Genomic DNA, 66,391 nt, shown 5'->3' with positions numbered 1-66,391 from the left:
CTGAAGATTTGTTAAAAAACAAAGAGGTACTCAAAGGAGGAGGTTTACTATCCTTGTGTAGAACAACTTGGAGATAGAGATTAAATTTCACCTTAGTCATCAATTTGATCAGGTATGCGATCCTGTGATATTAAATTTCTCTTAGTAAAAGGACTAGTCAGTTTCAGTCTCGTTACGCTTTATGTCTAAGTCTTTATAACAAAGTAAAACTGCACTAATCACTTTCTTGAAAAAATAAAGTATTATCAGATGCTGAAGATTTAGCAGAATTCATGAATACAAAATCAGAGCTCTGGTGTTAGGAGGTTAATATCTCTCATTTATTTTGTTTAGCATCTCTTCTATAGCAAAACTGCCTCATCTTTACTTTACTTTGTGTCAATAGACAGTATCTACAGTATTTCCTTTATATTATTGTTCCAAATGCCTATAAATGTTCATAATTTTGTCATTACAGATCTATATTTTGGGACTTTAAAATATCAAATTGGGACTGCATCATAGAAGGAAAAAATTGAATATATGTAAATTATAGCTTATTAATGTGTACAGTCCCTGTTAAGTATTCTTTCAAATAAAATGAATATTATAAAAGAAGTTGACCTTGTTGCACTGTATTCTGTATATAAGTTTGTAACTTAAATAAAAAATATAGTGTAAACTGTGGAAGAGAGTCAGATATGAATGATAACTACATAGTGGTGTACAGTGAGTAAGGAAGGAGGGAACCGCCTGAAAGAGCAGCTTCAGCAGAGGGACAGCGAAATCCTGATCCTGAAACAGGAGAAGGACAGTCTGTCTGCCGAGCTCGCACAGCTTCAGAAACACGAGAAACCATAATTTGTGTGCACTCTGCCAAAAAGTACACTGGACAACCTTATTCAACAGCTGATGGCCCAAATTTAACTGATGCGCACCAAGCTGGACCAGTGTGAGATCCAAGATGGAGAACTCACTGATAACTTAGTGTCACGCAAAGAGGAACAGACTTGTTCAGATCAGGAAAAGACCAGAAACTCTGACCTTGAGATGAACCATCTGAAAGAGCAGCTTCAGCAGAGGGACAGTGAAATCCTGATCCTGAAACAGGAGAAGGACAGTCTGTCTGCTGAGCTCGCAAAGCTTCAGAAACATGAGGCCTCTTTGAAAGAAACTCTGTGGAATGAGAAAACTCAGAGAGAGAATCTGGAGGAGGACAAAAAAGTCCTGGAGGAAGAAAATAAGAAAGTTCTGGAAGAGCAGAAAGTGGTGAAGGACACAAAAGAAATGCAGAACAAACTGGATGGGCAGAGAAAAGAATTAGCAGAGGCTAAGAGAGAGACAGAACACACGGCAACCCTAGATTCCTCCTCATCAGAAATCCTCGAGGTGTATCAGAGTGCAGAGAAGAGCGGTCTCAAAAGACCACCAACAGATGACCAAGTGAAAAAGGCACTTGAAGAAGAGACAAAATGTATTGGACTTGCAAAGAAACAGGGCGAAGAGGCAAAAAAAGCCCTGAATGAAGTGCAGACAGCACTGTCAGTCAAGAAGAAATATGTTTAAGATGCAAAGAAAGAAATTCAGTCAAAACAAGTGTTAGAAGAAGTGCAGATAGTATTTAAAGATGCGATCAACCAAATACTGGAGACAAAGGCTGAAATATCAAGAGTGGAGAAAACACTGGAAGTGAGGTAAAAGTTGTGTATCAACAAAGTTATTCAGTTGGCCATAGAAAAAGTCTCCTCTAAATACAAGCTCTTCACAGAGCGCCTCACTCCTGACTGCATCAGCGATCGGCTGACATGGCATCCAGGAACATCTGAGTTAATTATACAGAGGCTTTCCCATAAGATCTGGAACAAGATTTTTTCCAAAAACTACAAAATGTCCTTAGAGAACATTGAACAACTCAGCCTAACTGTATACAATGAACTCTATAAAAGGTGGCCTTCTCCAGTACTCTCAATGAGGTCAAACAACTCAGTGGTTGACGAAGTAATCGTCAAAACCTTCAAAAAACATGCCAAACTAAAGAGCCAAGATGTCATCTTTAGGGCTTTCTCATGTGCACGCTAAAATTTAACTGAGACGTGCATGCGATTATGTGACAAAACTCTTAAATTGGCTTAAAATATTTATTTAAATTGGGCATCTAAATTTAATTTTAAAACCATCTTCCTTCCCTCATCGCCAACTGGCCGTGGCAGATGGCCACCCCGTCCCAGAGCCTGGTTCTGCTGGAGGTTTCTCCCTTTTAAAAGGGAGTTTTTCCTTCCCACTGTCGCCAAAGTGCTTGCTGATAGGGGGTTGGAGTTTTTATGTATTATTGTAGGGTCTTGACTTTACAATATAAAGCACCATGAGGGAAGTGTTGTTGTAGTTTGGCACTGTTTCTTAACTCAAAATGTCCAATTACAACAGGACATTTTGAGTTAAGAAACAGCACCAAACCACAAAATAAAATAAAAAACAATAAAATAACATGAAAAAAACTTTTAATTTGTGCTTCGTTTCATTTGTTGTAAATTTGCTAAGACTGTAATATCAGATTAGAATCGCGTGTCTCAATATAATGTATCATAGCATCATCCTGTAGGCCAGTTTGAAGTGGATGTCATAGTAATGTCTTTCTGTATGTGTGTACTAACGAGTGGTAAAAAACACCAGACATACGCAAAGTATAACCGGTGTTTGTGGTTATCTGGTTACATTTGTTTAAATATTCTACTTTCCATGTTCCAGATCCCCAGAATTGATATTTTCACCCAATGGTCTTTTCTCTCTGCCAGTGTGTCATGCACTTTTCAAGATTAAAGATCTTGGCAAAGAAAAAAAAGTTGCTGGCTCCAGCTCCTGGAAATGCATATAGCCTTCATATCAATATTATTTTCAGACAACGATTAATTATTTTAATTTTTAATAACAATACTATACAATAAAAAGCCTTCTGCCTGGTTTTAGAATTGCAGTAGTCCAGCCTAGAAGTACTAAATGCATGAACTAGTTTTTCAGCGTCACTCTGTAACAGGATGTTTCTAATTTTAGTGATATTGTGCAAATGAATGAAGACAGGTCTACAAATTTGTTTAATATGCGCATTGAAGGACATATCCTGGTGAATAACAACTCCAAGTTTATTCACAGTGTTACTGGAGGCCAAGATAATGCCCTCCGAAAAAAGACTAAATCTCCACATTGTGTGTGCGTATTTCAGAACATTATGATGTCACCTCTACCTTTTGGATATCTTTTTTTTTGTTGTTGTTATCCAAGTGAGTCCAAGTGAATCTTAGTCCACCCAATTTTTGTGAAATGCGGTGGTCTGTAAGTACAGGACCATGAAAAATTGACCTGATTATGGCACCAGAGAAAAGAACAGGGGATTACCAAAGTCAGCTAGTCATCTCTGGTTGGCCCAGTGTCTTCAGGGCAGCCCATGCAACTATTTTTGAGATGTGCCGTCAAACTAAATTACTAAAGTCAGTAATTTATTCTCTGGGGAGCAAAAGATTCTGACAGATCAACCAAAACATATCCTGACATCACAGAGCCCCCACACACCACCATCACCACATAAAAAGGATACCACATTTGCTAAACTGCATAACTCTCTGTGTTGCTACTAAATCACAGATTAAAAACTGACATGCCAAAATCTCATGTTCAAAGAGTATTTTTAATGACTGACAGATGGGCCTTTTGGGTCGGAGGAACTCTGGGTGGTGTGGAGGTATACACCCTTTAATAAGATCCAGTTTTAAGACTGTTTGCACATGCCCGAAAGATGATGTAATCTGCTAGTATATGACTCCATCCTTCTCTGAGTTTCCTGTGCCAGAGTGTTGCGGTGAGCTGCTTTCAGAGAAAACTGCACTGCTGGCAGTGAAGTGTGGCCGGGGGGGATGACTTAAGTGTTTCCACTATGTGAGGATAGAGGGAATAAGCAGGTTTATGGCATGTCTAGTAATCAAAGTAGAAGGCTTTATTTCAAACTCAGAATCAGAATCTCAAAGTTACCTGTACAGTTGTGCTCTTATGTAAGTACAGTAAAAATCTTCCCTCAGACCATAACTATTAATAAGTGCTGCCCCCGCACGTGGAAAAAATAGCATCTAAAACTCAGCTTCTGTTCTGTTCTCTGTCTTTATCAGAGGCTGTTCAGATAGTACTGCTCTGAAAAACGCCTTTGTTTAGTTTCAAGCAAATACAGGTATTAGTTCTGGCAAGCCATGAACATAAAACCCCAAAGCAGATGTTACCTGTCACCTCAAGCTTGGTTCGAAATCTGACTCAAGTATCCATCACTCCATGTCACACTCATTATTGGTTAACAAAGCCTGGTAAAGCAAAGTTTGCAGCTTATAATGTATATATGAATATAGAGTGGGGGAAATAATGATTAGATCTCCTCCTGAATTTGTAAGTTTGCTCACTCAAAGAAATGAACAGTCTTTGATTTTTATGACAGTTTCATTTTAATTGAGAGAGACAGAAATAAAAACACATATTACATAAAAGTTAAAAATTGATTTACATGTTATTGAGTGAAATAAGCATTTGATCAACAAGCAGTCATGACTTAGTACTTGGCAGAGTACCCCTTGTTGGCGAGTAGAGCAGTAGGAGGGTTCTTGAAGTGGCCTTCAGGTGTGCACAGATCTCATGGCGAGGCCAATCCTCAATGACCTTAATTTGCTTTTTCTGTTTTAGCCACTCATGTTTTGCATTGGTGGTATGTTTTGGCTCATTGTCATTCTGGAAGACCCATTCATAACTCATCTTCAGTGTTCTGGCTGATGGAAGGAGGTTCTCATTGAAGATTTGAAGGTAGATTTTTACTGAAGTTGTTCTGTACGCTTTGCAGAAAAACAGCCCCAAAGCATATCGTTTCCACCTCCATGTCCTTTTGGTCATACTTAACTCTTCCTGCAAACATGACAGGTGGAGTTTGATTTTGGTTTCATCTGACCACAGCACTTTTCCCATGACTCTCTTTAGATTAGATTTAGATGTTTACTGGAAAACTCAAGATAGGCTTGTACACGTACCTCCTTCACGGGACACTGAAGGATGTCACTCTATTATAGTACGTTACCAGTGGTCTTCACTTCATGCTTATATTTTCAACCTCAGACTTCCTCATCTTTCACAAACACGCTCTGTTGTTTGCTCTTTAAACAGGTGTGTTCACCTGCAGTTGTCAATTTGATTTTCCACCAGAATGAGAACTGTAATTAGCCCTGCGAGCCCGGAACAAAGCTCTCAGAAGTCCTTATCCATTCTGACCTCATGCAGTCAGTAAACAAAGGCCTGCAGATTACAACGGAGAGGAGAGAACAGGAGAGGCACTTGTACTGCATTCACAAACTTCAAACTTATTGTAGATAGGCACACTGAATAAAGTGCTACCTACCACTATAATATGTTTATTTTAGAGTACACCATATTCAGTTACTAACAGCTTAAAAAAGCCCTCTTAATCTTAATTGCAAGTTAAGAGTTGATACTGTATGTTACTAGAACAAAGAGGGCTTTGATGTTGTCCTTCAACACGGGCTCATACCTGACATGATTATGTAACAACTGAAAGTCTGTGAACTAAGTGGGAGGAAATAAGTAACATGTGCGAGTACATGTTTGACAAGAAAAAATCCATATCTGGTCTTATCTCCAGGTGGAGCAGACAGATCAGGTTATGTAAGAGATGCTGGAGAGAATATTTTTACATCTCTACTAACACTTATGTAAAAATAGCTCTAATGAAAAATAAAAAGTGCATCCTGTCATAAATGTCAGCTTTGTAGCCACAGCAACAGTGTACTTTTAGATTCTTTCTCTTTCATGTTAAAAATAGAAGTTATGTCAGCCTCATAATGTGAGGAACAATCTGCCGAGTGAGACTGCCAGTGCAATTCATGTTCAGGGTGGAAAACTAATCATAAGCAGTGCCATAAACCAGTGGGTTGTTTGTAATAAAGGTTTGAGAGGGCTATGGGGGAGACACTGTATGTAGGAACACACCCTCCTGGCTATTTGTGTTTCTCAGTGTGAGTGCTATATCATTTTTACTCGAACTGTGGTTGTTAATCTGTCTTTCACTCTGTCTGTTAGAGATTTTTGGGGCACCAAATCTGTTTATTATCTGTTTATTACCAAACCAAACCAAACAGATCTCATTAACGAAAAGACTCTAAGAAACGCAGAATGAATTAGGGGTGTATATGCAGGGGTTCAGAGGTCACAGACGCCCTTTTTGGTTTCAAAAAGTCGTAGGCTTCTCTTGTGACTAACTTACACCCCCTGGTGGTTGAAAATATTAGGCACTTGGCGTAGATGCAATATTTAAAATAGTCCAGTAGGGGTCAGAATAAATGCACTTCTTTGGGTATCATCCAACGTGCTCCTGTAGGGGTCTCAAGCGGAGCGTGTTCTCAGTATTTTGTGGTCGCAAACGTTTCATTTGATGGTAAACGCGAGATAGTAGTGAGGCTTAATGAGTTGACACGTAAAACTGACTTCAGCCCCTCGCACCACCTTAAAACTAGAACCCACGTGCTAAAAGTAATGGGGGCGCCAACCTCCTTGCAGGTAAACTTTAAGAGTAATGTTGCTGTGAAAGGTGCAGACTGTAAGGCGGCTACAGACATTGTTGTCATGGTTACAGTGTGACAGATGACCCACTGCTATTGGTTCTCATCCTCTTTTTCTAGTCGCCTTTGTTTGCTTTGCTCCCCCCCCCCCTCCCTGCCCCAAAGCAAGTGATGCAATCCGATTCCTGCTGCAGGCCAGGCAATGTCAATCTGCTATTGCTATTTTGACCTCTCAGTAAATCCCGAGAGCTCAGTTTAGATTAAAAGCTGGGTTATATTTTAATTGTGATGCTTTTACTTCCGCAACAAAACAACCATTAAAAAAAAAAATAAAAACGTCTCTCCGTCCTGTAGTATTATGCACTGAATCAGAGAAAGATGTGGAGCAAATATGACGTGAACAACGAGCCGTTTAATAAAAAAAAAAGTGTTATCTCATAACGACAGCAACATGAATAATGAATGCCCCGAGCTCCTACTTCCCACTCTCTCTTTGTACTCCAAGTTTAATGACATGATTTCCATTAGAAAATGTCAGCCCGTGAGATTACCTCAGCGTCGTCTCTCTAACCAAGAGAGGCTAATTGAATAAATTAATCATCGGGAGATCGTCGATCCACTTGTTGCTTCCCAGGATTTGTTCCTCGGTGAATTAGGTTTTATAGAGGTACATCCTGTGCATCCCAGAATAGCACCTGCACCCTTTGTGTTAGATAACATATTCAAAGCAACAGCTTGAAATTACCTAATATGCTAATAATGTTTACACCATCCATGCTTTCCACTGCCAGCTTTTTTAGCTGCAAGCAACAAACAGTGGAGAGTACAGTAAAACTTTATTAGGGCATTTTGTGTGACAGACAGTAGTCTAGACAATACATGCAGTACTTCATGGAAAGTGCAGTACAAGAAAATATTTATACTGTCATGAAGAGAAAAGATTCAATGAGTCAAATGGCAGTCTAAAGACAGAAAGACTGTGGAAGAGAGCCAGAGATTAATGATAACTAATGATTAAATAAAGAGTAGTGTATAAACACATGGAGAGTGAAAAGAAGTAAGAGAAGAACAGACACTAAGTGCATCATTGGAAGCCCCCAGCAGCCTATTGCAGCAGGACTAAGGGAGGGTTTAGGGTCACGTGATCCAGCCCTAACTATAAGTGTCGTCAAAAAGGAAAGTTTTAAGCCTAATCTTAAGACTAGAGAGGGCATCTGTCTCTTGAATGCAAACTGGGAACTTGTTCCACAGAAGAGGAGCCTGAAAGAAATGCAACATATAGCATCTGCATTTAAACCAAAATGTAGCTAGAACCGTTCCTGAAAGTTATATTATAGCACTCCTGTATTGATATCAACTAATAAGTGAAAACTAACTACCCAAGATGGAAACTGGATAAAGGACAAACAACAGATTTCACTGCATCTCTGAATTCTTAATAACCACGAGCCACACGGCGTGCACAGACAGCAGGGACAGAATGCAGTGAAACTTTCCATCCGGCTTCCAGCGAATGAATGCACAATGAGAAGACTTCTGTTCATCCACAGATTGGCTTTCACATAATTGGGCTGTTTAATTCTCTTTCTACTGACATATTTTACATACATGCAGCACCGACTGGGGCCCCTGGGGACCTCCCCCAGGAGTTATCCCGGTTGCAATACTGCAAATTTTTATACCAAGTAAATCAGTACCTGTATTGCTGATACCAATACCAATACTGATACTTTTTTTTAATATAAAGGCAGCGTATGTAGGGGACAGCAGTGTGTCTTGACTTATGAAATGAATACTCATCAATCTGCAAATTCTGAACACATTTTTAATGACCACTAAAACACTGTGATTTTTACTTTCCACAGTAATGAGATAAAACAGAAAAAACACACCTTTCAGCTTTTCATGTGTATTAAAACTGGGTTTTTATGAAGATCTAGAATGTATATGTGCCTGTCTCTAAAGCATTTGGGTCAGCTTCTGTTCTTTAACACTAGAACCACCAAACGGGTCATTTTGGGTCATTTTGACCCCCTTGGTGGTTCTAGTGTAACTCTGTTAAATTAAATTCTCATATTTCATGACTTTTCCTATGGCCTCATTCATCAAACACTGAATCTTTGGCTGTGTGAGATAAAAAAAAATAAAATAATTATGCCCATTTATCCTTTGAATCACCACGGACGTCTTTTTGACCCGATGGAAATGAATGTAAAAACCACTACTGCAGCACACCATGTTGCCTAGCAACACAATTGTTTACCCACATTTTGACATTAAGCCTGTTATGACATGATATAATACCTGTCTGACCAGTCTGCCAGCCAAGCTCTCACTGTGGTTGTACAAACACCAGAAATGACTAAAGCTAATCGATACCAAAGCTGGTTTTGGTACCGGATCGATCCTTTGTTTATATCCTCTAAGTTCAGTATGTAGCCCACTGAATTGTGTTACATTTATTATTATTTTTACATTATGAAAAAATGTACTTCAAATATTGAAAAAGCACTATGAAAAATATCTGAGCGTTTTTGTGCTGATTGCTAAATTCATTTTATTTATAGCCTATAGCATATTTAAACAACAGAAGCTGAGTGCTTCAGAGACAGGCATATTTACATTCCATGTCTCCAAAAACTTAGGTCAACAGAATAGCAGGGAATATGGCAATGTTTTATTTCTGTCCACAAACAGTCAGCTCCTCTGTTGGCAGACCAGATTATTTCCAAGCCTGGGAAAATCCCTCTAATGCTTTTGTACCGTTTGCTGTCTGGCGATGATGGAAAATATGCTGCTATCATTGATGGTTGGTCATATGACTGTTAACCATGTCCTTCTTTCCATGATGGTTCACTCTTTCGCTTAAGTTTTAATTAGCTATAATATTATAGTTCTAGTGTTTTAATATAATTTGGGACATATATGTATAGAAAAAGAAGCTCAGAATAGGTTTGTGAAGGCGCATGATTCACAGTCATGTGCACATCTCAGTCTCAGTGCTGGATGTGTTGACAGGTTTGAGCAATCTGACCTGATTCGAGACCAGAACTAAAGACATTTTCTGCTTCATTTAACCAAGGTAGTTTTGTAAGTGCTGTTTCAGTTATAGTCCATTCTTTTTTATTGCTAAAGTGTATTTCTTTTAATTCAAATGTTTTTTCTCTCCACGCCTGTTTTTGAGTTGACTATAATAACATTGCTCCTGATGCACCGCACACACATGAGAAAAGTGAGTTAGTTCAGTCTTTTTTTCTAGTACAGGGCATGACTGATGCAGCCAATCAAAACTCAGTGATCAGTCTGTGCTGATATTTTTTAACTAAAAGTTTTCTTTTTTTTTAGCAGAAAACTTGCAGAGCACATCTTTCACCAAAGCCAGTGCTGTATTTTCCAGTTTTCAGAAACTGATTTGTGCCAATGTAATGTAATTCGTTTTTCCTCTTTCCTCATACATTACCTCCAAACAAGTTCCATGAAATTTGCTCTAGTAGTCCTTGCACACTCTTGCTGACAAACAGAAGTGCAAACAGCACATACCCACATAGCTTCAACAAAGGAAAAAATGCACCATCCCCCCAGAGGGCCAGATTCTTATCCTGGGCCTCTACAAGACGAAGCTAAAAGATTAGATAAAAGCACTGGTCTTTGCTTTCGGTCTCATTTTAGTGGTGAAATTGACAAACATGTCTGCATTTAATAATAGTAATACCACTACTACGAATAATGTAAAAACAGCTTTTTTTTAATGGCAAAGACATCACCCCACTGTCTTCCATATTACAAAATTAGAAAAAAACATATGTGTTGGATATCTTATTGTTAGTCTTATTGTTAGTACTGACTAGTAACTTAGTTTAAAAACAGAGAATCTCCTCTTTTTCACTATTCACAATAGAATTCGCTGGTTTTTACCCTGTAAAAATACAAAATTTTAAGTGGATTCACACATATTTTCTATGTGTGAATAATATTTTTGTAAAAAAAAACTATTATTATAAAGTACTTTATTCTTATAATATAATTTGTAATGTAGAAAACAAAGACCCCCACACACACACAGACACACAAACAAACCCCAAACAAACAAAAACAAAAAAACCCCAAAGGTCTACTGTAATGTTTTAAAAAATCCCACGGAAATTATAGCCTACTACTAACTTCCTCCTTTTTTCCCGTGGAATTCTCCCATGACGTTCGATTAGGGATTTTTTAAATGCCGTGGTTGTCTGTGGACAGGAAATGAAGGACCACGAAAACATTAGCACGTTCAGGCGAAATAGGACATCTAAATTTACCTCATTGTATTCCAAAATACTTTGATCAATTAATTTCCTCCTCTTGGTGAGCTTATTGTTTAGAAATATTTCAGTCATTGCGTGTAATTTTCACACCAACAGCGAACAGATAAAGCCCGTGCCCTAAATTGGTTCTGCTTCACTTATTTTGAAAGTGCAGTAACCGGAAATTGTGTTATCGTCTCCCCCCTGCACGTTCTTTACGTTTATACGTCAATGTAGCGGATCAATGACAAAAGAGGGCTGTGTGGTAGTGCCCCCCTAAACATGTCTGTTTTCCCCGGGGTTGTATGCTCCATATGACCCGGGATGGGACTCTCTCCGCCGCCTAAATCAGCGATTTAGTTCACTGAAGCGACGGAGCTGGAGCGTTAAAACAAACAGAGGCTAACGGTCTGTTTATTTATTCAAGAGAAGATGGCGGAGTTCTCGCCTGTCCTGCCGATGCGGGATGGAGGAGGACGATTTGCCCAGCCCATCTTCCCTCGGTCCAGGTCCGGTTCCGAGTCAGAGAGTGAACTGTCCCAGAGTCTGGCCCGGACCAAGATCCGCTCGTACGGCAGCACAGCCAGCGTCACGGCCTCCCTGGGGGAGAAATACATAGAGCATCGGGTTACAGACAGCGATACTCTGCAAGGGATTGCTCTCAAATACGGTGTCACGGTAAGGTCGCTTCTCGGCCATAGATAGCAGTGTATGTGTTGATGTTTACCTTGACGGAACTAGAGATCGGGGGTGATGCATTAAATACACCACACTGACAGATAAGAGGAGCAAACACTGAAACGCACATAAGGGAAAAGATTTGCTCTTACTTTCCGCTCTCTGATTCTACTTAATGTCACGCACTAAGAAATCCGAGCCCAGAAAGTTGTCCGTAAACTCTCTGGATTGTGACAGAACACCTGGGGACTGTTTCCGTTCACCTTGTGAGAACAGAAGCTCACTTCCATATTTTACTTTCGCTTTTACTCCTAATGCAAACGTTAGGCAGTTCTGAGGACCCCCCGAAATGCAGCAAGATTATTCCAATTTGAAAGATGTTGAAATATTTGCTTCGAGGGTTCAGAGTTTCCACTCTGAGTTCAGACGGGTAAAAGCAAAAGTTTGACAAGCTTGCTGTGAGGATGATCACTTGGTCAAAAATGGGCTCTACCTGAGTGTCGACATCTCCAGTTTCCTCAGAAAGTCCACAGTTTGTGAAGTGACTCTGCATGATTCCTGTCCAGGGTTAGAATAAGTAATCTGGCTCACATGCAATGCTATATTCTCTTAATAAAAAAACAAAACAAAAAACCAATACACGCACACACATGCAGGATATTTACCTGCCGTGAGTTAACCACTTCCTGTTTCTTGTTCATTTTTACCCAAAATGACCTCTGAAACAGCCAAAAAATAACCTGCCAGTCTCTTCAGTGGTTCCCAAATGTAAAACATAAGTTTTACTTTGTTTGAAGGGCTGCTGACAGAACCGATTGATGTTCAGACTGCTGTGACTTTAGGGAGTGAAGTTTTCCTCTATCATATTACTAATATATTTAAGTTTAAAGTCTGGGCTTTTGTGTAAAATGACTAAATACCATATACACTCATCAGCCACTTAATTACATACATCAGCTGCTGGTTATAGCAAATGTCTAATTAGCCACTCACATGGCAGCAACTCTGCGCATTGCGACATATAGACATGGTCAGGATGACTTGCTGAGCATCAGAAAGGGGAAGAAGAATGATATAAGTTACTTTGAACGTTTCGTGGTTGCTGGTTCCAGATGGGCAGCTGTGAGTATTTCAGAAACCGCTGATCTACAGGGATTTTCCCGCACAACCATCTCTGGGGTTTACAGAGAATGAAAAATAAGAAACATAGAGCGCGAGTCAATTCTCAAGGAGAAAATGCCTCGTTGCTGCTAGACATCACAGGAGAATGGCCTGACGTCTTCGAGCTGATAGGAAGGAAACATTAACTCAAATAACTGCTTGTTACATTCAAGTAGAAGCAGAAGAGCATCTTGATTGCACATCATGTTGAATCTTGAAGCAGATGGGCTACAGCAGCAGAAGAAGACCACACCGGAGTCCACTCCTGTCAACTAAGAACAAGAAACAAAGACTACAGTTTGCACAGGGTCATGAAAATAGGACGAAAGAGGATTTCAAACAATGTTTAGTGGACTTCACAAAAACTAAGTCTGGGTTTCTGCTGAGATGTGTGGATAGGGTCAGAATCGATCATAAACAACACAAAAGCTTATGTCCCTCTTGTCTCCAGTGGTTGTGGACGGTACATCAGATTGAATGTCACATCTACCTGAGTATTGTTGCTGACCATCGTTTGATGGCTGCTTAATGCAGGATCACAAAGCTCAAGTCATCTCAAAGTGGTATAGATAAGCAGATATAAGATGATTTTCTTTTCAGATGAGAGGCAGGGGTGCCATGAAAATAAGTAAAGTGTGTAGTCAGAATTTCATCAGAATTGATTAAATAGAGTTTTAACATTTCTTTTTCTTGTTTCTTTTTTTTTTTGCTGTCATCTTCCAGATGGAGCAGATCAAGAGAGCCAATAAGCTGTTCAGCAATGACTGCATCTTCCTGAGGAACAGCCTCAACATCCCCGTGGTGTCAGAGAAGCGCTCCATATTTAATGGACTGTCTCTCGAGTCTCCTGATGGGGATGGTGACACGGCATGCCAGGAGGCAGACGCACCTTGTATTATCACGCAGGATATTGAGGGACCCTCGCCGCCCCCTTCCCCGCCCCGTGAGCACTCCAAACCTGCCCAGCCTCAGCCAGAGGAGCTGTCAGCCAAAGACTTCTTACACAGACTGGACTTGCAAATTAAACAGTCAAAGCAGGCTGCGCGCAGACTGAAAGAAGAAGAAGAAGTGAGGTGAGGTGTTAAACAACAGCCAGCGAACTGCTTCTTCTTTTATGTGTGTTGATAAGTAACCACTTTCACAATATTTTTGTGAGCACCATTGCTCATTTCAGTTTCTTTCCTCTGGGCCACTGCTTCTCACATTGGGGCTTTCTTTTAAGGATTGCATCCAATCAGACTTTGTTCTGACTGACCTTTCCTCATGGTCTGATGCAAAAACTGATACTGTGTCTTGGTTTGGTATCAACCAATGACACGACATAAATGCCAAGTCATGTTTTTTTTCGAGTGTAGTAGACAGGAAACAGCATAATGTTTGTGTGTTTTGACCTCGCTTGACCAATGTTTCACCTTCTCACGTGTTCCCACACATATGTCACTGCAGGGGCTCGCTTTTAATTTTCCAGACAGCTTCCTGCTCTTTTCTCACATGGGCGCAGTCCACAAAAGTTCAGGGCTGCAGTGAATTTGCGGAAACGGCTTACGGTGCAGCGTCGTCTGAAGTGAACCGCTCTCATCTTCTCTTTGAGCTCAGCGGGAGCTCGTCAGAAGTCCCAGTCAGCAGGAATAAGCTGTTTTAAAATGTTCTCACAGAGAAAAGATCGAAGCTAGGAGTACAGGTTTTTGCCCTTGCAGTAGTAGTCAGGTATTTAGTGTGAGATCTGACTTGCCCTTACACGTCTTTCTAGCTCTGTGTGCTGAGGCAGAGAAGCCACTTGTGTCTGCTCAATAGTGAAGCAGCAGTAAATGCCTGGCGTACAGCGTTCATAGAGAAACGGGCTTTGTTGGTACTATCACTTTGTAGGACTGAGTCACGCTGTGAGTCACATTGCTCCCACTATCTAGTATTTAACTTCAATATTTGGTTCACACATTCGCCCAACAAGCAAAAGATCCCCCAGTTCGATCCCTGGAGGAGATATGTATCCTGTGGGGGGCGGTTGTGTCATGAAGGGCATCCGGTGTAAAAGAAAAAAGCAAAATTAAATGTGTGGAGCTGCCCGATGCACTGACCCCCTCGTGAATAAGGGAACAGCTCAAAGTAGATACTACATTTGAAAAAATAACCATTACTGCATTCTCTTCCTATAATATATATCACCCCCTTTGCTGCCTACTAGATGCATTACAGTGCAAAATCGTGTCTCTCGTTTCATTATTACACACTTTCTATCTTTCTTTCAGCTCATATGCATTTCCTATGAATCTATTTTTAAACACAGATCTTTGCTTTTAACTCTAGATCTGTGGTTTGGTGTTACAAAATGCATCAGCTTGGAGTAAAGAGAGTTTTTAATTTCTCTTTCAGAGTTCGCCTGCTGGCTTTGTCAAATCTGTGCTCTGTGTTTAGTCCCGCTTCTGACTTCAGTCACATAAAAGGCTGCCTTGTAAAGCTGTAGTGTGTTTAGACAAACAAAGGCGCACTCCCTTGTTTATACAGAGTGCTAGGGCAAACACGAGCAGCGTGCCTGCTTGACTTACTGCCTGGGATGAAATGAACCACAAGCCCCCTTAAGCTAAACCAATGACAGGCCCGGTTCTGACTTCAGAAGACCTTCTATCATTTGTGCACCCGTGGCTATTATATTACAACAAGTTAGGAATACAGCACAGTTTAATCTGTAAAATTATGTTTGCATGTTTCCCTCTGTCCTGTAGTCCCACCTGTCTGCCTTCTCTTGAATTTAATGGAAGTAGCTGGTACTCCTTTTAGGAGTCAAAGTGCTTAGAAAAAACCCCCAACATAATCCAGTTTCTCAGAAAAAAGGGCAAAAATTGTAAGAACTGTTTTTATTCTACTGTCTGCATGGCTTCTAGCTAACATTGTAGCTTCAGTGAGAGGGAAACAAAATTGCTTCTACTGGACACTTCTCACAAAGAGGTTTGTGGTTTGGTGTTGTTTGTAACTGGGTCATGTTTTAATGAAAGTATTCACCTCTTCTGGGTATTTTCAACTACAGGTGCTATTCGGTAACGTTAGTAACATTCAAGAGAACGCAGACACCCTCGCTGAAATTTTCAAAACTAGGCAGCTCATGTTAGAACGGTCTCAATAGCTCCAGAGGTTTGAATAAAAGTACATAAATTTGATTGGTGCATACTGGTGAGATAACCATTACAGAAACACAAACAATGTCAATAAAATGTTTTTTTTAATTACCAGTACTCTTAATTTAGGACAGCTGTGGGATAAACCTAATGTTAGATGGAGGTGTGATATATCTGTTAAGAACTTTGTGTGTATATATGTATATTTTGTAGGCCGCCACTACCTCATTTGAATAAACAAAATAACTGTGGAATCTGGTGAACCAGTTAGGTTTCTGTGAGGGTTTATTGAAAGCCAAACTACACTGAGAGTGAGTTATTTGTGGTTTAAAAGATTGATTTTATCCTAAGTTAAAGGAAATCCGCCACATCGCATTAGCGGTCATTTCGCTTTTTACCCTAAAAATTGTGGTATAAAACCTTTTTTGCATCCTCATCCTCTCATATTTCAGCCTCTAGTTAAATAAACTCTCAGCAGCTTCACTGTTGCTGCAGTAGTTGTAAAAGCGGATGTTAACACTTATGATGGATCTCGGGACGTTGATGTTTTATACTGATTGGCCCACTTTTTCTGAACATGTGAGCTCTGAGCTATGATTGAGAACAAGGCAGCGACTTGGTTAGCCTCGTCCAATATTCACATCCTTACCTACACTGAAGATGAGTAAAAGATAGTATGTGTCTGTAATCATATTGAGTTAAAGGCCGTAACATGTTTTTTTCCATTTCCTCTCGTTTGCAGGAGCAGCGGGGAGAATTATGCAGCTCCCACAACATCATACCAGGAGATCTAAAGAGCAATCTGTTTACCCAAAGTCTCGGACATGCTTGCCCATGCACACAAACACTACCGCAGCCTCGTTGCTTTTTTCTTTTTACCTTTTCATGTTTACTGAACCGCGTTCAGCAAGTGTCATTTCTGCCTTTTTATTTATTGAAATGCAGTTCTTATGATGTACATTACAAGCCCATTTCAAGAGAGCTGCTGTGCTGTGTGAGATGTAAATATTAACTGTTTAATTGAAAACATGTCGTAGAAGCTCAGTGGGATTCATGCCAAGAACTGGTTCATGGTGAAACTGCTAACTGCCATCCATCCTTTTTCTTTCACTTACTTACTTAAAGAGTCACAAGGGGGTGGAGCCTGTGCTGGTGGTCATAGGTCAAAAGGCAACACACATCCTGGATATGTTGCCAGTTTATCACAGGGCAACCTTTTCCACTCCCACCTATAGTTAATTTATACTTGCCACTATCAGAAGCGAAGATGTGGAGCATTTCACCACCCTGTCGCTCATGTCTATGGAAGCTCGTTTCTGCCAGAGAAAAAAAGTTTTTCAATCCACAAGTCATCATTTCAAAGTCATTTCAAAATTTCAAGGTAGGCATCTGAGAAAGTGTGACAGAAACGAGCTTCCTATAGATCTGCCGCCACACAGGGAAGGTCTAAGCAAGACAAGGCCAGACCACTTTTTTGCACATATTCCAACAGCGTGGCTCTGGAGAGTCTGGGTGCTAAACACCCACTGAAAGCTCGTGACACATTACAAAAACCAAATCTCACAACAGACGCTCCAGACTGTTGCGTTAAGAAAAGGAGGTGATATAACACAGTAGTGAGAGACGTGCGCTTGACTCAGCTTTTTGGCATCCAATTCATAAACGATAATTTATTCTTGTTAAAACAATGTTTGGAGTTTTCATAGTTGTCATGCTGTGCTCGTGATACTTCTAGATAAATCTAGGGTTTAAATATATGTATGTGTATTTTTTAAATTTCCATTTTACACGGCACATCTCCTTCTGGAAGCAAGTTTGAGGGTATTTTTTGTAGTTTCACCATGTAGCGCACATCTCATCTGGAGGAGCATCTGAGCACACGTGCCCGTCCACATATGATATGCTTGCGAAGCTGCTGTACAGAACCTACCTGCTGCATATGTTCAGATACAATCTCTCACACACACACACACACACACACACACACACACACACACACACACACACACACACACACACACAGGGCGAACAGCAATGCCAGAAGGATTAGCTTGTTAGACTTGCTAACCGCTTCTGATGTTCTAAATCTCCTCCTAGAATAGGATCGTCGGGAAGTATATTCAGGCCTTCCTCATCAGTGTTTACTTGGTATGAGCTCATCCCACACTGAGGTGGCGGATGGACTCAAGCCTTTGAACGCAGTTCCATTTGCCCTGTTTGAGAACAAATGGGACTGCTCTTATTATTATTATTTTGTTTTGTGAGTGTGATTGCATTATGTATGTGTGGAGAACTGTCTGTATCAACTGTTTTATTGTGCTTTTAAGTTCTATTGGGTTTTATTTGGACAGAATAAATGCATATTTAAGCAAGATATTAAGATTAAGGTTTTTTTTTTTTTTTTTTTTAAATCTCAATGACTGTTTCAATGTTCCTTTCCAGTGCTGCTTCTTCATCACAGTCGAGCACAGTCGAGTAAAGAAAAGGCAATGTTTTAATTGCTTTTACAACTTTAGGAAAAAATCACAAATATTTACATTTAAAAATACTTCATCTGTTTTGCCTCTACAGAGATAGAAATGTTGAACTCAAAAGACATGCAGAGAGAACTGATTGAGTCAGACACCGCCCCCTATTGGGCTCTGGAGGGATTACAACAGAACAGGCGTACATAGGGCACTGACATGATACACAACAAATATATTTTTGGTAAAGTAAAAAGCGAGAGTACATTAGGAGCTTACACATACACTGGAGGGGGAAAAATAAATGTAGGCTAACACAGGTTAAATACAATGAGAATAACTTGATATATGCATGTTTTTGCTGCAAAATTGTATGGAAAACAGTTATGACAAAACTACGGCATTATACCCATAACATTCATGTCCTGTTGGAGTCAGGTTGGAGTAAAAGCTAGCACTAAAATCTGACAAGTGTGATTTTCCTTTTAGCTCTAGTGGTTATTACTCTGATCTTGGCGTGCAAATATAATCAGTTCAGTAGCTGGAAGGAATAATTTAAGGATTTTTTTTTTTTATTGTGTTGACAGTATTATGAATTCCCATTTCTTAATACATTTGGGAATCTCTGGGAGTTCCCCTAAGCAGGTAGGTTTGAATACAACATTTATACGTTACCATGCCTTCGGTAATAATAAGTTGTAATCTGGGCTTTTTTGAGCATTATTCATATCAGATTGAGCCCTGGTGTGTGTGTGTGTGTGTGTGGTTTTTAGGCCGGGCTGGTTACAGGATGGATGATAGTGTTACAGACTGCTGTAGATCCTCTTGATGGTGTCGCCTTCGTCTTTGGCGATGATGCCCTTCTCGATGTATGAATCAACCTGCTGGTCCATGAAATCCTTCAGCTTGGACAGGTCATAATCTGGAAAGATGAGGAAAGCGGAAAAGGATGAGTTTTGTGAGAAGATCGTGAGGTTAAAGGAAAGATCAGACATTCTAGAAGTGCTGTCTTTTTAAGATGGCACACCCAAACAGGGTTCAAGGAGGATTAAGGTCATGTTTGTCTTAGGCCGAAATGAAATGAGGTCAAAAGATCTCAGAGCGAAACACACTTGCCAGTTAAATAACTAAAAGACTTTGTGACATTGTTTTCCACAATGCTCTAGACAACTAATTGTCATTTGAAACTGCGCCATATGGCTGTGGCTATATTTAGAGTTGAACACAGCCTAACTCTGTATTATCCATCATGGTAACAAATGAGTGCGGGCAAACAGCTGCCGCAACACCAGCACCCCTCTCTGTGCTAACAGACTCTGAGTAAAGTGGCAGCAGGAGGCTAGAGGACAGCCAACAAGTCCCACAGTCACTCCTGAGCGTCTTCCTAACAACATTTCTAACTGAAGCAAATTATTAAACTGCTCGAAGATACAGTTGCTTTGACGGACATGATGCGCGTGAAGGATTAGCAGGATGTAATTAGAGACAGCACTACTTCTCTCAATCTTGGCACTGAGGAGCCAAGAGCCCAAACCAGGATGTGGCCTCTACGTCCATCTGCTCTTCTGGCTAATCTCTGTGGTGCGTAGGCGTAAACACACACAGAGTCTGCTGAGATTGTTCTAATGGGTGCTTCTGGCAGAGTGAGCACAATAAATGGCCCATCTTACACTCTCTGTTTCTATGAGGGTGTTTTTTTTGTCTAACACTCTGAAAGAAGAGAGGACGAGGAAGACGAGAACTTTAGAGAGCGCTTTAAAGTGGTACAAGCTGTGCTAGATAAATAGGGCCTGGCGGTGTGTCATTTTAGTTACCGAGTGTCTCGGTATGGGAAAACTGGGTGATTCTCGGGCACATTTTGACCCTCTGTGTGTTCAGCCTGAACTTGTCCTTTCTTACACCAGTATCAGTCTGTCTCCTGTCCAGATCACTGACAGGCAGGCAGGGAGGCCCTCTGTTGTCCCAGACAACTCCTCCACGCACTTGAATGCTAATGAGGCGTCCTATATAGAGCAAGGTCAGAGATGAGCTCCAGACAAAAAACTTCCCCGCTGCTTTGCTCCTCTCTGCTATTCACTGCTTTAAGCTCACTGTCAATCTCTTGTTTTTCTTCTCTTTCTCTTCCGTGTTTAAGATCCGCACGAGAATCTGGGTCACACTTTGTTTTTTGCTTTCTTTAATTCCTGTGTTTTTTGAGCCGTTTGTCTGGTTCACCTATTGATCAGCTCAGATTAGATCAAGCCTGCCAGCACAACAGATATAAATCTCACTTAGCTGGAACTGTTTACTTTTTTCTTTTTTTGCTGTTTTTGTCTGGGATTTCCTACTGAGATGATCGCCATTGGGCGGATGGCCTCAATAGTGAGAACTCATTAACATTTCATTCTGCTCTGCTTAATTAAGCACCACTGGGCATCGATTTTACTCTGTGGAGAGCCCAACAGCAGGTTCCTCTTGTTAGACGAGTGCACCGTAGTGTGTGAAACTACCACAGTTTCCACAGCTCTGCAGACTTTCTTTATGGAAACCGATTGTTCCGGGAAAGGAAATAAATTTGAAAATACACAAACATGACAAAATCCCGAGAGAAAAACAGATGCTGATGCCTGATATTTCTGAGTTGTGGAGCAGGGTCAGTATCATAAAATATATTTCTTCTTCAAAGATGCCATCAATGATGAGGAACAGGTAGGAGGGAATAAATGAACTGACCTTTGTCTCTGAACAAGCCAGCTGTATCACAGCAATTAGGACAACTCATTTACAGTTATCCATATTCATGAGATCTGGAGTGGAGCGTCTATGTTAGTGTCCCACTCTCTTTGAAAATGCAAATCAAGGCGAACAAAAGAGGCTTCAATTTTTCCTTTTCTTTGCCTGTCGCCTCAGACCTGTGATCTACAGCTGTTCAGTAAGGAGAGGACAGCTTCTACTTCTGGCTCGTAGTCCTCAACAAAGCCATCAGGACTCAGCGTGGAAATGTTTGTGTCTTTTGCACAAAAAGCAGACACACGAGAATGAGGTTTTCTCTTCTACTGTGAAACACAAGGACATGTCTCACCATCTTTGCCCTCTTCTTTGTTGTGTTTCTTCAGCCACTCAATGTTCTTCCTGATGGCCTCCAGATAAGTCTCGGATTTGCCAGGCCGATCTGGAGTTAGAGGAAAGGAGAAAATGAAGAGAAAGGCAGGCGACGAACCGGCTCGTTAAGATATTACAAAATGCAAAACATTTCAGCTCAGATGAGCCTTGTTTTCACCAAAGAATCAGTCTGTGCTATCTTTGGCATGTGTCAACAGAAAATTGTACTTAGTAGTCAGTATAATCTTTTAATAATATAAGTTTGCATATGATAGAATACTGCATGATGACCTCTTTATAACTCAGACTGTTTTTAATTCACTGTGACCCGTTATCATGCAGGGAAGGAGCAGTCCCTGCTAGATAAGAGCTTAATAAGCAGTTTCACTTTGTACCAGGTAGAGGAGCCTCTCCTGGCACACGCGCACACACACACACACACATATCCGCACATGCTCACGCATCAACATTCCATTGAACAAACGTATTCACTGTTGTATTACTCTTCTTGTGTATAAATAAAGACCAGGGCAGTGGCAGAGTGCGAGTCTCGGAGCCCTCACTCCAAGTGCGGGTGCTCTGTGGCTGCCCTTGCATGCAAGTAAAACTGTGTGTTTCTCCTCTCTGATTCTCAGCTGAAGAAGTGTCTTAGAGTACATCTCTTGACAGCATGTCAATTATTTATAGCTCAAAACATTTCTAAAGCAAAAAGCACACTTTGATTAGTTTTACTTTTTTCTTTCAGAAGCCATGGAAACACAGTGAGTGTGTTTTCATCTAGTTATCGGAGAAAGTCGCTAAAGAGGTTAGGAAAACAAATCGGGTGACCAAAGTAAGAGGACAGGAAGAAAGGAAATCTCAGAATGAAAAAGCTGAACAACTTAGTTGTTGGACCTTTAAGTATCATTAGCTATACTCTCTCATCATAAGACAAGTCAGGCTCTTTTGACAGAAGTTTAGGTGTGGGCTTGGTTAGATTACTAACCCCATATTATGGGGTTTGACTCAGTATTGCTCATTTGTTTTGAAGTGATGGTTTTTAATATTCTAAAGACAGGAAGGATAAGCAAACAAAACAAAGGTGTGTGACACAACTAGTGATGTTCGATTCGTGAACGAATCGTTCAGTACTCGAGAATCACTTTACTGACTCGTGAATCATGATTCACAAGCGCAACTGACTCACTGACTCATCCCTGTTGCTGTTAGCAAACGAATTCCATTAGTAGAAATATATCTAGCTTATAATTAAAATTGTGGGGGGAAAAACAACAGCCAGATTCTTAACAAAAACATTTCTGCTCTGAACTGGAAGAAAAAACCCTGAGTAGAAGCTCACATCAAGACAATAGCTCCTCAGTTCACAGTAGCATCGCTCAGCTAACATGCTAACAGCACATTTGAGTTACTCAACCCCTCCCTTGCTGTGCTGAATCGTAGCGAATCACTCAGGACTCAACCATTGTTTTCCTCATTCATCATGAACAAACCAGCAGGAAAACAAGTTTTGGAAATAGTACAAAGCCACAATAGTGACAATGTTGCAGTGGTTACTTTTCCTTCTTTTCTAAACTCAACTGGTTGATCTTTGGGTTGACGTGACAAACAGCTGCAGAAATTACTCATGGCTGCGGTAACTTCAACATCCATTACTGCACTGCACTGGAAAAGCGTTCTGAAATTAGCATGTCCACCCAAGTGTGATGTGTTCTTTCAGAGTTTATCAGAGCTGGGCCTGATGAATGGCTATTCCAGAGTCACGTGACCCGGGATTGAATGACAGTTGTACCCTTTCCCCTTGGAGTCAAAAGCCAGACCTTAGCAAGGGTTGAAAGCAGGCCTCAAGTGTTGGCTTGCATTGAGATAATGATGATGTATTTGTTTTCTTCCCTGTAACATTCCCCGCTTGCAATCAAAGACATAATTTCACTTTCTGACACAGAAAGCTCAGTTACAGTTATATATTTCAGCAAACTTGCAATGATTTGATGAATCACACATCAAATTTGTATTTTAACCCAATTTGTTCCGTAAATATCATATTATGCAACTCAGTCTTTTAACATGCAGACAAACCAGAGTTTAGTAGGCAGCACTTCATATTTCCTTCATTTCCTGCTGAAATGTCATGGTGGTAATCCTGCTCTGTGATTCATTTGTTTTTCCTCTTTATGCACTCCTGTTTGTGTACGCGTACGTGCGTGGATTAGATTGATGAGTGGGTACAGTACAGCAGACAGGGACACAGAATAATGGCAGCTGTGACAAGCTTTCCTTCGAGTGCTATTGGACTGGCCTAGTTCAGGGACTCGAATACACAGCGCTGTATATTTCAGTGGCAGCTCTGCTGAAAAACAAAATGTCTGAAATTGTAGTCAGCCTAATAGTCAGGTAGGACAGGATGATTTGCTTCACGGAGCTAATCTTGTGGGATTTGCAATACTTGTGACTCATGTATTTATTTGAGATGTTTGCCACAAAACATACCTTAAAAATTAATGCAAAAGAAAAAAAGAATTACAGGAGCATAGCTTATTGCTTTGCGAGAGCAAAACTGTGAGATAGTATCAAATTATTTTGGAATTTTCTTTTTAAATCACAGAAAAAAAGTTGATGATTAGGTAGTGGACTGACTGGTCTCAGCTGATGGCTGCTCTTCCTTGGTCGAATCTTTCAGGTTCTCATATTCCTTCTGCATCTTGGCAGCTTCAGCTTTGGTGTTGTCATCCTCATCCAGGTTTTTCTCTACAGCAAAGAAACAGGACAGGAATCCTTAAAAAAATTCTGGTCTGTTGCTGACAGCGATGCCTAAAGCTACAGGTGAACCTGTTCTTTGATTATTTAAATAACTTACATTGTATACTTTGTTAATCTTTACAAAAATCTGATTTAATATTGTAAAAGATTAATACATTTCAATGGTGGATTGTCCTGCAGGCTGTATGTGTAGAAGAGTAACTTTCTTGAGGCTCTTGTTGCTTAATAGCACACAAGAAGTAGCATGTAACAATGTAACACCCCCCCAGAAAACACAAAGTTACTGTTTTCAGGTCCACATTTTAGAAAATGTTAAGCATGATGCAGTGTTCTCACTGCATTTAGGGGTGTTGCTAGGTGGATTAGTCTGGTGTTTTTTAGTGTTAAGCTAAGCTAACTGGCTAAAGGCTAGAAGTGCATTCCTGCCTTTAGCCGTTTAGCTTAAGCAGAAGGACATTCCTGATGGAAAAAAAGTAAAATAACTGAACTGAAACTATTAATGTTTTAATAATATATGTTATTAATAATTTCATTAATGTCTGGCATGTTTGGAGGATAGTCTGTGCAGCTGTTTACCGTTTGGTCCAGTAAACTCAGGTGGCAGGAGAGGCTTGCCCAGCTTGTTCTTGGTCTGCATGGCTATCATAGCGTCCAGGTTCTCTGCAGGTGTATAAAACACGACAAACAATTTAGATTTCACTTTAGATTTCATCAGCATCACGCTGCTGCCGCACAGTGAATGAAAGCCTCTTAAGTGCTTGAGTGACCCGCACTGTTCCTGTGTGACTCAGAGCCTGATTATCATTTAAATCGAGTGTCATCTAATTACTGAAAAGAAGTCTCAGGAGTACAACAAAGGGATAAGCATAATCTTGTGTTTTCCACTATTATTTCCACTGATTTATTTATGCATGCAGTATGAGAAGAGCCCTTACAGAAATAATTTATGTACAAAGCAGTTAACAGTGAGCTAAATCTATTTATCCTCTCTTTTAATCACTCATAAAGACTAAAAAAGAATGGCTGCATTTATTTGGGGGGGATATACCGGGTATGCATATGTGGTCACGATGGTCTTACTTAGGTGTTAGAAAACATGGAATGAGACAACCAGGTAATGCGGCTTAATGAGACATCTAGTCCTATCTGGATTAACGAAGGGGTGAACCTCATGTTCAAAAATAAAGGAAGCAGATGTTCTCAGATGTACCTTACAGTCCCCTCATTTAGTATTTAAAAGGTTTATTTACGCATTTAATCCCTACAGTGCATTTATGAGCAGGTACAAGGACTCTTAAGTGTTTTTTTATGTATTCTGTGAAGATTATTTTCTATGAAGACACAGCTGATATAATTACAAGTCTGCAGATATGGTTCCCTCATAGCGTAATTAAGTTCCCCACAGAGTTGTATTATTTTGGTTAATAAATGTTTACTCAAACTCCCAAAGTGCACCTCACTGTCTGAAAGAGGTAATGGATTAAAATAAATATCTTGGGAGATTTAGTTATGGATTGGTAGAGTTTGGTGAATAAAATATGACCACATATGAGAGCAGAGGAGCAAAAGAGATTTTGATGGTGGACTGGATATTAGGACAGAAGGACGATAAAGATGTAAGACAAACAGAAAGGTTCAGTTTGTTTGTTGTCACCAAACATCGTAGAGCTTTGCAATTTCCTCTTTCATCTTTGCTCGCTCCGGCCTCCTTCCTCCATTTTTCTATTTTATTATTCAACCATCTCACTCTGCTCTGCACTTTCTGTGTATTCACTCCACCTCCTCCCACCTGTGCCACAGTGGAAGCCCACTGTTTTACTCTCTCCTCTGTGCTCGCACGCACACACAACATTTCTTACTCGCCCACTCTCTCCCTCCCATCTTACTTTCTAGCTCAAGTCCTGCATCACCCGCTGGCAGATTGACAGCTGTGTGTATTCACTCGTGTACCTGTGTGACTCACTGGAGCGCCACAGGCAGATGGGCATGGAGGTGGGGAGGGGGGGAGCATTTACGTATTGTTTTTCCATTATCTTATTGCAACCTATGCTACATAAAGCCAGAGGGGTTGCCTAGGAAACTCACATCCGCTCTCGTGGTATATGGCTGTTTGCTTTTGTAAGTGACATCAGCAGTGGTCATTTCCTCTGTGTAAGAAACAACACTGGCCAGCTGCTGTCAGGGGTCACTCAAAGGAGGATTGATTCATCTTTTTATAACCAACATATGACAGGTTAGCCCTCCCAGACCTAAAGATCTAAGGACTGTGTTGTAAATATCTTTAAGCTTTGAGAGAACAAGCAACAAAAAGACATATGTTAGAATTCTCGAAGCTTGAAGAATAGAACTATATTAAAGGAGGTACATTTATTATTTAAAATATTAACTATGCAAGTCTAGACAAGGCCATAGCTATTTCCCTGATGTTAAAGTCGAACTCGGTCCTGAGTATGCATGAAAGAGGATTTTATTTCCGTTGTCTCTTTCTATGACTGAATGTCAAACAGAGATGACAGCTGTGCCTTGAAGGTGCCTGACTTTTCCACTGGCCAGTGATGTGATGGACGTCCATTAAAATAAAAAAAAAGTAGTCTGGTTTTACAGGGTGCCCCTGACACTAATCTGTCTCTGCAGGCTTTACGCTCCACTGCGTCGGCTGATAGCGAACATTAGCTTGACTGAACGCAAACAGAGCACAGGGGGAAAGCTCAGGTAACTCAGAGACAGAGAAATGTGCGCATGTACATCCAGCTGGTTAATGCAACGGATGGGTGAAAACCTACACCTTTTATCCGCACGTTAGCTACACATGTAAGCAAAACAAGTTCAAACATTGGTGGTCAGTAATCTAGATTTGGCAGCTTTATTGATGATTTCAAGTGAATCCACTCAATAGCTTTTGAAGATCTTCATCAAAATTATGGTCAAAATTAGAAATTGACTCTTGGCCAACAGTTTTAACAGACACAAAAATTGTATTGTGTTTTTAAGGCAAACAGATCAACAGTTATTAGGCAAAACATGTTTGTTTCCATGACCTGTTAATGCCAAATGACCAGTTTGTTTCTGCTGTTTGTTTGTGTGCTGATAAAATAACGCAGAAACTCTTTAGTGAAACTCTTTCCAGTAAAAACTGGAAAAAATAATAATAAAAAAAAGGATGGGAAATGGAAACCATATGGTTCTTTAAACAAAGCTTAAGTTAATGAATTGTTTTTAAAAGTTGAACTGATAGCTGTGATCCACAGGTGCCACTGTGGAGATGCGAACATGAGTTCTCGATATGCAAGCACGACTCTGTCCCCAAACAGTGTGACAAATGTTAAAACTGCATTAGAGCTCTGATTGAATCCAACAGAAGAAAAACAGAGAAGAAAGAAGAAAAAGTAAAACATCACTGTGTCAGTGCTGCTGATCTGATCAAGTAATGATGTTGTCCAAGCTTACATTAGGAGCCCCATGGGACTTTTTATAGCACTCAACATGCCAACCACATTAAGACCTTGAATTGCAGCTGGAAAAAGCCAATAAACAGACTTTGTGCTACTTTGTCATTACCATTACCAAGATGAAAAATGATCTGTCAAGATCAACATTATTGAATTATGACGATGTCCTGCATGTAAATAATATTATTTACCACAAATGGAGCAGGGTCTTCAAGGACTTCTGCCATCTATTATACAATCCTATGCCTCCCATTAAATCACTGAGAATCTCCAACCGTTACACAACATTAGCATTATGTTATGTCTTACCCAGATAGGACACTCCCTCCTCTGGCGTGATGGTGCCGTACTTCACCATCATTTTGACAAAGTCAATCAGAGTCTTCATGATCGTGATCAGCGTCTCTCTTTCCTGGGTGTCTTGTTCTGCAACAGCAGAGCAGAAGACAAATCGCAAACCGGTGTCTAATAATGGTAACTGCCTACCATGGCCTTTATGTGACCACATGGTGTTTGACTCTAGGGGTTATAATGATTGGATTATAAATAATTAGTTTTGCCTGTGTGTGTGTGTGTGTGTGTGTATTTGATCTGCACTTCCTAGATCTGTAAAGGGAAAAATGGTGAACAAAACAAGCTGCACCTCGATCTCTGAAAACAACATCACGAAGATTAACAATCCAACCCTGTTCTCGATCTGAAGAACTGCTATCTTGGGGTGGAAATGAGTGTAGCAAAGATATTTTTGGGTGTGGTCTGACGCGTCACAGAGACTTTGTGGACATATTTGTTTTTGTACCTGAGTTGAGACTTTTAAGCAGACGGTAGAAGTTTGGGAAGTACTGCAGGTCCTGGAGCCCATCTTCAGGGCTCACCTCATTGCCGTCTTCAGCATCCCTGTCCCAGATGTTGTCCCCATCTTCTTCCGCATCTCTGTCCACCTCGTCTTCAATCTCATCATCCTCCTCGTCCTCATCCTCCTCGTAGCGCCTCCTGGGTGGCTCCCATGTGTCCTGAAAGGGTGTTGTTTTTGTTATTGTTGTCATCCTTATTCTTATTATCATTACATTCACCATTTTTTTTGGAGGTTTTACCGCATTTGTGTCAGAATCCTCATCATCCTGAGCACCTCTAGCTTCTTGGTCAACGTCCTCAATCTCGTTGTTTTTGGCGTTTTTGGTGATGAGATCCTGGAGAGCCTCTGCCACCTTGTACTCCAGAGTATCTGCCTGATTTTCGGTGATCTATAAGACAGCAAAGTGAAAGAGGCAGGCTGAGAATGATTGTGTGCAGTAAGAAATGGACTGTAAGATGGATACTGGTGGACTGGTGATAAAACTCCATATATCACGTATTGATCACTATCACTGAGCTCTCCATCTCAGGGAGGACCGAAAAAGTTTTTATTGACTGGCAAAAAACAAACAAAAAAAAAAAAAAGCAATTCACAGCCATAATGGTGGAAACACAGAACAATTCACACGTCTCTAAATCTTAACCCATGAGGAAGCAGCGAGCGCACAGAGAGGGAGGGAGAGAGAGGGCTCCCGCTGAGAAAATGCCATGCGGCGTGCTGTGCTGAACCGAATGATGGAAGCTTACAACTTACCAGCCCCAGTTTGAGCAGTTTGGAGACGATCCTGTCGAACACTCCCCTGTCGTCTTCCTCGTAGATCTTATTCGCAATCTTCTGAACAATGGCATCAGCCGTCAGCGGGGTGCCGTCGATTTGGCGGAAGCTTTCTGGGTCGTCTGAAAGGAGAGGACACTCGTGTTATCGTTTGGTAGCTTTCTTGAGACACTTTTTTAGCTGCTTTCATGTGTGCACTACATCGTCTAAAGATCCTTTTCTCGATTCGCTTCTTTACTTTGATTCAACTTTTCTGTTTTTCTTTTTTCATTTTCACAATAAAATGTCAAACCTGGACCCGGAAACAAGTCTCTCTTTTATTAGATTTGCTAGTAACAAGTTGTTTTCCCTCTCCTCACATTCACCATATCTCTGCCTCTATTACTGAGCACGAAATGTGCAATTTTTACAGCTTGTTCTCTTACATAACATCCTCTCCTGCTTCTCAAAGTCCAAAGACAATAAAAATAAGCATTGACAGGATGCTTGTGCCTGCACTGGCCTGACTGAATCATCGTTGATGCATTTAGCCTTCAAACACCGGGAACCTATTTTTGCCTCACGCTACAAAATGAGAAATAAAATCTAGACCACACTTGCCAAATATAGCCACTTGTCATTGCTGGACTTTATGCACAAATCAATAAAGGACGGCGCTCAGTGGTTTGTGTCAGAGTCACCTCAACTCAGAGACAGCTCTTATGCTGATGATAAAATTACATGCAGCCAAATGTGTGCACATCTGATAAGTCCAGTGAGACAAAAAAACTCCAAATATAAATGTTGAGAAATGTGTTTTGGCTAAATTTACAAATATTAAAAGAGCAATGACAGCAACTGGGGATGAATGCATTTTACATCACGTCTTAAGTCAAAGCTAGAGCAGTGACAAAGGCATTATTTACATGGGACAGAGATGAGACACCGCAGTAATATCCAACCATGCCAGGCTATATGTTCACACGGCTTCCTGTGAAGAGATTAAAGAAGAAGCCAGCACTGTAGCTGAACATCAGCGTTCACAAACGCAGTCAGGGAGAGGATAATCTTTCATGCATTCACATGTTCTCTCTCTGACTCTTGTCTCTGCTCATCCCCATCACACACTCATGTGTTTATCCTGCCTGCTCTTCCTTAAAACGCCTGCCCGGTGTCCTGCCAGCGAAAGGACAGAAGCACGCAGCGTGAAGCCTGCCCGTAGCAAAGGGGCCAAAGTTACAGTACATTAAATCATGACAGCGTGTACCCTGGTACTTGCCATAGTCCATCCCGTTCTTGGTGGAGTCATAGTCCTCAGCGAGACGTCGGCTCTTGGTGGAATCTGACTCGTCGGGAATGTACTGATCGTCCCTCTTCTTGGCAGGCACCTCGGTGGTCTCCTTTGATTTGGGGCCTTCAGCCAGCGACTTGAGCATGGTGAAGTCATCGTGGTTCTGCTCTGACTCTGTCGGGCAGAGGAAACAAAAAAGGGGGGGTAAAGAAAAGTGAGCGCTAAAGATGAACTCATCTTACATTACTGTGGCTGCAGCAGTTTTTCTTCTCAGTACGGATGAATTCTGTTTTACTGGAAGTGCTGCAACATGATTCCACTCGGCAGGCGGAAATAAAGTCATTAATTGATTGGCAATAAGGTTTCCCCTTACCAGCTGACTGTACTGCAGCCTTCACGCTGTCCGCCTCCGCGATCTGAGGAAATTCAAAAAAAAATTTCCACTCAGGATATAAGCTCTGATTAATAATGTTTGCCGGGTTAATACCCGGGTTATTTGCCAAGTGGCCATAAAGCTCATTTGTCCGGATATTGGAGGAGAAAGAGGAGCTTACCTGCTCTTGCAGAGGTCTTTCTTCTGTCAGCTGTCTATTGTACACAGTTTTATCTGTGACAGGAAAAAATGCATGCAGTTACTAAACAGCTGGATTGCCAAGACTTTATAACTGACAAACAGAGCCAGATTTCAAATGTTAATATAAAATCGATGCTGTGATCAGGCAGAAATACTTGTACAGGAGGCTCAAATGAACAGTATAGAAAATAGATATATTTAATACTATAGTGATGCTCATCCTATTCTTAAATTATAATCCCATATAGATTTTGTTATACTCCCTTTGTCCTATATTACAAATAAGCAGCCTGGCTGTCCCCGAGGCTCATCTCAGAGCCAAAAAACTGGAACAAGAGAAAAAAAGGTGAAAAACAGAGGACAGGTCACTGTGTTACAGAAGACTTCTTGACCTTTTAAAGGTCTCCCCAGAACAGCGAAAAGTCACCCAGTACAGGGGTCAACACGAAATAAAAAGTACAAACCAATAGATAACTAACAACTGCACAACCAGTAGGATAGTTTAAAAAATGTCTAACTAACTTTATTGAATAAATGCGTAGCCTTCATGCGTCCCTGCTCTCCTAACTCGCCACCGCACAAGCACAGCTTAATCGGATTATCAAACAAAAGATTAAATTGCAGCGAAAATAGACCACAAGCGGCCTAGAGCCAGGCGCCTTTAAAAACACCACCGGTCAGGCACTGCCGAGCTGGACCTCAACTTTAGGGAGTCAGCTTTTTATTTATTTATTTACTCATTATTGTGCTTTTATGATTTATGAATGAACAGATTTAAAGCTGAATTTAACCTGGAGCTCTAAAACGGATAAAACCCACAGAAATATCAACTTAGCTGGATTTTTTAAAAAAAAACATTTCAACAACCATGTGCTTAAATAAAGACTTCCATTGTGGACTACTTTGTGGCATTTTATAAAATCCCCCAAGCAATCACTGACGGTCTCTCCACCAGCCCGCAGACTATTCTACGAGAATTCCACGATTGATTTCATCTCACCGTCCGCTGAGGCTGGTGTAGGTGTGGGGAAGGCAGATGTCTGGCTCACTACATTCAGGGCAAGAAGCTGGAAAAGGACGAAAAGGCCAACGTGTTTTGACGCCATGCTGATAATAACTTGTCTATCCCTCCTCGGTGTCCCTGCTGTCCGGTTTCCTCCTCCCCAACAAAAGTGCTGAATGTGTGGACAGCTCCGCTGCGCTTCGGCCGGCCGCTGGTGCTGAAACTGCCGCCCTGAGGAACCCGCTTCTGCCTGACGTACCGGGCGGGGTTGGGGCTGTTCAATTCTCTCCACTGGAGCTGTTGACGAGCCGCGGTGCTGAAAACAGGTCACGGTCTCTGTAATTATAACCAGATAAGCAGGGAGGCTTTCCAAGCCCCGTGTGAGCTACAGAATCACCTGCCACGGCAGTAAAAGAGCCCACTACAACAAGACCTGCCCCCTCCTGCCTTTACCCAGGAGGAGGAGGAGGGGGAGAGAGAGGGAGGGAGGAAGAGGAGTTAAACACTGTAAAAAGTGTTGATGTGCGCGTGAAGTCCACCTACATATCCTATGAGTTCTCCATTAATAATGCGTGGAAGCAAGGGCGATAGTTTCACACTCACTGCTGCACAACGTGAGAACAGGTTAAGATTCAGCTGTGTGGATATTTGATGAGAGGATGTTTATGATCACCAACCATGCAGTGATGCTTTTAGTGGGGAAAAATCATCTAAAACACGCGAGACTGCGCTGAAAGTAAAGAATATTTATGCAGGATCAGCTAATTTATTGATAACACATAAAACTGAAGAGAAGACGAAGCAAAGCCGTAAAGCTGAGTATGAATTTTTTGCAGCACATGAGCAGTGGGGGGGGGAAACCCCGCCCACTCCGTGCGTCATCCACAACCTGCGTCATGGTTGTAGATCTTCTTCTTGTCAATAGCAACCGCTATTAAAACAGCATTTGAGCACATAAACAAAGGGTGCACACACATATCAGGCTCGTTTTATGACCGCTGTCCTTTCACGGGCTCCGCGTGTCGCTAATTAGATTTAGGCTTGCTTGTTTCATGAAGGAACCGGCAGGTGTTATCAGGGGTGGTTTGAAGTGGTATAACAAAATGAAATACTTGGATTTTAAAGTTCTTGCGCAAAAAAGAAAAAGAAAAAAATGAGTGCAGGGGATAAACTTCATTCGTTTTGCATTGAATGGTTCAAATGGTTCATCCAAAAATCAGATGTCATCCTGAGAAAGCTGTCGGTCTGCAGTGCACTCATATTTCACATGTCACAGTGTGAAAGCAAAGAGGTGGAGTGCAGGAGTCCTTAGCAGCGGGCTGTCTGGATGTAACCAGACAGTCATTAGGAGCGTATGAGCTGGATGATGTGGCCTGTCACTGCTAATCCTTCGGCTTTAGCTTAAAGTGCATCCCGGTCAATAATTGGACAATTCTTCTTCATGTCACATCATTCATATTAGTTGGTTTGACAAGCTTCAATATTATTCTTTAGGTTGGCAAACAGCTGCCTTTCTCCCCTCACAGGACATTAGGAGGGAACCTATGAGATCTCTTCCTTGTTAATATTTAGTGCTACTGGTTTATGTGTTTGTCTGTTGTTAAAATTGTTTGCTTTTCGTTGAATTATATATAAAAATACAACACAGTAATGCCAATATATGACGTGGTATAGATCAATATTCTTTTTTTCCCCTCTCACATATTGGTTTGTTGGGAAAAGCAGGTGTTAATTTATTGCCAACATTATCAAAAGGTAAACATAATATCTAGTTTGTGTTCATAAAATATTTAATTTTCTTAGGCTTAAACTCAGAGGAATAATTTTTAACAGTAAACAGTATGCACTGTACTGTGCAAAGACATATGTTCTTCATATTTTTCTAGGAAAATAGGAAATAGGTGCCATAGTTTATTAAAACATGAAATCATACATTGAACTACAGCATTTGATGCAAAAAACAGAGTTTGTACAAGTCTTCAAAAAAGCTTAAAAGTCAGCATTTTGTATGACCACCTTTTTTCTTCAACACACTGCGAACTCTCTTAGACAAGCTTACTCGTTATGTCTCCTTGAAGGACATTCAAATCTCTTCTTTGGACGTGTCTACCTTTTGTTCTGTAATCTGTCAGGATGATCCCACACTGCTTCAATAATGTTGAGGTCTGCCCTCTGGGGAGGCCAATTCGTGACTGTGTGTTTTTATCAAGATATGCTTTTACTGCATTGATACTTTGTTTGGGATCATTGTTAAAAAAGAATCTGTTCCTTGTTGTCCTTCCACAGAGATCATTTGTGACAAGGCTTCAGCAAATAGTAGATGAATCAAAGGAAGCATCTCTCAGGTATTTTTCAGGTCTTTCTTTTCCTCATAAAGACATGACTTTCAGGTACTGTTCATTTACTGTAAATGTCAGTGTGCTGCTTCCTCTTCTGTCCTCCACTTGTCCAGTTTACTCAAAATGTTCAAGGACACACTGCACACCATATTGAGAAATGCCAAGTTTTCAGCTAATAGTCCAAGGAACCAAACAAAAAAATGATCAGGTACAAGGACCGGACTGAAAACGAGTAACAAAGCAACCAATGTCCAAAGAAGAACTTTGAAGGACCTTTAGAAAGCTTACAGAACTATTGCTATATTAACCACTTGACAAAAGCAAATAATGAAAAACTGAGGAGTGTCTCAAGACTTTTGAATAGCATTGTATGGGCTGGATGAAAAAACAAAGTAACAAAGACTAACAAAGATGTGCTCTGTTTACTTGTGCAGCACAGCTGTTATACTGTTTTGCAGTTTAATGTGAGTTCTAGTTCTCTGTCTTCTGTTTGAAGGCATCTTAATAGTTTTACTTATCACTTTTATTCATCACAGTGCAGATGCTTTAAAGCTGTAGAACTGACCCTGCTACATCACGGTGCTCATTGCGGCACAAAATAGGATGTTTGCCACCTGCTGTGGGATGACTGCACTTCCTGTCCTCTGGCTGCCTCAGCAGTCTCTGAACAGGAGCACTGCCAACACCAGATTAGACAGTATGCTACAGTCTAACAGACCCTCCCTCCAGTCAATGTGATTTAATCATCTAAGCAATGAAAAGAAGAGATTGAGGATGTACAACAATCACTTTATTTTGCTCATAACAGCAAAAGAAAGTAACAACAGTTATTTCTTTGTGAATTTTTTCTACAATCCCCCATATTTGATTTTCCCCAACAAACCTTTTATCCTTTTATCAGTCTGTTAATTGGCATGGACAAAAAAAGTAGTGCACTAGTGACACCTTGTGTGTGGTAGCTGTAATTACACCGACCTTTCTTAATCCCCCCCCCCAAAAAAACAGAAAATAAATTTTACCACCCATAACTATTCTGACACTCAGCACTCGCTTTCAAGTAATTTCGAGTTACTGATTCAGAAATACTATTCATTGTGCACGATTTTTGAACAAAAGACAATTGTACACATGATCCAGATGTTTTCTGCTGTATTTCTGGATGCTTCACTAAAACAGGGACAGTGACAGATTTTATTTTAAAAAAAAAAGCTATACTCTGCTTATTTTGGTAGTGAGACACAGAATCACGTGATGACTGCCAATTCTGCTAACTTGCCATCAGCTTTGAGACCCGAAGATCCAAAGATCTTTTGTCTCCACCAGTCTAGTAATGAAGACTGACGTTTGTTTTTAGAGGCATCGTTAGAAAGATCTAATTCCATTATTTGAAATGGACGATGTCTTTGTCTATAGCTGAGGTTCTGTTGTGGTCAGTGGGTTGTGAGCATGATGCAGATGAGTGGAGGCTGACAGGTCAAAAGCCAGCCTAATGTGTTCTTCTGCATAATGGCAATTACTGTGTCAGTCTGTGCCAGCTGGTCATTCTGTCCAATTAAAAGAAACCTGTGAAAATATGCAAAGTGTGTTGGAGAAGCTGAAATACAACAAGCACAAGTGGGTTGTATGTGAAAAAAACTGATTGGAATTTTGTGACTAAACAGAAAGTGATTGATTAGAAATTTTATTTTGTGATGCAAAATATTTTCAACCCTTTATGGAAAATATTTAGGAGGAAAAATATCTATGTCCATATTTCTGACTTATTATTCCAAGAAGAGAAGGACAAAATGAAACTGTACTTGACTTAGCTCCAAATGTATAATAACAGTACAACTGGTAAAGACGACTCAATGCAAGTATAGCTGAACATTTTATTACTCTCTGTTATCTTATTTTCTTGGAGCAACTGTGACCACATAATCTCCTCTGGGATCACTAAAGTATTCTGATTCTGGTTCTGAACAATGCATATGATTATATTAAGGATATACAAAAGCTTTTTACTGCATTACTTCAGTGATGTATAGTGAATATGCTGCCATCGTGTGTTTGTTGAATAAAACACAATTCATGTTATTTTTTTTGCCATTCATGCTAAACAGAGCTATGAAACATATGAACCTGAGTGACTAAGGCAGAATCTACATGTCATATCATATAATCATACAGTGAGCTTTTCACTTTGATTTTTTCATTATGAAAATATAATGTATGGTTTTGTTGTTCACTGAAAGCCTTACAGATCTTATCAACTGTGATCAGTGACTAATCTCAACTAATCAGTAACTAACCTCTGCTGAATTACCTGCAGCAAAGTCCTAAAATCATGCAATTTTTAAAATCAGTGTTTAAAAATGAAATCTTTTTCTTGCTTTTAAATTTGGAGTATAACTTTATGACCCAAATATTGCTGTCTAATAAATATTTAAAATAGTAAAGAAGTTTAAGGTGAGTTCCAGTGTGGGTTGCCCTCCAATTCAGGACTGCACTCAACATCTTGGACCCACAAACGATGGTTAAGTATAAATGTATAAACACTAATGTGACAGAGTCGGAGTGTCTTTCTTCTTGGTTCCTGTGGATCGAGTCCACCACGGCTCACAAACATTCTGAGGAACATCACGAGGAGTTTTTTAAACAGCCTAAATATAAATCTAGTAAGAAGTCCTCGCTTACAAGTGATTCTCAGAGAAACTTTGAACTAGAAAGGGTCTGAAACTCCTGTGACACATTTATTCTTTCAGCTGTTTGGTTAAAAAAGGAAAGCACGGGGTTACCAGCACAGTTATCTATTTACATGCTATTGATTATGATTACATTTTTTTTTACTGTGCAGTTGTAATGTTGGTAGCTTCGCATGCCCCTTGTGTTCAACTCCAGCTACACTTAGACACATCCTCACTGCCTCCAACATGAGCCACCCTCATGGCAGGTTTACCTGAAGGCACAACTAACTGGGGAAATCTCTGGTGTCTGGTGGGTGCTGTAGATAACTGCTGTGGATGAAGACAAAAGACCCCAGCTGAGGTATTTCAGGGATACAAACCAAGGTCTGATCAGCATGTAATGGACCAAAAGGCTGAAACATCCAATCATGCTGAGGAACACCACTGAGGATTTCTCCCTAACATCTGTGACTGGCTGATGGAGCATTAATCTTGTGCGGTGTCCTTCAAAGTACATGGCACTGCTACTGCCTTGTCCTATACTTCGAACTTAGTACTTTGATATCAACGTGGAAAATAGTTCTGCATTCAAGTCACACCAGCAATGCTGGGGAAGCTTGTTGCAACCATGAATTCACCGTCACAGGGTGTAGCAAGTTGTAGGAGTCAAGTGCAAGACTCACTGATAGGCTGACCTTTTATTAGTTAATATTCCAAAGTCCAAAACAACAACACAAACAATAAATTCCAACACTTCAAGAGAAACAGAGAACACACCGGGGGGAGGTTAACAGACATAGTGACAAAGGTAAGGCTATATATAGACATCCGGGGCAATCAAGGAAACTGGAAACCCATGATTAACAAGAAACAGCTTAAACTAATCAAGGACAGCAAGACAGAGAAAGTAAAAGTAGAAAAGTAGTAAAACTAGCAAAGCTCCTACTAGAGGCAAGACCCTAACATACATAACCTTGACACAGAAAGGCATGGACAGAAGGTCAGGAAGAAACAAACTGTACTAAGAAAACTCCAACCAGAAAACTAATGGAAAAAAGAAAGGAACTGAAACAAAGAACTGAAGGCTCAAGATAGTAAGGAACAGGAAAATCAAATGGAAAACAATAAACACACTGAAAACCAAACAGAACACGAAATAATAAACACAGCTTCAAAGTAAAAATGACCAAAAACAAAAACAAATATCACATCTCTGACCTGGGACCATGACATACCTCTTTTTATAAGCGTGCAAGGCATGCACTTCCAGAGGAAGTAAAGTGAAGGGCGTGACAATGTGAGACTGTTAAAGTCTGTATTTGGTTGTGTAATCACTCCGCTGATGAGAAAGTCCACAGAATATTTTTCTGATTGCCAAATATCTCACTGCTGCGATCGCTTCCATTTTTAGTGTTGTAGTGTTATTGCACTGGGTGAGAGAGATGTGAGAGCCTCTCTGCAGAAATTAACCAAAACCATTATTTCGACGGTCTCACCAACTGCACATCATCCACAATTTTCTCCACTTTGTACGAAGAGTGAAGGTCTTAAAAGTTCTCTTCTCTGCTCCTGATAGTTTTTCCACCTTTTGTTGTTATGAGCTATGTGTTTTAAATAACTGTTATATTTCTCAACACTGTGGAGAAATTCTCAGAAAACATCATAATTCAAAGAGTTTTCTGAGAATTTCGTCTCCTTGCCTTGGGACTACAGGCACAAATGTTTAGCTGCTAATGCATCCTTGAGCCAGCTACTCTGACAGAAGTAAAATCATGTGACGCAGTTTATCAGGGCATCAAAAGGCCTTAGCCCATGCAATATTCATCCTTTAAACCGTCTGTGGTTTGAATCAAAGATTCCTCTTGAGTACATTCAACGTGCTGTTTATTACAATGCATTTCCAAAAAAGCCAGTAGTTGGAGTTGCACGTTTGTGCCTAGAGGCCGGATCTGACATCGTTGTTTGAGCCTGTGTTTGGGGAGAAGAGGTGCTGAGGAGCAAGCTGACATGGTATTTATTTGTCTTTTTCCTCTGTTTGCAAATGCCATCTGACTCTCTTTTGTGAGGGCCTGAACAGAGGCATTCTCTGGAGAACAAAATTGATGGAAAGACATGAAGTTTCTGCTCATGTAAGACCCAGGGGGAAACTGTTGAGACTTCAAAGTCAGTTCAGCTCAGTCCAATCCACGGAGGGACTGCTTTTGATATGTCATCTATTTACAGCCTCTTTCAAACAGACTGCCAGGGAAACACTTCATTTATCTTTTCTTTCTTTCTTTCTTTTTTATTTTTAAGAGAAACCCCCCTGTGGTTATGTGGGACAAACAACTGGTTACATGTCTCAAATATATTTTTTTAATTCACTTTCCCATCTGTGACATGTGCAAACAGGGATTTCGTTGTCCCATTTGAGTAAAAGCTTTGACAGATGATTAGCTGCACTGCTTTTTGTAACTGGCAGCCCTCAGCTTTAGCAAAAGTACTAACATGTGTAAGAAGTTATTTCACCACTAGAGGTCTACGCTTTCCTTCCATCCACACAAGTGCTGGGGAGGACCGACAAGAGTGGACAGAAAAAGGCACAGAAAACCTGAAGCAATCTCTGGTAATGTAAGGTAATTGTGGGTGAAATGTCACTGCATATGCTGTATGTGTTCCTCATAAACATTTTGAAGGGTCATATGTTTTTCAGTGGAGATCAAAAATGTGAATTTCCAGTGGAATTAACAGCTGTGGGGTCTCTTTTTAACCAGCTGACATTAAGATATAATGCTGCTGACTTCTTCTTCACCCTCTGATCCTTTGAAGACGGCGCTCAGGAAGTTCATTAAGCTGCAGGGCGTTTTAGATCACCAAGCCTTCTGTGTTTTCTCCTCTGTTTCGTGTATGTGTGTCCTTCTTGAACTTCTAACCTTCTAATGAGAGAATATCTCATTCGTTTTGAGGTTTTGCTTACATTTACTCTTCTTCTGCATATTAATAAATTTAACACAAGTGCTCTTCTGAGGCAGTTAGTAGTATGTCTGTGGTTCTGGAAGGCTTTTATCAAAGTCTGAGAAATGACATTACAAGGGGGTTTTTTTGCCCCGGGTTTGGGGACTGCATTACAAACTTCATTTTTGCTAGATGTTTATATGAATTCATAGGAGGCGGTCCGGGTTCAAAGAAAGGAACATTTTGGTGGCATTCTGGGAAATGTCAGATTCAATGTTTTTAAAGCTTGATCCGCACAAGGGGCCGAAAGTCAGCCGAAAGTCAAAACTGACCCAGTTACAGCCGGGTCAGTCTGGACCACAGGATCTACTTAAAGTTTAAGATAAAGTTTGAATTAGGGTTAAAGGACACGTTAGATATTTTGAGAATTAAAAAGAAAATCTGTTACTGAGAGTTACATGAGATGACTGATTATTATAAATCGGCCTCTATGAGCCAATGGAAGGAAATCCAGAAAAAAGTAGAGGCGCGCGTGCACGTACGTGTGTGCGGTCTTTTTTTCCTGTAGCAGTTCTTTAATTCAAACTAGTCAACATTATAAATTATGCGTCCACTTTTATCTCCCGCTCTCATATCCAGACTGTTTGATTTAAGAATCTGGAAACAGCTGGAGGTTTTGTGCAATGGCCGGGAATTAGAAGAACAAAGATTTATAGATGTAATGGAAGTTTACAGTGAATGACATGAAAGTAAGTGTCCAGTAACAATAGCTGCATGACTATTTCGACGTCTGCATCTGACTGACAGTGAGTGCAAACGGGTGAACATTGGGTGGGTGGTCTCCTTGTTCTGTGTTTTCTGTAAGAGAACACACACACAAAACTGGACTTCTTCTCTACTGGCTGCCAGAGTTACGCTGCTGGAGTCACACCAAGCCACCAGTAATATGTTTTCCTGGCCTGGGGAGCAGAACAGAGGCAGAGGGCATCTAATGAACCAGAAATAACAAATCACTGAATTCTCTGGACATTTCAAAACATGTGCAGATTTACGTCTGGCATGCATCTGGGTCAAATGGACAAGAAAGTAGTAGCTTAATGAGCTATTTGTGAGTTTCCCCCCCCATATACTTCCCCTTAAAAGAGCTATTCTAGTTTAAAAGAGAGTAACTGGTTAACAATCAAGCAAATCATTGTTTTCCTTTTTCAGTTGACTACGACGTGAGTCACGGGAGAAAATTAGCGTTATGACTGCCAACACGAGGGAACAAACTCGTGTTTCCTAAAAGCTTTCCCAGCCCACGTGGAGCTATTGTTGTCAGGAAAAAATGCAAAATAATGATTTAAAGAAATCTTTAATAAAGGACACGTGTTACACCCTTGTTGAGAAGATTGACACAGATACATAATACATACCAGGTCATAATTGGTCTTATGTACAAACACTACACAACGTTATTCAAGCGGATCCCATACAAGCACACGCAGCCATCCTCCCATACACGCACACATGCAACCACACGTAGAAAGACTGATTACTACAACTGATTATCTTCCATATCCAAATATACCTACTGCAAGTTTTTTTTTGGCCATTGGTACAGTACACTTTTGCACACAAAGAGGATGTAAAATGCATACAATGTGAAACAGGCTGTCTTAGCGTGCAGAAAGGATTCCACTGAGTGTAAAGACAGTCCAAAAAAAAAAAAAAAAATCCCTCATTGAACCATAACAGCAGGATGTTACAACAACCTCCGTGGAAATCGATGCGGAAGAAACAGGAAGACGAGAGCAATAAGAGGATGTGGCGGTCAAGTGAAAAGGACATACAAAGGAGAGGCCAGCGAGAAAAGGAGCAAAGGGAGAAAGAGCTTGAGGTGAAAGGGGTCAAGTGCAAGAGGTTAAAGCGTTCCTTCGTCCAGCAGTTTGTTGATGCCATTGCAGATCTTCCTCAGAGAGAGTCTGTACTCCTCTCCGTCTCCGTACAGCTCGGCCAGGAACTCCCCGTGGGCAAAATGGTTGAAAACGTGATCGATGCGGGCATGTGAGCGTGCGGTCAGGTGCTGCTCGACCAAGGCGTGAAGCAGGTCCCTGCACTCCAGCAGAAGCTCTGACAGAATATTCCGGTCAAAGGTGTACTCCACCTCGTAGAACGACACCGCCGTCATGGCCGCCTGGTTCATCTTCTTCTTGAAGCGCTCCACTGTGTCCAGCTCATCCGGGCTGAACTGGTGGTTACGGTATAAGATGCCGATCTTCAGAGCAATCTTGATGACGTCCTTGATGATCTTGTGGGCCTCCTTCTTGCTCTTGGTGAACTCCCGACTCGCCTTGTAGAGCTCGTCCAAGATCTCACTGCTGGTATCATCCGTCAGCATGTTAGCCACCACCATGGTGGCCATCTTACTCAGGATCTTCTTCTGGGCCTGCAGAGCCAGGGAACGAGAGTTAAAGCTCTCCTGCCCTGAAGGAAGAGAAACAAAAAGGAGACGAAAAGAAAAGACATGTGAGTTTAATCTGCAAGAATCGACTCAAAGCTCTTTAGAATATAGGATAACAACACATCAATATTCTGAAAATCAAAAGACCTCTTATGAGCAAGCAGTGTGCGACAGTGGGAAGGAAAAACTCCCTTTTGACAGGAAGAAACCTCCAGGAGAACTAGGCTAAGGGAGGGTAGTCATCTGCCATGACCAGGTGGGAAGGTGGGAAATGAAAGAGAAATAAAAGAAATTATGAAAGAAAATAAATGATGCACACATTAGTCATTGTTTACACACTCTTACATGCTTACATGTACATAACAGCTGAAATCCATCTGGACGAGCAGGCTTTTGCAAGTCGCTCGTTTCATGACATGACACTGCAGAAGTTTCTTTTTCTTTTTCTTTTTATGTTACAAGAAAACTGGTAACAGTTTTATGTGAGCACATAGGTTGACATGGCAATGCTGCAAGTTCCTCTTAGGATGAAAGGTCAAGTTGAATAAATCAGTCTATTCAGATATATGACTCTGTTTTTTGTTTTTTTTTCTAAACAAGATTATATTTTGTTTCAAGGGCAAAAAAAAAGGTACGGACAACAGTCTGAAGAAGTGAATGAGGGATAAAATGAGACGCATCTACATTCTACAGCAGGGCGGCGGCTTTCCTGGAGCTGGCAGTGGTTTAGCGGGCTGGCTATGGGAGGAATGACTGTCTTCCCTGGAAAACTTCAAACAGCTGAAGATAGATAAGATTCCTTTTCGCACACTTTCCTTTTACAAGTTCAGATTGATCACATTTGTTAGTCTGCGTCCTGTTGCAGCCACAGTTTATCTCACAGCGAACATCAAAGGCTCCTTGTGTCCTCATGAAGCAATGCGAGCAGCCAAACACGTGTCTGTGTGTGAATGTGAGGAGTGGGAGGATGGAAAGGGGTTTTATTTAGGTGCCACCCAGCTTCAAATTACACACCAGATAACTCCTATTATGATTAAAGCCAAGCAAAGAGGCTTCACTACCCCCCACCCCACCCCCTGTTCCCTGGGCACGTTGTCAACCGCTCCCTCCTCCACATCTACGTCCAGAGTGGGAGAGAGAGGGGAGAAAAAGTGAGGATGAGTGTGCCATTGCCCAGTGGGCTTAGCGCAGAGCAACAGATGAGCCCATATTCGAAGAGGAACACCTGCTTAGTTGTCATTATAATTTCATTTAAGCACACAGCTCCTGTATGTGACTGTTTAGAATTCACAGCATTGTCACATCATCTGGTTGTTTGTTATTTCAATACAAAGGAGGTGTTTGAATTTGGGGGAAGTAGGGGGGTGGGGTGGGCAACAATTGGGAAAACCTAATCAGTGGCATTTCACGTGAATGTACAGAAGTGACATTTCCTGTGTTGGTCTGCAGCTAAATGACATTTCATGTATATATAATTAGCCCACCATGACATTTAACAGCAGATGTCTTTGTCTGCAGTCCTTTCCCTCATCGCATTAAAAAAATAATAAAAAAATCTGATGTCTCTTTTCACCTCTCCTTTGTAGAGCCTCAGGAGAGCGGGGGCGAGACCTATTGTGCGTTTGACAAACGTGTGGTGGGTGAGCATGAGGACACAGAAGTTCCCAGTGCTATTTAAATCATGAGGTGTCAATATTTCTGGTATTTCTATGAATTCAGTTAAAGCACAAAGGCAGATTTTTACTGGGAACAGGGATAAGTGTGTCATCCTGACTGTAATCACTATGAAAACTCTCGTTTCACTTGTGGTCTCCGAGGAAGTGAGTTGCATGGCATATTTCCTACTCTTTCAGATTTTGGAAGAGTGCAATATTTCATGATGGATTTATATGTCCTGATTTTCTTTTCTTTTTTTTGTCCAGTTTGGCGTGGCATAAAATAAGCTGTGAGCATAGCTTTGATGAATTATCCCCACATAAACCTGACAGTATGGAGGTGCTGCTAAACTAACAGTTGTGGGGCAACGTCAGCATTTGTTTGGAGTCACGTTTCTGGCAATTTAGCAAATTTAATATTGCAGTTTGCTTCCTACCATTTGCTCAGGGAAACACATGGCTTGTTAGCAGCTAAATGCTCCATGTTGCTTTCCAGTATGTTTGCCTGCTGTTTGGTGCTGCACAGCTTACAGCAGGTTTACCTAAGTTTTTAACTTAAGATGGACTACAGTATTGAAACTATAACTGAAGAAGAGTCTGGTGAGAGTAAAACCAAGCCTAAAAATATCACTTATCATAAAAATACAGCAGCCATTCTGCTGTATGGGTGTTAAAGCAGGGGTGTCAAACATAAGGCCCGGGGGCCAGAAGAGGCGAGGACTCCAATCAGACCAATTGGATGGGCCTGTAAAGCAGGACATTAATTTTTTGACTTTTCACTGTGTTTTCACAAGTTTCACAGCTTTTCCTACTGATAAATGTACTGTATGTTGTTTTCCTTGCTTGTGGTGGGACCACACTGTGTGTACAGAGCAAAATTACTAAACATTTGCTTGTTAAAAAAAAGGGCTGCTATTTTCCATTTATTAAAGATGTCCTCTCTTTACCATAGAGGCCACAGACAAGCTACAATAGGACTCCAGCAACTTCATAAACAATCCACTTAAAAGACTTCCAAGAAACCAACTAGGAAATAACTGAGAATCATGCACATAAACATTTGGGCAGCTGCACCATAGTTTCCATGATATTTGAATAGTCACACCATAATATACATATGACTGGTTCTGATTAGGCAGATCTGTGTCTGTGCCTCTCATCAACAGACTCTCTTTGTCACAGTCATTTCCTGTTCCTCTGAAGCAGCTCTTTGTTCCAGCGAGCCTCTGATATTCAGAAACCCAACTGGATAGATTTCTGAAACCCTGGCACACTGATAAAGGTGACAGCTTGCTCCATAAAGCCGGCCTTGTCAGACCGATGGCGGTGCGGGCGACTTGGATTTGGATCCCACCAGTATGTGCGAGTGACTCCATTTCTAAATTAAATTAAAAAAAAGATGCAAACAAAAATAAAAACAACATCTGCTGTGATTATGCCAAAGATTTATTGAACTTTTAACTCAAAGCAGAGCTGGAATTGACTGGACACTTTCTCACTGTCTTTTTTCTTTTCTTTTCTTTTTTCTCTGCAGAGCTAAAAGCAGACTAATTATTCTCCTGCCACTCCTCAACACGCAGCCCGGAGCCTCTTTTTTGAGCAACAGCAGGTGGCTATCGACTCATTCGCCTTGACCCCTGTCTCAAGTCTGTTTGCGCATCCCAGAGTGATGAAGAATGTAAGCAAAAATGAAGGAGTGTGGTGGAAGGGGCGGGGGGAAATTACTGAGAAGACTGGACATGAGGCTGCTTGAGGTGTGAGTCAGAGTGCTGGTAAAGGAGGTGGGTGATTCAGATACTGACTGGAGATTTTAGCACATAGAGAGTAAGTGAGGGTGGATGATTATGGGAGTGAACAAGAAGACAGTGAGAAGTCCAAGCTTTCCTTCTCTTTCTCTCTCTCTCTCTCTCTCACACACACACACACACACACACACACACACACACACACACACACACACACACACACACACACACACACACACACACACACACACGTACAGCCTGTCACCCAGAGGCTGTGCTGAGTGACATGCATGAACCACAGTGTCAGAATAAGTTAAGGAATAGTGCAAGCTGTCAGAGGAGACATGGCCAGAAAAAAACTGTATGCTAACTTTCTCCAGCACTGGCACTTCTTCCCCTACCTGCTCATTATTTCCTTTGCATCACTCTCCACTGTAAAAGTTTTCACTAAACAAAGCGGTTGCTCCGAATGCGCTGCTGAACACAAACAGGGAGCGGAGCTAAATCGCTAACGCGGGGCCAGTCGCAGAAGCCCTTCAGAGGGGTTACATAAGCGTGTTTTGGGAGCTGGTGAAGTTTACTTTTAACATCAGGATTAGTAAGGTGCTTGCTGCTCTCTGGCCACGGCTGTTGACTAGACAGTCTCTCTTTGTTCCGCCTGGTGTTTTCAGAGGCCTGAGTCAACAGTTTCAGCTGCACTGCATCAGAACATACATCCACTGTGGATCATGGAGACCGGCCAAACCTGCCCTGCTCAAGGTGTTGGAGTGAAAAAAACAGATCCATCTGGACGAAATTATTTTGATTGCAGCCAGAGACACTTACATCAAGCAACCGAGAATGAGATGGAAAAATATTTATTTGTCAGTTTAAGGGTCCCTGTGTGAAGTGAAGCTGTAACCTTATGTTTCACAACCTGAAAAGGGCAAATGTCATGGCTCTTGCAAACAGCTAGCTGCTTTCGGGCAGTCCGAGGAAGAGGTGACTGCAGCAGGTAGCACTGTATATTTAATTCTGCAGATTTTTATGACAGATCGCCTTCCTGGTGCAACCCCTATGGGATCTGTATATCCTCTCAGGATCAAGTGGGCAATCTTTTGCTTGTTAAGCACATGTTTAAACCACCACACTATGGAGCCACTGGCTCTAGTGAACAGATATGTCCATATATAATGAGCATGAGTTAGTCCTCCTCTCCATACTGACCCTGAAGCTTTTTAAATGAAGGAGGTTGGAGTGATGGATTGAGATGCTGCTCCAGTGTGAGGATATAATGAGCAGACATTAAACAGACTAGGAATGAATCAGCAATAGTGAAAGGCTGGTTAATACCAACAGTGCAGTCAACTTTGTTTCAGCTGTTGCGTTCTTTAAACTGTCCCACTTTAAAGGGAATCACTGATCATTGAATACTGACAATCCAAGAAAATAAATGTCTTCTTTGGATGAAAAGTGAGCTGCTTCTATTTGTGTAAAGTGCTAAAGCTCAACACTGGATGCAAGATTTGCTAATCTGGACATTTTCTGTAGCACACCCAGCTGTGAGGCGGTGGGGGTGGAAAAGGCTTGTGTTGGTCTTGTTCCAGACTAATCAGAAGAATGAGCCATTAGCAGAGCCAGCAACTAAGACTGACAATAGCTGGCTGGCCTTTACTGAGTCAACACTGGAGGCACTTTACATCCGGAAGTGTGGAACACACAAATATGAGGCGGCTCTGTGTGAGTGTGGATACATGGCGTGTATATTTTGTGTCTGTCCTTTTTTGACCAGAAATATAAAAGCTTCATGACAATCTGAAGAAATACTACCTGTTTACAGACATAATCAAAGATGTAACTGACCTAAAGGGAAAGAGGTTGTTCTAAAAAAAGGCTTCCTAAGTGGAGCTGTCTTAGCAGTTTTGGGTTTTTTATATCGTCTGGACTGTTTTTAGAGAGCTATGAGTCATTTGGTGCAGCCATTAGGGTGTTATTAGTCTGAAACATTCAGAGTTTCTGAATACTCAGGATCTTGATCCTGTCAGGTAACTACATGCACACACACACACACACACACACACACAATAATTCTATTTCCTCTTCCAAAAACATTATAATGACCTGAAATAATTTCCTTGGGGTCTTAGCCTTACTTTACTATTTTTCTAACCCCAACATTAACTTCGTCTTTGGTCTAAACTGCGATAACTGATGCACAGTGGACTTGCTTTTTGTGCTTAAAAGGCAGGCAGGGCTCTATAACGTGACATTAATGTACCCACAACGTGAGTGATACAGGCGCACAGATCCGCTCACACAAGGAAACATAATACTTGATAAGCGCATCCCCGTGCGGGGTTACTAGTGACAACAAACCAGGTCACATTCTCAGCACAGGTGCAGAGGGTTTTTTTGTTTTGTTTTTGTTTTTTTTAAAGACAACTAGCCACTGACACACTGACAGTACATGACTTAGTGTTTATGCAACAGACACGGGTGAGCATACAAATTATTTCCAGTGAAGATGGATATCAGAATATGATGAACATGTGACAACAAAAAAGCAAAAGAAGAGGAATGAAAAGGAAAAGGTGGATTTTCTAAACGTCCAGAGAAATAGATGAATTTCAATGTGTACATATATATATATCTATATCTATATATATCTATATATCTATCTATCTATCCATCTATCTATCTATCTATCTATACATATATATATATATATATATATATATATATATATATATATATATATACACACACAACCTAGCTGTGAGATGCAAAAAAGGTCCAAAGCAAACAAAAACACAGTTTAGCTCTGCAAAGCTTCCTTGTTGCCTGTTCATAACATCACCAAAAACCTCCTGGTGTACGGTGACTTTCCATCTGCAACCAATTTTCTATTCACCAGCAGCTATGTATTGTATGCCTCTTTGAAATGAGTGGTTTCCAGGACATTCTTGGCACTCTGCAAGTGCAACAATTTTCCAGACATTTTCCTTTTCAGGTATTTTCTTTTATAGGAGAACAGAAGTACAGTGTAAATACCCCTTTGCCTCATGTGTTATATAAAAATCGACTTCTGCAGGAGTTGCACAAAGTCATATTTTACTTTATATTACTTTTTTTTATAAGACAGCTAGTGACCAGTGTCAGAATTAATTGAGATTCTTTTTATATAAAACATCTGGTTTTACTGAATATATAATGTTGCATCAAAGCAATGTATCAGGATCATATTGCACAGGTAAAGGTAAGTGGCTCCTTATCAGAGATATGTGTTACAAACAGGAAGAAGATGGGAATGTTGTTTTAGTCCTAAAGTGTTTGCTATTTATATCAAACCACTGGCCCAAGCTATCTGCCAGGACAGGGAGCTGAGGGGAGTAGCTGTAAGGAACAGGGATCATAGAATTAGCCCTTGCACGGATGACATGATGATGTATTTTATGGATTTAGATGCCTCCTTTTAAGGATGATGAGAATCACAGAGAAACTGAGTTACTGTGCAGAATCTAAGTGTTCAAACTTTCCTCTTCAAATATGTGCCTGCAGGAAAGATCAAGCATATTCAGTGAGATTCAAAGTTAATCAAATAGCAAAGCAATATCAGTGGCATATGGTGCCACAGGTAATCGGATCAACCAATATGTGAGAGAGGATATAGGAAGATGTCTGGATTTCAGGAGTAAGATACATGTGATGAATGAAAATGTGGATGCATTTTTTTATGACCAATATCACAAAAACTGTCTACAGAATGGGTTTACGTAGCATAAATAAAATACTGAGAAGGGGAAAAAAGCCCAAATTTGATAGACTACACTCTGAATGCCAACGAATAAAAATGTAATGGAATGTAACAACTAAAAGACGTATATCTGCAGACCAGCTTTGACCACTGATTAACTGGGGTGATGATAGCTTTACAGCTAGATGGAAAGAGACTGACACAGACATTCCGAGCTACCACATCTAAACGACTCATATGCTCGCTGGACACATTATAAGACCAATTGCACATTACTGTGCTATATATGATGATTCATATATATGATATATAGTAGCTTAATATGGTTTCTATTTTCTATTTATGTGACAAATGCACATAAATAGAATGAATTTCACTGGAAAAATTTACATCATTTCTTTCTGCTGTAAAATATCTGGGGAAAGCCTTTGATAATAAAGTCTGCCATCCATCAGCGATGCCATTTCGGAGCACAAAAAAGGCACCAACGATGTATCAATACCAGGAAAATGTCAGGGAGAACGCTCCTCACGCAGCAGACGTAAACAAGGGTGGCAGCTTGACTTCCACTTCTTTTGCCTTGGCCTTTTCGTTTGCTTTTGGTTCCCAATAAGGATTTGCAGTGAGACTCTCTCTGGCTGTATTTACAAGGCTTTAGGAAAACAAAGGAGTGGGTCATTCAGTGATCTTAAAGGGGGTTTTAATAGCCTACAGGGTTGGTGTTAAGCGAGCCCAAGAGGCCGGTGGACTGTGCCAGCTGGTACCTCGACAGAGGAGCTGGAGGAGGGACGTATTTATTTTCCACTGTCAGTCTCGAGGCTTCTGACTTGTTGAGCTGCTGTTTGTCAGACTCGCTGTTTCACTAATATACCGCCGTGTAGATAAAGGCTGCATAAAGACACATCACGATGCCTTTGTACATAAGGAAGGAGTTGTCGAATGGGAACCAATTTTTGTCATTTCATGTTCCTCCTCCACTCGCCCTGGACCTGCAAAAGTCTCCGCATAGGCGTTTTTTGGACTCCCACAACGCTCCTCAGAAGATGACTCAAACATAGCGCCCCTGCACACTCTGTCTGTTGCAATGTATGTGTTTGTTTCTCATCTGATAAAACTTGAAAAAGCTATGATTTCTGCAGAGAGAAAAAAACAGTGCGATTCAGTGGAGTGAAGCACAATGATGTGCATTATTCATGACATGTAAAATCTGACTCTGAGCCAGTTTCCAAAGGGCAGTCTGGTGCTGAAAGAGGTCAGTCACTGTGCCTTTAACAGCTGCTCAGGATGTAGAGTGGCATTCAGAAGTTTAGGGTTAATAAATAACTCAGTTTTAATACTTTAATGACTTTCATTCGTGCAAAGTGGGGTTATGGAGCTTAAAGTATAAATGTAGTGTGTGTGGCTGAAACCGAAGGGTATGCTGTAGGTTACAGCTCACGCTTTAATGAGCGTAATGGCAAAAAACACGTCCCGATTTATGCCCCCGAGGCTTTTAATACTGCTAACATTGTGCAAAAATATGACAAACAAGACAAATGGAAAGCTGCTCTTTTCTTAATGCTTTGTGCAGCCGTTACCTGTCTCTGCTTTTTATGGGTGCTATGGATAATATGAGGCACAAAAGTGACTGCATCATCACAAAGGTTACACACGAGTGCTAGTGAGATAAAGGTCATAAAGACAGCGCACGTGATGGAAACATCACAAATTGGAGAACTGACTAATAAAGCAAACAAACTGATCCTGTGACTGTTTTCACCGAGGATGCATTTTCAGTTAAGTGGAAAGAAAAAGTATATATTCAGTCAATCTGCCTGTATTATTAAAAGTAAAAATATATAGTTTGCTAAAGCTTGATGCGACGGGACACTTATTATGTGCTTTCCTTTGATGGATTGATTTCGACTCAACTTGACGATCAGCATATACTCTCAGTGCAGATAACAGCATATGAGTGTGAGCCAGTGGCTGAGCATATAGCATTAGCTGAGGCAGGTCATGGAATCAACCTCAGCCTGGTATCCCTGTTCAGTGACTCATAACAGCTCATCTGATGGCTCAACAGATAACACGCGGGGTGCACTTTATAAAAACTGGCTTTAGCCTGCTCACACAGTTGCTTCTGCCCCTGCAAGCCTCTTTGCCGACCCACCTCCATGCAAGCTAATGTTTGTCATGCTATTTCTGACCTAATAAATATCATGTCTGTTATCACTGATCTGTACTATCTTCTGTATTGGAGGGGATCATTTAATCGCATTTCATGTGCTGCAGGAAAATAACCAATAACCAGAAACCGCTGAATCACAGCTGCTTTGTGATATATTTATGTTAGAAAAGAAAAATCAGCTGACGTCATGCTGCATATGTGCACGATTATTCTATTTTTAGTGTGTGTGCTCCAAAGCATTTTGTATATATATAGTTGTACAGCTACAGGAAAAGAAAAAAAACATGTTTTTCCTTGAGTGTGGCTGAACAGCAGGTTGGATCAACAGTTTGTTTCGGAGGATACAGAAACTATAAGATCGGTGAGGTCATTATCAAATTATTTTGTGCTCTGAGGAGCTTGAAAATAAACCATTCTCAAACTTTTTCTTTGGTGGCTTTGCAATCAAATAGTTTTAAGTCAAAGGAAATTGTGGAATGAAGAAAAAAACGAGGCATAAAAACGCTCTTAATGAAGCTGGAAAATGGAAGCTAATTGGCCTCTGAAGTTAGGAGTCCTCTGTGTGTTATTCAGAAATGGTTTCACTCAGCGTTACTTACTGCATAATGGATGAATATCAACCAGGAAAAGCTTTAAAGGCCGTTTCTAAATAAAGGGGGGGAAAAAGGATTGATGTTAATGTAGCTGTAATGAAGAGGCTTGCGACAGAGTTTGAAACTATAAGTGTGTTTATCCTGGGACTGGTTTAAATGTCCACTGTGATGAAGGGTCCAGGGAAAAGCACTTAGGAGGGCTCTCTGATTCATGAGGGACACAAGAACAGATTGCCTTTGGCAGCCGCACAGCCTTATTTAATGCTCCATTCCTCATCTCTTTCTTTGTCTCTCTCCGTCTCTTAGTTTTAATGGCCACGTCCCTGTAGAGCTGAACCAAAGAGATTGGGCGAAATGAAGCATTTGCAGAAGATGTCTGATTGATTAATGCGCCGCTGGCTTGATGTCCTGTCACAACCCCCCACCCCCACCCAAAAAAACCCAAAAAATGGGTGGCGGAAAAGAGGGAGGGTGAAAGATAGCAGCTATTTGACCCCCACCTTCTACTTGCCCTTGGGTTTCATCACAGTCACTCTTTGTTATGAAGACCTAAGGAGCTCCTGGTCCGCTGAGGATCAGAAGTGGCATCCAGGACATCCTGTTAGGACTAGAGATGGACCGATCCGATATTACGTATCGGTATCAGGCCGATACTGACGTAAATTACTGGATCGAATATCGGAGAGAAATAAAAAATGTAATCCGATCCATCAAATATCAAAAAAGCACCTCACAAAACTTGCGACACGGTGTAACTCGGCTCATAACCGTAGCACGTCGGAGCAGTATGCATCACGTGATACAGCAGCTGTGTGTATTTGTAGCCTCGCTACCAAACCAGCATTTCATCTCCGAGGAAGTTATCCCAGAGAGAAGTAAAGCAAGTGTGTAAGTTCATCTCTGAATGTTTGTAAAGCGTTCCCATGTTAAACTTAACAACCGATATATGGAGCGACTGCCTCTTCTCTCTCCCTCCCTCTCCTGCTGCTACTTCAATCATGAAACTGCACAGCTGATCGGCTTTTCTGTCGGGAGTCCGTCTCTCTTCTTTGTTTTTGGCCCACTTTGCACCAGAAAGAGGAAACCAGCAGCTGAACAACAGCAGCACGTTTAAGCTTGATAAGCTGTCGTTAGAATTTATTTAATATTACTTTCTACACCAGGATCCTTTTCTACGCAGCTGATGGCTGGTAACTGTGCAGGGGCGGATCTAGCAAAGTTTAGCCAGGGGGGCCGATAGGGCATTAACAGGGAAAAGGGGGCACAAAGACATAATTTTCTTTCTTATTCTCATTTAAAATGTCTAGCTTTTAATAAATAAATATCTGAATCTTACACCCAAAGTTTTAATCTGATGTAAAATGTATAGATGTCCATTACTGTATATAGTAACTGTTAGGTCTAATATACCCTAGTAAGCTATAGTACTTTTTCCTTTGGGAAGGTACCGTCTGTGCAGTCTGCAATTCTGTTGAAGAAAGATGTTGAATCTATTTAATTATTCTTGAAAAATAATTTATTTCTGTGCATTTTTTTTTCACCCTGCATCAAATTAAAGTTGATTACATCGATTAAGCAACTTGTGGGGGGTGGTTCCCTATTTTCTTTTACTGGGAGTTTGCAACCCTATTAGTCAGGTTGCTTAATATTTCTGCTAAGTACTCTTTAAAATACCAGAATAGGGAGGATGGAGTAGGTTTAAGTTTATTAGATTGATCAGTGTTGCTGAACTATGAAATATTTTGGGCGCAGTGTATTTTTTACATACAGGTATAACAGAATAGCTTTAGTGTTGTTGTTTATGTAAACTTGAGTATGAACTTATACAAAATGCAGCAAGATATTAAAATAACAGTTTTATTGATTAAAAAACACTATATCGGATTCATATCGGTATCAGCAGATATCCAAATTTATGATATCGGTATCGGACATAAAAAAGTGGTATCGTGCCATCTCTAGTTAGGACCCAGCATGGACTGCAGGGTCCTGTGAGATTCCAATCATTTGACCTTTCCGCTGCTGCAAAGCAAATACCTGCACCAGCTGTGGTTTCCATGTTTGTACCATTGTTTAACTACAGTAAAGCACCAGGCCACAGTGAACTGGGTATCTGGCTAGCTTGGTATGGGAACTGGCTGCAGGCTGTCTCCCCTCCATTTCCCTCCTCTGGGAGCCTCTGTGGAAAAGTACTCTGCCACCATCATCAGCTGACAAATCTCATTATGATGATGTTGACTGAATGGAGAAAAAGACTCCACATTTCTACGCGAAGAAATGACAAATTTGCTTCTGTGCACCGAATAATCTGATTCATAAAACGAGGGTGTGTGTTTGTGTGTGTGTGCGGGCTTGTGCGTTAACTATAATGATAGACTGTGGGGCTGAGGCCTAATAAAATACAGGGGAGTATGATGTATTCAGCCTCTCTGTTACAAGTTTCCCATTTTCCGTCTAAAAATAAAGAAGTTATGCCTTTTACAGAATCAAAGGGCAAGAAAAAGAGGAATGCACCTTTTCCTTTCACGCCTTTCAGTCTAAGCTAAAGATGGTCGAAAAAAGAGAGAAAAACTGACTATCTTTGCTTGAGAAATGCTCTGAATTACTGCGGATGAAAGAAAAAAATCAAAACAAATAGACTGTCACAGCAATCTATACCGTCTGCAGATGTGTCAGGTCATTTAAATAAAGGAGTGTGGAGGAGTGATGGAAGCAAGGACGGAGGAGGAGGTGGGGGTGTCGAAGAAAAAGAGGTGAGATCATATGTCCACAGTTTGACTGCCTAACTCCTGTCAAAATCCCTTAACGTCAGACATAGCCGCGCACAACACCAAAAAAAGCTAAACAAAAAAAATCAAACAGCACCTCTCCCCCTCTCATTCTCTTTTCCACCTTCTACCCTGTACAGCTGTATTAAGAACTGGCTGCAATGTCTTTGTCTCATACACACACACACACACACACACACACACACACACACATACGAAGCTCTTGTGTCTTTCTCATCTGCTCCTCTCTCTCCATTTCTCAGCGCATCTACAGTGTCGAGGAAGTAAGCGTTTTCCGGCCCTGGGTGAGTCGCTCCTCTCATAGACCTCGGCCAAGTCTCAGCATGCCGTGGCATCGTTCACAAAGGGACACACGGGTGCTCGAGAAGATGCGCGCACACACAGATAGTCGCATGCAAAATCATCCAGACCATGACAGCCCACCCGAATTCCCCCCTTCCCAGAACTTTGGCCTCCTGGTTTGTTTACTAGTTCACTCACTTCGAGTTCACGTAAAAAAAATAAAATAAAATAAATAAAAATGAGGCACTGAGAAGCTTCGAATCACTCACAGAGGAGCTCAGTCTGTCACTGCCCTCAGCTATTCTCTCTTCCATTAAAAAAAACAATCCTGCTAGGCCTCTCTGTCCATTATCCTTGTTATTCACAGGCTTTTCCTGTACTTGCTGGTAAAATGTGATGACCTCACTGATTTTGTCATCTTGCAGGGATGCTTGTAATTTGGAAAATTGTGATGTGTGCTGTGCACTTTAATCAGCGTCCTTTAGCGAATGCAAGCCCAAGATTTAAACATGACCAGCTCGACATACTGTGAACACTGATTCAGACAATTTGTAAATGGACTGGTTTTTATGTAGCGCTTTTCTACTCTGAGCACTCAAAGCACTTTACACAACTTGTCTCATTGACCCATTAACACCCCTTCGTACAAGCACTTTTTTAAAATGCTCTTTCTATCTAAGTGCTTTCTATCTAATATTCACACAAATTCTACTGCCAGGACAGCCAGAGGACAGATGAAATAAAGCATCAATAATAATAAACTATTACAGAGTCATGAATAGTCAAGCAAAGGATATTAAGATCAGGGTTTCAGGATTTCAGATTGCTCCTGCTTTGATTGAAGTGATGAAACTGGATATGCTTTGAGCTTTGACCTTGCGGGCCCTCCCTCTCTGCGCACGACGCGCGTTAGTGTGAAGCCAAAGGGCCTCTGCCGTCTTGGCTGCCAACACACCACTAACTAATGACCAGGAAATAACTGTGGTTCACGCAGAGTCACAACGCTCCCTCTCTTTCTCATATTCGTATGTTTCTAACTGACTTTTATTGACTGCATTTTTCTTTCGACTGCTTATTACGAGCCTAAACCGAATAATTCCATGAGTTAATTCGAATCCCAGCCTCCAGGGATAACAGAGAGTAAAGTTTTAGCTACCATTAAGGCTCGTGAAATGTCTACGCCCACAACACAGCTGCCAGGGCTGCTTCTGTCTGCGCGGCTGTCTCCTATCTCACTAGAAATAGTTTTTAAAGGTTTTCTGAAAGCAGGCTCAACATGACACACTGCTAAACTGTTATGAAATATGATGAACACGGGTGCTTTTCCCTACCACAACTCTATAATGCTATAATCAGCACAGTTTGTTCAGTTCTCCTAGAGTTAAGTGTGAAAAGCTGTGTGTGTAATTGCCTCCCACTCCACATTATTTTCTATCTTTTTTTTTTTTTTTTGGAGTGGGAGAGAGGAAAAGTGTATTTAGCTTTTTACCATCTGCATGTTAAGTTTTGGGGTTTTTTGTTAGTTTTTTGGGGAATTCTCAGAAAGTCAGAAAAACCCAGACATCGCTTTCTATTGGCACTAATGCAGAAAACTCTTGTAACCACAAAGTAAACCTAAAGAACACTTTGAAACACTTTCTATCTGAGATTGTGATTTTAGAACAACTCGAGTGAGAAAATAAACCAACACACACTCCTTCACAGAGCCGGCATCTGCACAGGCTCAGTGGTTCTCAAACACCAGTCCAGCCTTCATTTAATGCATACTGCTCTCCCCAAAGAGATCGTCTCTCACTTCAGGCGCCACTACTGACTGTTTGCTTTGCTTCGATGGCCCTCCTGTGAAACCACAGCCATCTCCTCCTTATGAATGTGTGTCTATGAGGCCTTTGACCAGAATGCCTGTCAGAGTGCCTCTGCGGTCTGACTCCGTGTTTCAGTAATGGCTCAGCCGTGGGGAGACAATCCTCTTTCCAAATGTCCTACAAACACTGTGAAATTTCACGGTATTATTGTGTCAGTGCATGCATGCATGCATGTGCATACAGAGGAAGTGCACTCACACACAGATAGTGACCAAAGGGTTTTTTTGTCTTTTGCTTCAGTTGTAGGAAAAACTATTTTCTCCTGAGTCGTCTTTTCCACTTACGGCTTCGCTCCTGTGTTTTTTTTTTTCTCTCAGTTCGTGTTACAATTTTCCAGAACCAGCTCCTGGTGTCTTGAGTGTGGGTGTTTGTGTGTATGCGCGTGTGTACAGAGGGCTGGGTGTAGTGCAGTGAGCACTCTCCATCTGTGGGCCAGATTAAATGCAGAGTTTAGGGATGCATGTGCTGGGAGACCAAGGATATGAGCGAGAAGAGCGCTTGCTTTTTTTCAGTATGTCTGTGCATATCTATGGGAGTGTTGCAGTGTATCCAGGGCTGGCTCACATGTGCAAAGCATGTGGCCAGTCTGCCAACATGGCAATCATGAGGCAGAAGCCTTTCTCTGATTGGCGAGTGCATCTGGCCTGCTCTGATGTGTTGGAGATAGCTCAAGTGTTTGTGGAAGCTTGGAATAGTGGTGGTTAACAGGGAAAATAAAGCAGGTTTGTTGGTGCGCAAACATGTGAATGAATGGCGGGGATAATCTACTGGCCCAAGATCGCATTTCAGTTGTGTCATCAGACAACATCTGCAGTTTTGTGTTTTTAATAGAAGCACAGAAACGGCCCTCACGCCCCTATGGATATCACAGCTGTTGTAACAACAGCCAAAAAGCTCCCCTTTTCAACAAGTCTGCCTTTCCTGTGAATTTGAAGGTAAACACAAATGTCTGGAAATAGATCTATACAGGGCTGATGGAGACAGAATCGCATTACCAGGATAAATCAGCCAAAAACAGAACGTGGTTAATAGCTAAACATAATGCCACAGTAATATAACTTAATATAATATAGTGATATATAAAAAAATAATTCAAAGAGGAAAACAGGAGTGTCTGAAAGCCCTGAAGCATTACAGTTTAGTGAAATGTCTAGCCTATATTTTGCACCTATTGTGCAACATACACAGGGGAACAGGTGTACTGACAGTCCGCTTTGCTTTGACTCATAATTAGGTGTGGTCATCCCCGCTCCACCACAGAAAGGAGGGACAGGATGACTGGGTGAATCAGTTTGTGGATATTGGTATGGTCAGAGGCATGCTCAGCGCATGACTGGATGATTATGGGTAAGAAAATGATTATGATCCTTTCTGTTTGAGCTGTGTTTTTTTTTATGGCCTTTTTTCAGAGTCGTTGCAGCACAGCTCTTTGTGCTCTGTGTGCAGAACGCTGTAGCAAAGCCAGAAAAACACAATGAAGCACAATATTAGTTTTTGTAATGAAGCTCTGTCCTAATTCTCCCATGTTGTAAAATATCTTCCCCAGCAGAACTTATTTAAATTTGCTTCATGTAAGCGTTTTGAAAAACTTTGAGAATGTTTTTATGACACTTTAAATAGTGAGAAACTTTTACTTTTTTAATGAAAAAAAAAGGCTATCGACGCTTATTTAAAATATATCCATAAATTATCACATGGAGTGTGTTCTGAGTAAACGCAAAAAATGTGCTGCATAAATGTTCTTGCTTCTCATAAGAAAACATGGAGAAACATTGTTATTTAAGCCCACAGAAATCATAGATTTATAGATGTAGTTGGCAAAAATGAGCCTAAAAGCTGAGGTGGGATGCCCTACGTACGGGTTAAAAAACATACAAGTTTATCAGGGTGGAAAAACTGAGTCTTTAAGGAGACAAAATGGGATTCAGGCTCAAGACGTGAGGCGCCATCACTGGGAAGAATGGTAAAAGCATTAAGCAGCAGGTCTAAAGCATTTTTTCACTTATAAGTAAAATATCAAATATCATTTAAGGCTTTCTAAATTTTGCTAACTTAGGTTAACCCATCTGATAATGTGCTACATTGGAAAATGAATCATTAAGAAAGCTAAGGAATGATATTATAATAGGTAATAGCACCTTTTAACAGCTAACCTTCCACAGAGTGATAATATATAATGACGTAGCCAAATCTAAGTCAGCTACAGTCAGTTACATATTGTAGCGTGTGCTACATCCCCCTCCAGCTGGACTAGTTTTTTGCTTTACTGCCTTTGGAAAGCTAAGAACCTACAGTTGGGTGCTGAGGTGGAAGTGTTTCTTTAAAATGCTGGCAGCAGCGGTGACTGTGGTGGCACCAAGCAGCAGAAGCAGCAGCAACATTTTCGGGTAAGCAGTGTGCTAAGGCACGCACAGCCCTGGTAGCTACACCTTCACCATGTGCTGTTTGTGGTGAGTCCTACTGCCTTAATTAACTAGCAGGCTTTCCTTACCCCTCTCCTTCCTCTAGACTATTTTCTGGTTCTTGGCATAACTATAAAACACAAAACACATGGGATCACAAGGCCACTATTTTGAGTTTGATTTATAGATGGGTGACCAAACAGCTCTCTCCTGGGGGTAGTAACAAACTTATCTCTCTATCTGTTTACTAGCAGCCACCTTCCAACAGTGTTCTCATGGCTCAAACTACTAGAAAGCTACTCATAGTTCAGTCATGATATTATCTTTATGTGGTTTTATTTATGAGTTTGCATGTTAGAAACACACACAGATATTACTTGAATGCACAATCTTCTTTATCTGTGCCAAGGTCATGTCAGGCTAGTTTTCTTGGGTTAGCCCAGACAGGCAATGAAGAAAATAAACTATCACTAATTGCTCATGGAAAGGGCACTTTGTGGTAAAAATTAATGCAGCACAGAAATGTAAAACATCACTCTCTTGAAAAAAAAAAAGTACAACCATTAACTGCCCAAGGGCACAGGAGATGGTTGAAAGGTCAAGGCCAGCTGAAACATAATACCTCGCTATTTACACTGCTGAAAATATGCATGTGTATGTGTAAAGCGTAGATTTATCACACATCCCTCACCGACATATCCAAGGAAAAGGGTTGTGTTTGTGTACAACAGAGTTTCAAAAGACTCCTGTTTTCCCAAATATGTTATCTCAGCTTTCACTGACCTTATCAAGTGAGCCAAACCAGATTTTTCCACGGTAGAGTAGGCACTGCAGCACAGCAACAAAGCACGATGCATTATGAGTGTGAGTCAGGCTCTTGCTTTCTCTTGACTTTGGAAAAATATAGCTCTCGCATAACCCTGGATATTCAACATGTGCAACAACCGTTTGTTTTTTTTGGTGTCCGGTCGATAAATCTATATGATTTTATTACTCTGACATAACAAAGACCTGGTCATGTTACGCTGAAGGATGCTTTACCTGGAGTCTCTGGAAAACACTGTAGACCACTTCACATCACAAGTGACAGAAATAAAGCATCTTCCTTTATGGTTTGGCTTAACTGTGACGCACAAAGCATCGGTTCATATGAAAGACAGATGATATGAATATGTCATCACTTTCTCATTATATGTATAAGGTCTTCCAACCCTCACACTGAGGTTCCTCTCCACTTGCAAATGGATGAGAGGACAGACAGACAATGGTCCAGATGGACAGGCAGATGGCCAGAGTTCAGCAGAGCATCATTAAGGCACACGGAGCTCTGTGACTTCAAATAAAACTGCAAACACCCACGCCATCAACCTTATCTAACATTAAATGATAAAACCCTCCGACACCTAAAGCAGATCTACTAATAGTACTAGTTTTAGGAAACCACGATAGGAGAGCAATAAAGTCATTTCAAGCATCAGCGTGAGTTTGACTTTTATTCGCTGCTATTTGACTGTTCCTGTATTCTGACACTGCTGTGAAACAAAAAACCCTCCTGAAGACACATTTCAATCTGACTGTTTAAACTCAAACATATCTCCACAAGGATGCTTCATCTCCCTCCTTTCTCCCACAGAATCAGTCGCCCACATGCATGTGGTGCTGTGAAATCTCCAATAAGCGAGTTCACTTTAAGGAGCATTTGTGCCTCTACCTGTGTGTTTAATGTATAACTCTGATCTGTGCAATAAATCTTTGCCCTGTACTTTGACACCATAAATCTTTTTTTTTTCTAACTTCCAGCAAACAGCAGCGAGCTTCACGAGGAAAAGGAGCTGATTTCAGCGTCCGGGGAGTCTGTGCTCTCTCTGTCTCTCTCTGTGGCTGGACGTGTTGATGAACAAACTGGCTGCACGTGTCGGAGCTTGCCTGTTCCTGGTGGTGACTGAGCCGGCTTTCCTCCACGCACTCAGGGAGCCTCTGCCAGCATCACTGTACATACATCCGAGTGAGGCTGCTTGCCTGTCACACATCTTTGAAAGCTTTAAATACTGTACTCGATTCTTACATTTGGGTGCGCTAAAGAAGGGTTCAGATTTACAGGCAAGCTGTTGATCACTAGAAACAGACTGCATGCACGAGAGAAATGGTTCAGAGAGGACTGAGACGTACTGAATGTGTTTAAGTTGAGAGTAAAGAAAATGCTGGAAAATGCTGAAAATTTACTGGAACACAAAGGAAGAAAGAGCTTGTAGACCTCCTGGATTGGTCTGCTTAAAGTCTAGTTAGCAGGACATGCCAGAAACCAGTGCTGTGGTGACCTGTAAGAGTCTTGAGGCCTTACCTGGAGAGAGGTCTCCGTCACTCTGCTCTCCAGAATCTGAATCCATCTTTCCCTGCAGGACACTCGGAGGCTGCAGAAGCTCTCTTCTTGCTCCCTTTCCTTTTTTACAGTAGCTTCTGGTTTCTTAGCTCAGAGAAAATATATACAAATTCTTGTTTGTTTTTTATTATTTCTCCCGGTGAGCTAAACTTCCCCTCCCAGCCTGGATCACTGCAGCTGTGAGAGGAATGCTACTAGGCTTATTTGCTGATCTGTCCTCCTTTTTTTTGCGCTCCTTTCCTTTTAGTCTCCTCTCTTCTCCAGACTCCCTCAGTTTCCCTCTTTACTTCTCCCTCTCATCTACTTTCCCCTCCTCTGCTGCTCCCTCCCCTCACTCGCTGAGTCCGTCCCCCTCTCAGCTTCTCCCACCCTTTCCCTGCCGCTCGGTCCCTCCTCCTCCTCTTCCTTCTCTCATTCGGCGCTGTCACACTCAGCCTCTTCACGCTCTCTCCACTCAAACTCTTTCTCTACCTCTTTCTGTATGCTGTAAGTGCCGTCTCTTCCTCTTTCGCTCTTCCTCTCTCCCTCCCTCTCTCTGTCTCTGGGTAAGAGTGCTGCCTGTGTTTTAGCAGAGCAATGGGAGAGACTCATTCACGGCGACTTGAAATTCATCTCCAGCAGTAAAAATCCCATGACCTCTTGTCTCTGGCTGTTGTAAAAAACAACAACAAAACAAAACTGGCTTTGGTTTGTGACTGTCACAGACCAGGTAATGACTGATTAGACGTGAAAAGTTGTGGATCATTTCTGTGCAACAGGAAAGCTGATTTTTCTATGGATCCCACAATGATTCACACTTTTGTGCATTCAATCACTTCACCATCATATCATCATTATCAAAAGAATAATATTATTTGCCGCCCTTCCTTACTGTAATTTATTTGCTTTTCAATTTGCCGCAGAGAGCTTTGTTTTTTTCAATGCTCTTGTTATTTTTGAAAGCACTCTGAAAGAAAACGGATTCACAGCTTTCTTTTCGTATTGCCCTCATTTGTCTTTTTATTTTTTTCATCTTAGCTTCCTGATCTCTAATTCTGAAGTTCTGAATGTGGTGTGTCCTTGAGCAACACACTAAAGAGCGCTCCCTGCTTTGAAATGCATGAACATTCCAGCAATATAACACTTGAAGAGCAGATCACATATTTGCCTTCAGATAGACGGTGGAAGGCTGAAAGGCAAGAACTCGATCAAGAAACTTAAGTTAACTTTCTTGAAAATAGTTTATAGTTATACCATCTTTATAAAGTAGCATTCGCTGTACGCTTGCAAAGCTAGTGTATGCTTCAAACCTGTAGTAAACTGAAAGAAAAGTAAAATGTCACCACTCTGTGCAGTTTCAACCCACAAAGTGGATTTGGCATACTGTTGTGGTTTCATGGTGTCCCACAAATCATCTCTGGAAAAGTGTTTAAAACAATGGATTTCTTTCTGCGGTGGTTCACTCTCACCGTCCTCATGTGATATAATCTCACTGCTGTGATGGACTGCAACCTGTCCAGGGTGTACACTGCTCCGTAACCTGTGGAGCTGAAACAGGATGCCAACACAAAGTACCGTTGGCTCCAAACGTCAATCCCTGTAGATTTCCATATTACAATGTGCACCTTAACCACAGAGAAACATGTTCACAGGCTGGTAGGAAGAATTTAAATAGGTTAAAAGTTTAAAGTTATGCTGTGTTAAGTTTGTGGCCACGTTTAGTGACTCGTGGGTGCTAGCTAGGCTGCTAACTAGATGCTAGGTACCACCTCGGGTAATCCAAGTCACTGAACTGGCCCTCTTGACCATGAAAGTGGTGTTAGTACCCTGAATCTAGAGCATTTTGGTGGAAACACAAATGCAAATCATATGTCCTACTGTACCTAACTGTAAAAGAAGTCTAATAATTTTTTCCTTTTTTTCCCCCTTATTCTTTTTTTGGTAATGATGCAGTGGAAACTACAGCACTTTCTCTCTCTTAAAGTATCAGGGCTTGTTTTGATATGACTTCCTCCCACTACTTAATCTTACTCTTTTTTTCCACAGCTGAAAACGGGAAATAAAACAGCCGTCTAAAGACAATCCCCATCTGAGATACACATGATAACAAAGTGTCTCTGAACCCGACAGACCACTGATGTTAAATGTGTAAAATGTGGGCCTCATGTTTGAATGAATTTTTGTGAAATGAGTTAAAGCGGTTGGTGTGGAGGCAGGTGGGTGTGCAGTTGGTGGTCCGACAACAGTTGCAGGCATTAGCGTTTCCCAGGTGTGGAGCTCACGGTTTCCCAGCATGAACTCTGGGCACCAGATGGCATTAAGGCTGTCTTTCCAAAGCCCAGGGCTCAATTATCTCTGACCCTGTGTGCATTTGCATTTGTGTGTGTGTGTGTGTGTGTGAGCAATTGCAACTCTCTTGTGCAATATTCCAGTGAAAAAAGATAATGCCAGTAACAACAACAAGCTGAACTACTTTGAAGCTATGTACTCCTTTGACCCGATGTGAAATGGAGAGTGTCTGTGTAGGCTGTGTGAGCGTGATAGAAACATACAATTCTCATGCCCTGAGACTGAAAAGCATAACAGAGAGTCTGCACTATCTTTGCTTACTTACAGGAGTGAACTGGCTTTTACAAGAAACCAAAACATAAAAATTAAAGCTCAGTCTTGAGCACAGGTCAGTCTCTCTGGACTTTGCATGTGAGCACTGGTTAAGCTTCAGGAATTTTGAATACCTCATGGTACACATTTGATCTTGATAATGTGGGGCCATCTAGTTATTAGATTCTTTTAGTATTATAACTATATGCTACTGAAAATTCATCTCTGTTTCTTTGGACAGGACAAACGAACCACTGATATGAGATAATTCACTCTAGCAACGATTTTAAATGTACGTCATTACTAAGTTAGTATTCAAATTAATGTTCAGGAAGAACAAACTAAATGGGCTTTTGGACCTTCTAATAGTATGTAGATAAGATACTTTGTTTACAGAGCTAACAAAGTAACCCATATATCTAAAATTATAGTTGCCTGTAGGGAACCAAACAGCGCAAGTTTATCCAGCCTGTGACTTGTGAGTGTGGAAAAAAGCAGACGTTAATCCAAAATTTCTGACAATAACTGTGCAAAAGTGTCTAATTTTTAAAGTAGTAGAGGTAATTTTGGAAAGTTGTAACAAATAGAATAGCTGTACTATAAAGCTCTGAGATTTAAAGTAAGGTTTTGTTAATTCAGTTTAAAAGGCGCTTTATATTGTAAGGTAAAGACCCTACAGTTATACAGATTTTATTGTTAAAATCTTGGCGAGGATACAATTTAATTCTTCTGTACTTACACTATTAGTGTAATGAGGGCTGATGGTAACGGCAGCGCTGGTGCTATGTGTCGGCCTTAGGGATCCATTCCCGTCCAAACAGGCAGCTGACATACTCTTACAACTATAATTAAAATGAAACCACACAGTTTGGTGATAAAAACACATTGCTGTAATAAGCAGTTCAAGCTAATTGTTGTACTTTTTAAAAATTTTGTGATGATAGAATATGAATATTAGAGAATATGTTGTCTAGCCTGCAGTTTTTATTCATTTTTGCTGCTTTTAAACTATTTCAAATATGCTTTAAATGTAAATGTTAAATGTAAATTATTTTATACATCAGAAACTGATATATGTGCAGACATTCAGATTAAGATAACAAACACTGGAATTGTAGGACATTTTTGACTGTGCATTGCTTGGTGTGCGGTTTTCTCAGTCTGTTTTTTGGCTAGCTTTTTGCATGCTATGCCAACCTTTGTTTTATGGACACAGCTAGTGATGCTAAGGATGTACACCTCTCTGTCGCAGTATTTCTTTTATAAATCACGAGTGTGACATGAGCTAAATGCCCCCTCATACCATCAACCTTCCAGTTTTTTTGCTCCAGTGCCAACTCTGGTCAACACCAATGTTAGCAAGCTAGCTTACAGTGGTGAATTTTGATCAGGCATCGTTACATGTTATGGCATTAGTTGTTGATTATGCATTTTAACTTGTCTTCTTCAGTGTATCAGAAATTCTATTAGGTGCATGGTCAGAGATTCAACAAATGCTAAAATGTTAAGCTTGGCAATGAAAATGTTTTTGAAATTTTTGTATTCTGCCGTTTTGCAGCTAAACCCAAACAAGCTAACATAAAAGGTGCCAGAGGTGTACTACAAAGCCAGATGAATGGCTTAGTGAATATTTCATGCTTTTAAAATGTTTTTCAGACTCACCTGTTCTTAATTCAGCCGTTCACTCCCACTGCATAATTTCGCCAGACAAATATTTTTTCAAACTAAGCTCAATTTTTCAGTTCCAAATAAACAGATCTGACCAACCAGACCAATGTATTT

General features: G+C 40.9%; 3 protein-coding genes across 3 annotated transcripts; 1 reads left to right on the top strand and 2 right to left on the bottom strand.

Moving 5' to 3' along the window:
* Positions 1 to 10,714: 10,714 nt before the first annotated feature.
* Positions 10,715 to 18,180, top strand: lysmd2 (LysM, putative peptidoglycan-binding, domain containing 2). Its single transcript, XM_031728846.2, has 3 exons — positions 10,715 to 11,533; positions 13,418 to 13,767; positions 16,547 to 18,180. The coding sequence occupies exons 1-3, from the start codon at positions 11,288 to 11,290 to the stop codon at positions 16,596 to 16,598; spliced, it is 648 nt and encodes a 215-aa protein (XP_031584706.1). The 5' UTR covers positions 10,715 to 11,287; the 3' UTR covers positions 16,599 to 18,180.
* A 100-nt stretch (positions 18,181 to 18,280) lies between these two features.
* Positions 18,281 to 32,459, bottom strand: scg3 (secretogranin III). Its single transcript, XM_031728845.2, has 12 exons — positions 32,031 to 32,459; positions 31,011 to 31,063; positions 30,830 to 30,872; positions 30,445 to 30,630; positions 29,166 to 29,308; positions 28,651 to 28,800; positions 28,356 to 28,569; positions 27,866 to 27,982; positions 24,684 to 24,767; positions 23,985 to 24,095; positions 21,331 to 21,420; positions 18,281 to 19,191 (listed from the first exon to the last, which is right to left on the bottom strand). The coding sequence occupies exons 1-12, from the start codon at positions 32,134 to 32,136 to the stop codon at positions 19,073 to 19,075; spliced, it is 1,416 nt and encodes a 471-aa protein (XP_031584705.1). The 5' UTR covers positions 32,137 to 32,459; the 3' UTR covers positions 18,281 to 19,072.
* Positions 32,460 to 41,307: 8,848 nt separating this feature from the next.
* Positions 41,308 to 62,334, bottom strand: tnfaip8l3 (tumor necrosis factor, alpha-induced protein 8-like 3). The gene is made up of 2 exons (XM_031728944.2): positions 61,991 to 62,334; positions 41,308 to 42,438 (listed from the first exon to the last, which is right to left on the bottom strand). The coding sequence occupies exons 1-2, from the start codon at positions 62,034 to 62,036 to the stop codon at positions 41,876 to 41,878; spliced, it is 609 nt and encodes a 202-aa protein (XP_031584804.1). The 5' UTR covers positions 62,037 to 62,334; the 3' UTR covers positions 41,308 to 41,875.
* Between the last annotated feature and the right edge of the window lie 4,057 nt (positions 62,335 to 66,391).

This window comes from Oreochromis aureus, linkage group 1 (assembly GCF_013358895.1).
Source record: "Oreochromis aureus strain Israel breed Guangdong linkage group 1, ZZ_aureus, whole genome shotgun sequence".
Lineage (NCBI taxonomy): Eukaryota > Metazoa > Chordata > Actinopteri > Cichliformes > Cichlidae > Oreochromis > Oreochromis aureus.
This window is presented reverse-complemented; position numbering and strand designations above follow the sequence as displayed.

Bases quoted from the DNA above. Each gene is read 5' to 3' on its own strand.
- tnfaip8l3 (XM_031728944.2), bottom strand. From the start codon at position 62,036: ATGGATTCAGATTCTGGAGAGCAGAGTGACGGAGACCTCTCTCCAG. The intron at 42,439-61,990 runs GTAAGGCCTCAA...CTCTTCCTTCAG, and splicing joins TGACGGAGACCTCTCTCCAG to GGCAGGAGAGCTTTAACTCT.
- lysmd2 (XM_031728846.2), top strand. From the start codon at position 11,288: ATGGCGGAGTTCTCGCCTGTCCTGCCGATGCGGGATGGAGGAGGACGA. The intron at 11,534-13,417 runs GTAAGGTCGCTT...GTCATCTTCCAG, and splicing joins CTCTCAAATACGGTGTCACG to ATGGAGCAGATCAAGAGAGC. The intron at 13,768-16,546 runs GTGAGGTGTTAA...TCTCGTTTGCAG, and splicing joins AAAGAAGAAGAAGAAGTGAG to GAGCAGCGGGGAGAATTATG.
- scg3 (XM_031728845.2), bottom strand. From the start codon at position 32,136: ATGGCGTCAAAACACGTTGGCCTTTTCGTCCTTTTCCAGCTTCTTGCC. The intron at 27,983-28,355 runs GTACAAAAACAA...CTGCTGTTGCAG, and splicing joins GCTTAAAAGTCTCAACTCAG to AACAAGACACCCAGGAAAGA. The intron at 19,192-21,330 runs GTGAGACATGTC...TCATCTTTCCAG, and splicing joins CAAAGAAGAGGGCAAAGATG to ATTATGACCTGTCCAAGCTG.